A 72,089-nucleotide genomic window follows, 5' to 3' on the forward strand; every position below is an offset into this window, starting at 1 on the left:
GTCTAGTAGCTCCTCAATTGGCATCACGAGGCTGAGTGCACCCCGAAAAATGGCAACAGCGCATGGCGGCCCGGATGGTCACCCATCCAAGTGGCGGCCACGACCGACAGCGTTTGGTGATCTAACGGGAAACGCTGTATCCACTGCGGCAAGCCCGTAGCTGAAATTCCATGATAGCACACTGGTTAAAAAGAAAAAAACTACCTGAAGTACCTTGCCACGGTCCGCACGTCCTCCCTCTGCCACTGGTGTGTGTGTGTGTGTGTGTGTGTGTTGTCCTTAGCGTAAGTTATTTTAGGTTTCGTAGTGTGTAAGCCTAGGGACCGATGACCTTGGCTGTTGGGTCCCATAGGAACTTACCACAAATTAAAGAAAAAATTAAGTATTTCAAAAATCTGTTGCTAATTTTATTAGAACCATCAAAATATAACGTTTTTCGAACTCACATAATTTTTGCTCTCTTGGAACAAGATTCGAAGTTATAACTTTTTATTTTGGTTGATTACCATTATCGACAACAGGTCTACTCAGAGTTGTGCAGCGCATTGCGTTTGGTTTTGGAGAACGATATATATGGCTCTGTTGTTGTTTTTGGGGGAAGAGACCAGACAGCGAGGTCATCAGTCTCTTTGGATTAGGGAAGGACGGGAAAGGAAGTCGGCCGTGCCCTTTCAAAGGAATCATCCCGGCATTTGCCTGAAGCGTTTTAGGGAAATCACGAAAAACCTAAATCAGGATGGCCGGACGCGGGATTGAACCGTCGTCCTCCCGAATGCGAGTCCAGTGTGGTAACCACTACGCCACCTCGCTGGGTATATATGGCTCTCCGCACTCAAAGAAGGTTCTCAGTTTTTATTAGGTTACATGATATTACTCTTAAGAAATGTAGGCTGAATAAGGATGAAATTATAGATTACATTGATCTGATGTGCGAAAATCACAAAGGCTGCAGCGCTAGTGAAAATGATATAGTTTAGTTTTCAATAACGGTATTTTTTGAGCAGACTCCCACTGTAGATAATTCCTCGCACTTCACTTTAGTTTTCCCGTTGTTATGAAACAAGGTGCAGGAATCGCTGTAGGAGAGCTATAAGTTGGGTGATGGTTGACCGTGTTAAAATGCAGCTCATCGGAATTAAATAGGTCGCAGCCGTCAGTAGGAATAATCGGTGATCGAATAAGAAACAATTTAGACTGCAGATTCTATGAGAAATGCATATGCATATGATAGCACGCTGATAGCGCGTAATCATTACATCAGCAAACTTATGCTTCCCAACCTAATTAAGCTCCTGAAGTATGTCGTTACAGCGCGAATGTGGTGTAAAAAATTTGTCTGGAAAAACCGGGGTCTTGGTTCTCGGTTGCTGTTTGAGATGGGAACAAGGGGGATAAAAGTTTTTAGCTTATCCCGAACAAGCGCCCATTTGTATAATCATTCCAGCATCTGTCGTACTCTGTTTTGCAGTATATTGCAAGATTTGAACGATGAACAGGAGCTGGCGCCATGAAAAATTGCTCGAATCGATTAATTCTCTTTGAAACGATTTTAAATGAGCTGAAATTAATCCTCAGTTAATGCCAACATTTATAAGTGCACCTCTCGAATTTTACGTGTGAAAGCGATTACCCTTAAATAACTTCGAAATGCAGCGATACTGAAGAGTCATATTTGATCCATGGGTATATCGGATATTAGGCTAAGAAAAATTTTGACCGTTTGAAAAATCTTTCTTTGTTTGGATTTAAATAGCAAAAAACACGTTTTCCTGGGAGGATTTTGAGGGACGCCACTTCTGTACATTAAACTCGTGAGAATCGGTTCAAATTTTGCAAGAAGGTAAATAAATGGGCAAAGTCAAAACTGTTTCTAACCAATAATTTCTATCGGTTGTGGAGCTACATGGTTTAAAGTCGAGGTAAGTATAGCACGTAAAATTCGTTCTTAAATGAATTGCGTGCATGGAAACGATTTAAAATGAATCAAATATTTAAAAAAAAAACATTCTTACGATAATATTGAAAACTGGCTTTCAAAAATCTACCTTGATTCGGATTATAGGGGAAAAAACCACGCTTTTTTATTTTTTTAGCATATGCCAAGTTTTTGTTTCGGACTTGTGCAACTCTGTGCAAATGCTGTAAGAAGGTAGGCAAGTACATGCGATTAATGGTCACTCCTTTGCTTTGAAAAAGGCTTATCCGTTGCCACGGTATAAGCAACATGGTTCGAAAGACAATGAAAAAATTCTGTACCGGTTCAGTTATAGCCCGAGTCAACAAAAATCTACGTCGGTTACCAAGCTATGGCGGTCTAATGTCAAAATTGTGGTATAGTAAAAGCTGGGAACCAGAAAGAAAAATATTCTATTGTAGGCGAATATGTCGTGGGCAGAGTTAGGGATGTAAAATAAGGGAATAACTTCTCGATTTACGTGCAGCTTCAAAGAAATTTAAATCGAAATATTTTGACATTTTTGCGCTTTTTCACGCGTTAACCTTAATTTCCCGGCGCAGTGAGCTCTCTTAGACCTACCTCATTTTATACGTATGGCGAGGGGTACAAGAAAAATAGACTAATTTATGTGCTTCTAGAGCAGGCTGCATCTACAGCAAAAAGTATCTGAGGGTGGTGGTGCATTTATAATGAGAAGCCTAGAGTGGGGACGCATGCTTCCTAATCTGTATTGACAGGTTGTGTCATATTGCGTGACATGTCAAATGCTATGTTGGATGACATGATGGCATGTGTCATGTTATACGACATGACAGCACGTATCGTGTTACTTTACTTGACACAATGTAACTACATGACATGGCTAGTAAAAGTAACAATTACAAAATCGCGAAGCGAATATAACAAGAGGTTTTGATTTAAATGTCTTTGAAGCTACCATATATATCGAAAAACTAGTTCCTTTCTCTTATGTCCGTAGTCCGTAACTATGCTTATTCACCTTTTTTTGTGCGACGATAGGAGTATTTTTCATTCTAGTTACAAACTTGTATAGACAGTGATATTTAAAGTACATGTTCAATAAAGCGTCATTTTTACCTAATACTAAGATTATTACTCTCAGTTAACTTGAAGATACAACATGCCGTTGTTACCTGCATCTATACAGGTGACAGATTGGGAGGTATGTAGGACTCTAAGGAGCTTTGTTTCTGTCAACTATGACACATGCTGCACTTCTTGATTTTCCACACCTGAATGACTCCGTACTGCCATGAGCAAAAAGAGAGATATTTTTTTTAATGTTCTGCTCTCGTTTCGTTATGAGTCCGTTACGATGGTACGCAAACAAACGTACGGTTTGTAGCACAGCATGTTTTCGTAAACTGTACACCGAGGATCTGAAAATGATAGCTTAGTCTGCCGAAACTAGTAATCATCCACTGTTCCTCTGAGCGTTAAAGGCAATAAAAACTTCGACCTGAAGCTTTCTTTACACTAATTCTTGCTCCATCACCAACTGACAATGTCAGATACTTTTTTGAGTCATCAGTCGTCTGACTGGTTTGATACAGCCAGTCACGAATTCCTCTCCTGTGGCAACTTCTTCATCTCAGAGTAGCACTTCTAACCTATGTCCTCAATTATTTGCTGGATGTATTCCAATCTCTGTTTCTCTCTACAGTTTTTACGCTCAACAGCTCACTCTAACACCTTGGACGTTATTGCTTGATGTTTTAACAGATGTCCTATCATCCTGTCCCTTCTCCTTGTTAGTGTTTTTCACATATTATTTCCTCTCTGATTCTGCGCAGAACTTCCTCATTCCTTACCTTACCAGTCCACTTAATTTTCAACATTCGTCTGTAACATCACATCTCGAATGCTTTGATTCTCTTCTGTTCCGGTTTTCCCACAGTCCGTGTTTCAATACCATACAATTCTGTACTCCAAACTCAGCTTCTCAGAAATTTCTTCTTCGAATTGTGGCCTGTGTTTGATACTATTAGGCTTCTCTTGGCCAGAAATTCCCTTTTTGTCAGTGTTAGTGTGCTTTTGATGTCCTCCTTGCTCGGTCCGTCATTGCTTATTTTACTGTCTAAGTAGCAGAATTCCTTAACTTCGCCTGCTTCGTGACCATTAATCCTGATATTAAGTTCGAAGCGGTTGCGCATTGTTATGCATAAAAATGAAGCAAGGGGCGAAAGCACCCCTAAATAGACGCACATGGGAAAAGTGTACAGTGTAAAACTACGTTGACAGTTCAGTATACAGTCCTCAAACATTTTGAGGTCAGGGCGCCCATACAACATTAGATTGTCTCCGAACCATAACACCTGAACTACCAAGGCGATCATGTCCGACAATGCTGGACGTAGCCTTACACAGTGCGAGATGTGAATATGTGGTGCATCGACGTGCATTGTCCCCATTTTTAGGAGTGCTTTCCGCCCTGACTTCATTCTTATGGCTGACAGCGGGCGACCGCATCTAATAGCGCTGGCGGAGGAACTTCTGGAACCAAAAAATATGCAGCGAATGGACAGGCCTGCTCGTTCCCCGACTTATATCACGTCGAGCACGTGTGAGATTCTTTTGGAAGACTTGTTGCAGCACGTCCACATGCTCCATAGAGCACCCAGCAGTCGTCAACAGCGCTGGTCGAGGAATGGAATGCCCTGCCACAAGACCACGTCACCAATCTTGCAGCCAGCCAGTAAGAATCATGTTCCGCCTTTTATAATGTCCAGGGGAACATTATTAATGGCGGTGACTTCATTGCAGTTATTGTCTTTCAATAAACGTGTCAGTATCAAGTACCTCGAGTTCCTAAGATACGCAAATGGTTCAAATGGCTCTAAGCACTATGGGACTTAAAATCTCAGGTCATCAGTCCCCTAGACTTAGAACTACTTAAACCTAACCAACCCAAGGACGTCACACATATCCATGCCCGAGGCAGGATTTGAATCTGAGACAGTAGAAGTTGGGCGGTTCCGGACGGAAGCGCTTAGACCCGCTTGGCCACAGCGGCCGGCTTGAAAATTCGTCGTAAGGTCTTATGGGACAAAACTGCAGAGGTTATCGATCCCCAAGCTTACACACTACTTGTTCTAACTTAAACCAGCTTACGCTAAAGACAACACACACACCCACGCACGAGGGAGGACTCGATACTCTGACGGGGGAGCCTAAGATACGCAGCTGCCGCAGTTGTGGAAGACGTTCCACTGGACATGAGGCAATCAGTATGGTACAAACATGGCGGATGTCCCTTCGCGTCCACACGTATAACGAAGAGCATAGAACGGTCGTTCAGAAAATGCAAAATGGGCTGCACACTCACAAGACTTAATATTTACATATTTTCATCTGTGTCTGAAATAAAAACAAGACGTCTATTGGGAAACATCTACGTCTTCTGAAGGCATGTAATGCATTATAACAGGGGCCTGTGCTGCCGTTAACTCCAGACGAAATTCATCGTGAAATATTATTTCTCAGAATCACTTTGTAGCGGGTAGCAATGCCTAAGTTCAATTTGAGCACTTTTTATAACAGCCGCGATAGTAAACCCACGGACTTTACCTGTGTTACGTATTTGACTTGAATTCGATATAATAGGGCTGATATCTTGTCTCTTTTTCGATCGGCGGAACAGTGGTTTGCGGTTCTGTAGTCTTGATACTATTTGCTGAGATTCCATACACGCTATGTCACTCAAGTTCTCGTAGGAGTCCATTACAAACGCCACAGAAAAAAAAGTTCCATTAGCATAAAGCAAAGTCGGTGGCGTAATCCGGTGACCATAAACTATAAAAATTACTTTCGAACGTCAGGGAATTTGCCATAAAGTCCTATACAACTTGACGAAAATAACACATCGATAAATTTATTCATTACCGATAAATTTGGGGTGCCGTCTTTTAGGCGCTTCAAGCTGTATATAGGGTGAGTCACGTAAGATGCAACACTCTTCTTGTTTCGTGATGGCTCAAGAAATCTAAACAAATTATAATACACAAAGGGTCTTGTAATTTTCTTGTCTGTTTTTCTTCCTCCTGTAACAACCGAGATATTCAAGCAAATATGCATCTTTAAATGGAATTATATACTTTGTTAACGGCAGGAGGACGCTCTTGAAAAGACGAGTACACTGATAGAACAATTGTTAATGTTGGAGTTGAATCTTCTCGAAAATTTATTCTAAAAACGTGTTACACTTGAAAGGCAAAGTGACCGTAACTAGATATCATGGTTTACAATCCACGAAGTACGGCTCTAATGCCAGACTCCGTCGTTGTGTTAAGGCTTGCGACGGTTTACTTGTTTCCATAAAAGATGTTAAAGTAAACATATGTACACTAGAAACAGTTTTTCTAAGCCCCTTCTGATACTCTGGAATGCAGCGTATAGTTCCATTTACGAAAGTAGTAACTCACTCCGTAACTGCGCCGCATAAAGTAGGTCCAAGACGAAATACGTGTTATCTTGACGGCCTAGGCCCATCTCCTAGTTGCATATTACGACCGAGCCTAGCATCGCTGTATTTGTCTCTTCAAGAGATTTCTGATGCCGTTAAAATAATTATATCAGTCCATGAAAAAACATAATAGCTGCAATGTCGCGGTTGTTGCAAGAGTTAGGTGATTAAACATAGGCCAAATTACGTATCCCTCTGCGTGCGTCATTGTCGGTGGCAATGTTTCGACTTCTTGAACAGTTCGCGTGTTTCAAAGTGAACAAACGGGTTTTAAGGTTTTGTAGCATTTATTACATTCAGCTTACAACTATCGATAATACATCAAGAGAAAGACCAACTCAAACAGTTTTGTTTGTACACCTCTGCGGAAAGAGAAGTGTGTGGAAGGACCAAGGGTGACTGAAAAACGTGTTGAACGAGTAAGAGCCTTTCATACATAACACCAGGAAATTACTTAACGTATGTGGAGACTTTTATGGAGACACTTAAAATTACGTCCTTAACGTTTGCTTTTGCTACAAGCTCTACTCCTGTATGCCAGAGTTTACGTGCAAACTTTGCAAACGAAATGTTGTTTCATGACGATGAAGAGTTCCTGGATTGTGTCGTCTTCAGTGATAAGACGACATTTTACCTAAGTGGAAACGTGAACACGCATAATGTGCGCATCTGGAAGTCAGGAAATCCTCACGGCATCATACAGCTGCAAGGAGACTCCTCGAAATTGAGTTTTCTTTTTCTCTTTTGTGCCATCTGCCGGGTGAAAGACTTGGACTTTCCTTTCCGGTGAAGCAACTGAAACCGGTGCTTATTATCTTGATGCGCTAGAGCTATGGCTTTTTCCTCAATTGGTAGAAGCTGAACCGCCAAACTTTGCCAGCAAGATGGAGTGACACCACACTGGCGTAACTCACAATGAGATTGATTAAATGACGTTGCAGCCGACCGCTAGATTGGTCACAAGGGCCCGAATGATGGGCTTGCTTCGCATAACCTCCAAGTTCACATATTAATTGACGCCATGTGAATGGTTCAAATGGTTCTGAGCACTATGGTACTTAACATCTGAGGTCATCAGTCCCCTAGAACTTAGAACTACTTAAACCTAACTAACCTAAGGACGTCACACACATCCATGCCCGAGGCAGGATTCGAACCTGCGACCGTAGCAGTCTCGCGGTTCCAGACTGAAGCGCCTAGAACCGCTCGGCCAACCCGGTCGGCTGACACCATGTGATTTTTACCTTTAAGGGTTCATGAAGGACCATGCTTATGGCCGGTCGGTGTCGCCGAGCGGTTCTAGGCGCTACAGTCCGGAATAGCGCGACCGCTATGCTCGCAGGATCGTATCCCGCCTCCGGCATGTATGTGTGTGATGTCCTTAGGTTAGTTAGATTTAAGTAATTCTAAGTTCTAGGGAACTGATGATCTCAGATGTTAAGTCCCATAATGCTCAGAGCCAATTGAACCACTTTTGAACCATGTGTATGTGCCTCCGTTACCAGCTAATTTACCCGACTTTCTAGGGAACTTATGATCTCAGATGTTATGTCCATAGTGCTCAGAGCCAATTGAACCATTTTTGAAACATGTGTATGTTCCTCCGTTACCAGCTAATTTACCCGACCTTAGAAACAGCGTTGTTGCAACAATTACGCCAGACACACTGTTACAGATTTGGGAGGAACTCGCATATCGACTCCATATGAGCGAATGGTGCTCTCATTGAACCTGTTTTATTTGCTGTATCATTTGATGTATTATTTACAATTGTAGGTTGAATGTAACAAATGCTGCAAACTCTTAAAAGCCGTATATTCACTTCGTTACGTCTTAAAGCGACTCATTATGTGTACGATTATTCCTAACTGGTCGCCTTACTTTTATTTCAAATTCTGCAGCTTTGTTCCATACACGTAGTGCAATATTTAGAACCAGGGCCTGAGAAACGTCTTCATCCCACGTCGTCTTGCTTGAGAGGCAACCAGTGGAAAACGAGTACGATTACATTTTCCACTGACGTAGTTGCTAAGGGAAGCGGGAAGAATTAGCGTCGAGTGACGTGAAACGCGGACGAGCGCCGCTGGTGTTTCGCGGAAGAGAGAGGCGTTTTAATGCCAGGTAGACAGCCAGAAACCTGTCGGCACGCGCGTCACTGCGTCCTTGCGAGGCCGGGAGGGGGCCCGCCGCGTGCGCCTCGGCCGGCCGTCCTACTGCGCGGCAGTCGGCGGGCGGATGCACGGCGGGGTCGCGGCGAGGGAAGAGCTTAGCGCTTAATCCGGCAGGGGCAGCTGGCGGCGGCGCCGCGAATGACAACGCCTCTAATCCCTCGCCGTCACCGCAACAATAGCACCTGCAGCGCCAGTGCCGGCAGCCGACACACGCGCCGGCGACCACGGCGACTCCCTGACGACCGGCCGCTGCAGCCATAGCTTCCAGTAAGTTACGCGCCGCGCTGCTTTCATTAGAGTTCAGTCCACCACAAGCTGCTGCCTGTATTTGTGTTGGCAGTGCTCCACCAGCTCTGCAGTCGCCCCGTCACCATACGCAGACTCTTTGCTTTCTCGTTCCTTTTCACTGGACATCCACCACTCTTATTCTTTCTCAATTGTAATATCCTACTGTTTTCTATCTTCAGGTGCATCTAAAATGAGTCCATAAGAATGCGCAACTAAAGTTAAAATAAGTTAAAAATCTGTTAAAATAGAGCATCCCTGGCACATGACTTGCGAAAGAATAACGTCTTCAATTCTAGGTCTTCGGGGAAGTCTCTTGCAAAGGAGGACAACGGTGCAGCCTTACGGACGCGCCACACATGGCTCCGCATGAAAGATGGGTGGTTTTTCTAACACAGTGCCTCATGACACCCATCAGACCAGCACGACACCCAACCCAAATTTGTGTGGCACGCCACTAAGCACGGACCGCTGTCTATGAGAGGCTTTCTGGCAGACATAGGACTGAACAGGATATTCTCTTGGATGTCAGGTGCCAGGGATGCACTATTTTAACATATTTTAAACCATTTTAACCTTAGTTATCCATCCTTGTAGGCTCACATTTTAATATGCACCTGAAGGTGTGACGTATATCCTGAAACCGGATACTACTTTGCTTTTTCATAAATAAATAATATTTACAGCCGTAGCGGATTTTATCATTGACAGTGATCATTGCTTTCAGTTATTCATTTACCGTATGCGGAAAGAATGTATTTGTCTCCTGTTTTATGTTCACCTTTCAACGATGCAAATGCATCCAGCGACGTGTCACTACTGAAATAAACAACAGCCATTACGATTTTACAATTTATCTACTACATCAAATGTAGGCAAATAACGATGCCACTACGGTGTTGCAACCGTGACGAAATACAAATCAATTACGGATATCTAAAGGGTACGGAATCCATGCGGAATTTCCATCCAAACATTACGCGGGAACGTTTATGCCGATATTGGTGTGTGTGTGTGTGTGTGTGTGTGTGTGTGTGTGTGTGTGTGTGTGTGTGTGTGTGTGTGGGTGGGTGTGGGTGGGTGTGGGAGGGGGGTGCAATAAAGATGTTTTACTGAAGACAATTTGTAAATTCTTACTTTGGTCGTCACAGTTGCATGAGTATACAATTTATTGCTACAGTCGTTACGAGCTGACTCGCCCATATGAAACCACACACCGCGTTGTTAACCGAAAGTGGTTACGACGGCTTGGTGCCTAAACGTACAAATTGCTTCATACAGAACGAATTATGCAGATGGGATGGATATCGGTAGATGTGATGCAGGTAGTTACGATATTTCGGAATGCAAAAAGAAAAGGCACTTTCTAAATTTTAGGATAAAAAAGGACACTTTATATATTTTAAATTTATTAAATAAGAAACAAACAAAAAATAAAACTGTTGGACGCACCACACATACCTACACTACTTTAGAGCCCACGTCTTACGTGTGGTTTTCATGAAACCGAATCTTTTTTAAAAGTGCATTCTGTTGACACAAATGCCGGCCGATGTGGCCGAACTGTTCTAGGCGCTTCAGTCTAGAACCACGCGACCACTACGGTCGCAGGTTCGAATCCTGCCTCGGGCATGGACGTATGTGATGTCCTTGGGTTAGTTAGGTTTAAGTAGTTCTAAGTTCTAGGGGACTGATGACCTCAGAAGTTAAGTCCCATAGTGCTCAGAGCCATTTGAACCATTTTGTTGACACAAATACTTAAAAAAGATTTTACAATTCAAATGTCTCAAATTAAATTTCGCCCCTGCTACCCTTTTTCCAGATTAAATCGTCAGTCAGTTCCTCTCCTTTGTCCACTGTGTCTGTATTAAGGAGAACAACCGCTCAACACAAGCGTCTAGGGCTGGCACTGCAAAGAATAAGAGCACAGTTTTAATTGATACAGTTAACTGTTCCTCACTACTACACGACTCAGTGTACTTGCACCATTTCTTCAGGCTTGGTTCGGACTATTCATTATATATGGTTATAAATATTTCTAAATTTTAAAATTGATCAAAACGCTCACCATCAGTTTTAATATGCAAAATCAAGCCACTTAAAACATGGAAGTTTACTTCATGATTGCATCCATATAGTCAGATAGCCTAAACATCCAGATCGGAAGACTGATTCTAAGCAATACAAATCGCTGTTTCGGTTTCAAAAGTATAGTAGATCGACTGTAAGCGAATAACAAGTAATTTAATTCAGTAACTGAAGTAAAAGGCATACAGATTTTTGATAACACACGAGGAAAACAAATTTCGAAAGGTCATAATTTCCAAAACCAAAAAATGCGGACATTAGCAGAAATCATAAAAATGCATGCAGAAGCTACATTAAACGTCAAAAATGCAGACATGCCCGCCGAGTATGGTAGAACTAGATGTAGATGTACAAACAAACTAATTATAAGTTTCAGAAAAACTGGATGATTTATTCAGGAGCAAGAGCCACACAATCAAGTTTGATTGGGTCATTCAGGTGAAGCTGTAGACATACAGGCAGTCATGTCAATGAGCGTACTTGTTTCTCGTAGTTTGACTTTCTTATATGAAGGAGTCTGCGACTTTTGGCCCCATCTTGTGTAACTAGCTACGGTTAATAGAAAGGTGTGTTGTTTGAGAATGGGCGAGTCAGCCCGAAACCGGTAACCGCTGCAGCAGTAAGTTGTATATTCATGCAACTGAGACGGACAAAATAAAAATTCTTCAAATTTTCTTCAATAAAATGCAGCTGCTGACTGACCATTCTCAAGCAGTGTGCTTCGAGTCAGCAAAAGATGTTTTATCTCTTGAGAAGAGATTGCAGACCCGAAAGTGAATGCTTGCCTGAATATTCATCTACGGAAAACGATGGCAGTTAAAACACAGCGGCGGGATCTGCTTACAGAAAACATTCATCTCAGACCTTCAATTTTATACTTTTAGTAATCCAAGTACAAAGTAGACGCCTTACATTTTGTAAGTACCTCAAAACACCACAACAATCAATATAGTCTTTTACACGGTCTATACCACTTAATGTGTTTGTGGAAAGCACCAGAGTGTCCGTACAATATAGATTCTATACGTAACTATCACACTTAGTATGTCATAAATTATATGTTATCTACCCTTCGTCTGATACAACAGTTTTCCCCCCTCTATGTGCAAAAGTGATCTTGTAATTCAGTGCCAATGCCATATCAATATTTTACCTTAGCAGAATCCTCCACATAAAAAGGTCACAGTATATTAATCTACATGTGTTATGTCCTAGCTTAGGTCGTTCTATACAGTTTGCTTCCTAAAGCTAAGAATTGTTTTATTTCTTGCGTTACTGCCTTATTCTCAATTTTACGGTTGAGCAAGTCGGCCGGCTGCGGTGACCGAGCGGTTCTAGGTGCTTCAGTCTGGAACTACGCGGCTGCTACGGTCGCAGTTTCGAATCCTGCCTCGGGAATGGATGTGTTTGATGTCCTTAGGTTAGTTAGGTTTAAGTAGTTCTAAGTTTAGGGGACTGGTGACCTCAGATGTTAAGTCCCATAGTGCTCAGAGCCATTTGAACCGTTTGAGCAAGTCGATGTTTTGCTTCTCCAATTCACAAAACATCCACAGAATTTTTATTTATCCGCAACCCACGTACTTTGTTTGATAAGTGCGGTGTGCAATCCATTCAACATCTCTTTTAAGTCCTTAGTTTCCGTCAGAAGACCCACGCCATCCGTCAATCCTGGAGTTGGTATTGGTTCCATTACACCTTTAATATTTTTTCTTTTCTTTTTCAGTGTCCTTATTACATTTTCGGAGTACAAATTGAATAATAGTGGTGACAAACTCTAATCCTAGTTTACACTCTCTTAGAACGATCTTGACATTCAAGCTTGGTTCTCGCACTTGATCTCCGTAGATCTTCTACCTCACTCATCTCATACATATCCAGACGCTCATCTCCTCAGGATTGGGTCATCTCAATTTACCTTACATGGTTTGAGGCTCTCTGCAGGTTCGCAAATGCTAAGACGTTATACTGATTTTCTTTCCATTACAGAGTGTAAAGACAAACGCTTTTCCGGTACCTTTTCCTTTCCTCAGTCCTCACTGCTGTTCCTGCAGTACCATTTTTGTTTTTCTGTTTATGGATTTGGTTAAGAGTTTACAAGCTTGGAAACATACTAATTGCCTAATTGTTCTCATATGTATCTGCATTTGTCGTCTCTGACAACGTGATGACAGCACTTTTCTGTAAATCTGATGGTAACACACCCGTTTCACACAAGTTTGACATCATCCACTATTGCCTATCCGCAAACAGACTGCCGACGCTGCAGAGGAATAGCATCGTTGCCTGTTGACCCGTTTGAACCCAACTCTTTAGAGGTCATATTCTGACAGCATATATATTTTTTCCACTTTTGACGTGCTTTGGGACTGTCCTTCGCCATCGTATAGGTATTCGACACACTCCAGCCATCTTTTTTTCCTCTGGGTTTACCGATAATGGTTCACATTTGCATGTCGTTAATTAAGACCCTTACATTTTACCTTTTCAAAAATAGGTTTAATCTTCCTGTAAACGTTTTCGACTTTTTCTACAATCACTAATATTTAATTTCTTCACATTTCTCTCTCTCATCTCTATCCCTCTACATGCTATAAGCCGGCTTACTTTCCATGTTATCTGTGGCATTTCTGCCTCTTCTTTTGCTGTTACCTGGTGACCAATCTCTACTTAATTAGTTCCATTTCTATCATTTTCAACTAGTCTGCAGTTAAACTACTGTAAGCACTTTTACTTAGGTCATTGGTCAGTGTCTCAGGGATGCCGGATATCGCTTAAATAACAGGTTTTCGGTTATACCGGTTTTTTTTCATCTCCAGTTTAATCTGACATAAAATCGCTCAAAATAACGCTGATCTGAAATAACCTGTACATCTACATGGATAATCTGCAAATCACATTCAAGTGCCTGCCAGAGGGTTCATCGAACCAACTTCATAATTCTCTATTATTCCAATCTCGTATAGAACGTGGAAAGAATGAACACCTGTATCTTGCTGTACGAGCTCTGATTTCCCTTATTTCATCGTGGTGATCGTTCCTCCCTATGTAGCTTTATGTCCGATATTCGGTTTTTTATTGCTATTATGTACAGCAATGGAGATAGAAATAAAAAAAAAACTGAAAAATTAAAAGACTACCACAGCCTTTTGCATATAAGGTTCAAGACATATGGAATCAAACATAATATAAAATATGTAAATAAATGAAAACTTAATGCATTCACGGTTCGCTGCTTTTCTCTAAAAGTAACGTTGGGGTGAATATAAAAAATATTCTAATTTTCGAGTCCTCCCTCGGGCATGGGTGTGTGTGTTTGTGCTTAGGATAATTTAGGTTAAGTAGTGTGTAAGCTTAGGGGCTGATGACCTTAGCAGTTAAGTCCCATAAATTTTCACACACATTTGAATATTTTTTTGAAAAATGGTTCAAATGGCTCTGAGCACTATGGGACTTAACATCTGAGGTCATCAGTCCCCTAGAACTTAGAACTACTTAAACCTAACTAACCTAAGGACATCACATACATCCATGCTCGAGGCAGGATTCGAACCTGTGACGTAGCGGTCACGCGAACCAGACTGAAGCGCCTAGAACCGCTCGGCCACACAGGCCGGCCCAGAGGTTGAAAATACAGCTACAGTTGTAAGGGTCTTTTATTTAGAATACGACCAGTTACGGGCTCTTATACGCCCATATTCAGGTGTTATTAGTTCGTTCTGTGTCCCCGAACGCTGCGGTGGACTAGTACAGAACGTTGTGTATTACCACCGAGCGCAGAGAACTGCAATATATTCAGCCTCTGGTGTAATTCTGAGTTGCGGGTGTTCCTTGTGTCCCATTAGGATAATTACATCGGGTGCGTCTTTTTCAGAGTGTATATTGGGACTCCCATATCATTACTTCCTTAATGATCTGATTTGAAGTAAACACCGCACATGTTTCGTGCCTTTGAGTGTTAAGTACGACTAGAGTTTAGTGAGTAGTTTAGTTTGTTTTCTAACAAATCGTGGAAACCTTTAGTAACCGTAACGTACTCCCAGTTTCAGTGCCACGGCAGTAAGCCAAGTGCTGTCGAGATTTTGAGCCATGTATTTCACCGGCCAGCTTGTGGCAGCGCTGCTGTTGGCGTGCAGCGCGTTCTCTCCAGCCGAGAGCTCCTGCGCCGGCCTTGAGAGCTCCTCGTTTTGCGGCGGCGATGTCTCCGCGGCCCTCAAGGTAACGCACGCCGTCTAACATGCTTCAAGCTGCCGTAACACTCTTGACAATTCTTGGGACACTGAAGTAGTAGGCTTTATGTACTTCGTATCCTGCTACAGTAACACTTTGGATATTACTTAGTTTAGACAAAGTGTCATTCCGTAACAAAAAGCAATTATAATAGTGAGTGGTTTTTACACAATTACGCACTTAATGAGTTTGTTTAAGTTGTTGGAAATCGTAAGCAAAGATAATCAGTAGATATTCATCATTTGGATTTGCAGGTCCTTGTGTTGACCGTGTTTGCAGTTAAAATTGTAGTACTGAGAAAAAATGGTGTTTTGCAGAACCGGCGGACCTCACATCCTACAAAAATTAGCAGAAACAACAACGAAAACGCCGCCTCAACACCCACTTGGTTATTAATTTTATTACCTGTATGACGACTGCTAGTCTTATGGCAATTTACAATAGTGAAAATCATACGAGTATAAAGGCAAGGGTTGTGCAATAGTAGTAGTACGATGACTGATGTATTCATACGTCGTTTTTATTATCAAGACAGTAGATACGTATAAGACAAACAGTCATGGTGGAACTACATAGTTTCTTTTGTAGCACGAGTAACGAAATAAATCGATTGCATTTCCTGGGTGGAAACCGGTATTTAGGCACTCACTGTCCTGTTGTGTTCTTACATGTTAGTACTTTGTACAACCCCTATTCTACGTAAGCACCTCAAAAATTATCTACGGCATTGATTTTGTTCGGGTTTGCAGTTCTTGTAGTGACATTGTCACCCACACTACTCGTATTGCTCTTTTCAGCTCACATACGCTATCAAATTGCCTCCCATTTCGATAAACACGCCTTGCAAGTGTTCCCCAAAGATTTTCCATGCGGCTTAAATTCGGGTTACGTACAGGTCAGGAAAAGACATCGATCCGTTCTCTTCAAAACACTTTTCCATTTTAGCAAAAACATACGCAGATACTATATATTTTCAAACATTGGACTTTCGTCCCCTATGTCTTCTAATAAATTCTGTCTCTAACATCGCAGTGTACATGTTAAAGTTCATTTTATCGTTCAGCCAGCAATGCGAGAGTTACATTTAGCACAGAAGACTGCCGAAATCATAACATTACCCGCACCAAAATTTCTGGTTTCTTACGTGTTGCTGTGTTCTCGAACCACGTCAATCATATTTAAATTATGCTTCTTCTCTTCACTGAGGATAACTTTATCTCATTCTACAGACCATGAAATATGTTTTTCAGTAAATTCCAATCTGGCCTGTTAATATTCAAGTGTTTCTAGCGGCTTCTGCAGTTGTTTCTTGAATGCAAGATATTTGTAATTTGACAATTTTGTCGTACACGTCTGGCAGTTACTAACGACTGTGACTCGCCAACGAACTGAGAAAAAATAGTTAAAATGGCTCTGAGCACTATGGGACTTAACTTCTGAGGTCATTAGTCCCCTACAACTTAGAACTACTTAGATCTAACTAACCTAAAGACATCACACACGTCCATGCCCGCGGCAGGATTCGAACCTGCTACCGTAGCGGTACCGCGGTTCCAGTCTAGCACCTAGAACCGCTCGACCACACCGGCCGGCCAAACTGAGAAGAATAAAGGTTTGTGGCTCTTGTTTTGCCGAAAATTAACCGTTTCAATTCCTCAGATAATTTTCTACTTTGACGATATTTTCCGTTGTGTCCATACCGCGTGTCCAATCTAAAGAAATTATCAATAACTGCACATCAATCGTTGAAGTTCTTGGCGATTAGAGGGTCCAATTTACATGCGTATACCGATTTTTGCTTTCTCGTCACGTGCTAACTGTTTTCCGCGTAGCACTGTCACAGTCGTGGCTTACATACATAACAAACCATGTCACCAAAGACTTCTGTTTCCTGTCTGCAGTAAAGGGATGTACGCACACATTAACACCACACAAAGCGACTATCCTTATGCCGAGTTCCACTCTCTATTACCTGGATCGTTGATTTCTTATTATATACTCTACTACTGACATCAAATGTGATACCACAGGATTGTCATCGTCTGTATACTGGATCTCATACTACGGCATATACATTCCGCACAACTATTCCAACCCACCACGTTAATTTTCCTACACATATCCGTGCCTTTATACTGATTTCCACGACGGTGTTTTACTATAACTGACTCTTCTCCGCCTCCAAAGCCGAGTGATCAACGCGTCTGATTCTCATGCGGAGGGCTCGGGTTCAGTTTCCGGTACTGCCTGTGATTGTTCCTTGGTGGGAAGACTGGTGCGGGGTGCAGTCCGCCTCGTGGAGCCAATTCTAGTTGAAAGAGAAGTAGCGGCACTAAGGTATGAAAAGTCAACAAAAGTCGGGAGGGATCCCATGCCCCCCTATACCGCAACCAAATGGCAGAGGATGACACGGCGGCTGGTCGGCAATATGTCGCTTACTTTCGTCTTTATACAGGGTGGTCCATTGATCGTGAGCGGGCCAAATATCTCACGAAATAAGCGTCAAACGAATAAACAACAAAGAACGAAACTTGTCTAGCTTGAAGGGGGAAACCAGATGGCGCTATGGTTGGCCCCCTAGATGGCGCTGTCATAGGTCAAACGGACATCAACTGCGTTTTTTAAAAATAGGAACCCCCATTTTTATTACATATTCGTGTGGTACGTCAAGATATATGAATGTTTTAGTTGGACCACTTTTTTCGCTTTGTGATAGATGGCGCTGTAATAGCCACGAACGTATGGCTCACAATTTTAGACGAACAGTTGGTAACAGGTAGGTTTTTTAAATTAAAATACTGAACATAGGTAAGTTTGAACATTTTATTTCGGTTGGTTCAATGTGATACATGCGCCTTTGTGAACTTATCATTTCTGAGAACGCATGAAGTTACAGCACATTAATGCAATAAATGCTCAAAATGATGTCCGGCAACCTCAATGCATTTGGCAATGCGCGTAACGACATTCCTCTCAACAGCAAGTAGTTCGCCTTCCGTAATTTTCGCACATGTACCGACAATGTGATGACGCATGTTTCCAAGCGTTGTCGGTGGATCACGATAGCAAATATCCATTAACTTTCCCCACAGAAAGATATCCGGGGACGTCAAATCCGGTGAACGTGTGGGCCATGGTAAAGTGCTTCGACGACCAATCCACCTGTCATGAAATATGCTATTCAATACCGCTTCAACCGCACGCGAGCTATCTGCCGGACATGCATCATGTTGGAAGTACATCGCCATTCTGTCATGCAGTGAAACATCTTGTGGTAACATCGGTAGAACATTACGTAGGAAATCAGCATACATTGCACCATTTAGATTGCCATCGATAAAATAGGGGCCAATTATCCTTCCTCTCATAATGACCCACCGTACATTAACCCGCCAAGGGCGCTGATGTTCCACTTGTCGCAGCCATCGTGGATTTTCCGTTGCCCAATAGTGCATATTATGCCGGTTTACGTTACCACTGTTGGTGAAAGACGCTTCGTCGCTAAATAGAACACGTGCAAAAAATCTGTCAGCGTCCCGTAATTTCTCTTGTGCCCAGTGGCAGAACTGTACACGACGTTCAAAGTCGTCGCCATGCAATTCCTGGTGCATATAAATATGGTACGGCTGCAATCGATGTTGAAGTAGCATCCTCAAAACCGACATTTTTGAGATTCCCAATTCTCGCTTAATTTGTCTGCTACTGATGTGCGGATTAGCCACAACAGCAGCTAAAACACCTACTTTCGCATCATAATTTGTTGCAAGTCGTGGTTGACGTTTCACATGTGGCTGAACACTTCCTGTTTCCTTAAATAATGTAACTATACGGCGAACGGTCCGGACACTTGGATGATGTCGTGCAGGATACCGAGCAGCATACGCCCGTTGGCATCACAATAGCCACGCATCAACAACACGATATCGACCTTTTCCGCAATTGGTAAACGGTCCATTTTAACACGGGTAATGTATCACGAAGCAAATACCGTCCGGACTGGAAGAATGTTACGTGATACCACGTACTTGTAAGTTTGTGGCTATTACAGCGCCGTCTGTCACAAATCGAAAAAAGTGGTCCAACTAAAACATTCATATTTGTTTACTTACTACACGAATATGTAATAAAATTGGGAGTTCCTATTTTTAAAAAAACGCAGTTGATATCCATTGACCTATGGCAGCGCCATCTAGCGGGCCAACCATAGCGCCATTTGGTTTCCCACTTCAAGCTAGACGAGTTTCGTTCTTTGTAGTTTTTTCGTTTGACGCTTATTTCGTGAGATATTTGGCCCGGTCACTATCAATGGGCCACCCTGTGTACTGATGTGCCAAACATATGGGCGTAAGTAACTTTCGCATGATGTTACTGCAAGGGGCATAGCTTTACGAAACTTGGACCACACACAGAAAGAACTGGTGCTTAGTGTACAAGGCAACTGAAAGAAATACAAAGTGTGACGAACAGAAATGACTTATTCAAATATAATACTTACACGATTTATGTTGGTCCACTGAACGTCGGCAACGTGTTGTCACACTGGCCACAGGGTTGGTAAGTAGTTTTTGTGACAGGACGTTCGATTCTTCGACCAGAACGGAGCTCTTGGAACGAGTGGATACTCGGCAAATGGACTAGCCTGTCCATTTCCTCCACTTAAATGCCACCGAGCACATGTGGAAAGCGTTGGGTGGACGTATTACAACACCTCCGCATGCACAAACGACTATCCACTAGCTGTCGACAGCGTTGGTTGAGGAGTGGTAGGCCCCACCACAAGAGCTCCTTACCAAAAATGTTCAAATGTGTGTGATATCTTATGGGACTCAACTGCTAAGGTCATCAGTCCCTAAACTTACACGCTGCTTTACCTAAATTATCCTATGGACAAACACACACACCCATGCCTGAGGGAGGACTCGAAACTCCGCCGGGCCAGCCGCACAGTCCACGACTGCAGCGCCCGAGACCGCTGGGCTAATCCCGTGCGGCCGACTCCTTACCAACCTTATCGTTTGCACGGGAGCACGTTGCAGAGGATAGACTGCCGTCCGTGGTGATCACACACCCTATTAAGAACCCTCTCCTGCATTTTGTAATATCCAAGGGACCACTATAAATCGCGGTGACTTCAGTGTACTTATTCTCAATGAATGAATAGTTTCTGTGTGTCTCGTTGTGTTTTACTTTCAATTTCCTTCTGCACTATACTGTGCTGCTTAAATTGTTTCAGAGGAACGTCATTCAGTTATCTAACGTTGTTGTGTGAGCTTTAATCGTATCTCTATACAGCCACCCGAAAACGAAATTACCACTATGCCAGACAAGGAGCCCGGTTACAGATACCTACGCTGCTCGTGCGAAGCTAGGGTGGACTGCTGGTACAAAATTATTCAGTCTGTTGCTAGTACCATGACATGTTTTTTCACAGGATTATACAAAACAATAACGTTTCAATTTTAATGCCAGTATGTAGACATTTACATTTTTCACCAACTAAACTCTTTCTAACTAAACAGATTATATTTTAGACGAAGTACTATGCACTGGCTCTCAAACGTTCTCTTTATCTGAATTTTGTTATAAATACGTAGTACGTTATGCAGATTAATGACTCAGCTGAAGCGGCTCCTGTAGGTGAAAAATGTAGCTATTCCTTCATATAATACGTTGAGGGTACAGAACATTTTATAATCCGGGCAACCAGAGCTGTAGAAATACATCTTGTCAAATGAAGAACTGCAACAGCTATTAAATTATGCTTTATAAAGGATCATGTAACAGCTGTCGCGGTTCTTCCTTTACTAAGCTATTCAGGATGACTTCATTCGCTACACAAAAACACGCCACAGCACTGGTCCACTCTCCCATGGCTTAACTTCTTAGAATACAATGTTATGTTATCATTGGCCGCGCAATAGTAGCCAAGCCGTTGCCATCTTGTATTTTGCGAAAATCCAGATAATTCTGAAACGAATTGAAAATATATTCGCCATTTCCTACGCAACTCAATATTAGCGGAGCGAATGATACTTTTTGTAGATCGTAACAGAAAAGTTAGAAGAATTGTACAACTTACTTATTCGTACAGGTAATGATCACGACATTAACAATAAATTCTGGCATCTGCTTGGTGTAAAGGAAATATAATTGGCTGTAAAAAGCACGTGAATTTAATTACCAAACCACCAGAACCAAGGGAATCGTAAGTTTGGAAACACTGTACTTCTTCCGGGCTTACTTGGCAGCGCTACCTGGCAAATGTCGTATAGAGAACGCGGCAAATTCTCCTTGCATGTATCCGCCGCATATTGTCAAAACGGACCAGAATGTTTCACACGCGGCTGGCTGTTGCGATCACACGTGGTCGTTGCTACTACAAAAAAGTTCGATATTAACAGGAAGCACCATCCTGATGAATATCTGCAGTTTATCGGGACAGTGTTTCCTATTAATATTATTGTCATATACTGCCAAGCACCGTCAGAGAATTCAATCAGTAATAAACCGACGGCTAAACGGAGTAGTGTAAGAGGAATCATCGTGTGATAGGTTAATTGTATTTCCAACAAGCGAATTTCCCGTGCATATCGAAATGTCATAACGGACGGCGCTATATTTTTCCAATTAATAGTATTTTATACACTGAGGCGCCAAAGAAACTGGTATAGGCATGCGTCTTCAAATACAGAAATACGTAAACAGGCAGAATATAGCGCTACGGTCGGCAACGCCTATATGACCAGTTTCTGGCGCAGTCGTTAGATTGTTTACTGCTGCTACAATGGCAGATTATCAAGATTTAACGTGGTGTTATAATCGGCGCACGAGCGATGGGAGACATAATCTCCGTCGTAGCGATGAAGTGGGAATTTTCCCGTACGACCATTTCATGAGTGTTAGGTGAATATCAGGAATCCGGTAAAACATCAAATCTCCGACATCGATGCGGCCGGAAATAGATCCTGCAAGATCGGAACCAACGATGACTGAAGAGAATCGTTCAACGTGACAAATGTTCAACCTTTCCACAAAATGCTGCAAATTTCGGTACTGGGCCATCAACAAGTGCCAGCGTGCGAACCATTCAACAAAACATCATCGATTTGAGCTTTCGGAGCTGAAGGGCTACTGGTGTATCTTTGATGAGTGCACGTTACGCCTCGTCTGGGCCCGTCAATTCCGTAGTTGGACTTTTCATGACTGGTGACATGTTACCTGGTCGGACGAGTCTCGTTTCGAATTATTTCGAGTGGATGGACGTGTATGCGTATGCACACAATCTCATGAATCCATGCACTCTCCATGTCAGCAGGGGAATTTTTTTACCTTGTGGACGCTCTGCAGTGGTATGCGGCGTGTGTAGTTGGAGTGATATGAGACCCCTGATACGTCTAAATACGACTCTGACAGGTCACACGTACGTAAGCATCCTGCCTGATCACCTACATCGATTCATGTACATTGTGCATTCCGACGAACTTGGACAATTCCAGCAGGACAAAGCGACACCTCACACGTCAGTAATTGCTAGAGAGTGGCTCTACGATCACTTTTCTGAGTTTAAACACTTCCGCTGGCCTCCAAACTCCCCAGACATGAACGTTATTGAGCATATCTGGGATGCCTTGCAACGTGCTGCTCCGAAGATATCTCCACCCCTCTAACTCTTACGGGTTTATGGACAGCCTCTCCATCACTATGTCAGAGATTAGTCGAGTAGCTGCCACATCATGTTGCGGCACTCCTGCGTGCTCAAGGAAAGGGGGGGGGGGGAGGGCACACGATGTTAGGCAGGTGTACCAGTGTTTCTTCGGCTCTTCAGTGTAGATATGAGGCTAATTTGTTAATTTACTGCATGATTAACGAAGCAGCTTCACGAAACGAGTAAACACGTTTAAGAGTTCCTTCGGTTTCAGTTGACACTGACAGACGATCCAGTGGTGCCGGTACCAATTCGCAAGAGGTTGGCGCCGACGCCTGCTACAACTACTGCAGCGACATTGGAAACGAGGCTACCACTGACTACTGAGTCATCAACAACTTCGGTGAACACGGAAGATCCCGGGGAAATGCTGTACACATTCAATTACGAGGATTACGGCAGCTACGAATTCACACATCTGGGGCCAAGATTTGACGAGGCAGAGAAGACAGCAGAAGAGAAGGAAAGAGAGAGAGTGGAAAAAGAACGCAAAGAGTACGAGGCAAAGTACTGCGCCGACCAGGCTGGCGACATCGAAGTCACCAATCTACAGGACACTGGTAAGGTTACAGTTTTCATATTCTGCTCGTATTACGGCATCCTGTATTTTCATGTAGCTTGCTCAAGACTCGTCGGTTCCTGACGTTTCGCAAAGTAACATGTAAGACATTGAGGATCCAGAAATAATAGGAAGATCGTTGCATGCACAATGGATAGTCGTAAAATTTTAGATACTAATTCGAAATTATTAAATTATACCATGAAACTCAGTCTCGCTCTGTTTTTTGTCCTTCGATGTGACACATTTGTGACAACAATGGATTAGCTTGCGGAGATTTTGGTTGCAGAATTTTGAAAAAAAATTGTTCAAACCGCTCTGAGCATTATGGGACTTAACTTCTGAGGTCATCAGTCCCCTAGAACTTAGAACTACTTAAACCTAACTAACCTAACGACATCACACTCATCCATGCCCGAGGCAGGATTCGAACCTGCGACCGTAGCAGTCGCGCGCTTCCAGACTGTAGTGCCTAGAACCGCTCGGCCACTCCGACTGGCCAGAATTGTACACTTCGCTTGCTCAGAAAACGTTCCAACTCGGTTTGTACCAATCGCTGCTAATAAATATCATAAACGTAATCTACAGCAGTCTGCAAATTAATTGAGATAAGCTCATACACTGATCAGTGAGAACATTATGACCACCGACCTAGAATCGATGTAAACCCGTCCAGGCGATAGCAGTGTGGTCTGGCGAGGACTGACTTCCACCTGCACTCCAGGATCTCTCTGCTGAGCAGAAGGAGGACGCCAAGATATCTCAAATTATGCTTGCCTTAAATCGGTCAGAGGATGTGAATGGACCATTTAAGGCAGTTAATGAATTACTTTTGAGAAAAACTTTGATCCGTTTGGAAAGAGGTGGCCACCCCTGATTCCTAAACACATGCGCTCAGATGTTCTACAGAAATTCCATGACACACCTGAGCCCAGACATTTAGGATTTATCTTTATATATATAATTCTACTGTACGTGTGTATGTCACTGAACTCCTCCTAAACGGCTGGACCAATTTGAATGAATTTTGTTGTTTGTGTTTGGGTGGCGACCTGGATGGTTTAGATTCACAAATCTGCCCGGAAGATGGCGCTGCAGTCGGTATCTAGGTTATTTATCTATACTGCAACTAAACGGCTGGATCGATTTGAATGAACTTTTGTGAATGCATTCAAGTTGGGGCCTGGAAAATTAACATTCTTAAATCAGCACGGTAGGTGGCGTTGCATTTTTGTGTGCAGTATTGAACGTATTATATTCAGATATAAGTTACGTGCATAGGATTTCGTTTATTTTTCGATATTTTCATTTGAGTGTATTATATTATGTGTACTTGGTTATTTTGCCATTTTAATTTCTTTGTACAGTGTCTTTGGACATTTTAGGTGTCGCATTTCAATGAATATTAAGTGTGTTATATTCACATAAAGTTACGTACATAAAACAATGCCACGTCTTCGTGGACGAGGAGGAAATATTAGTCGGCGGACTCGGAATTCACAATTAGTCCAGAATCGTCGGTTAAATAGATCGGCAGAAGATCAATTGACGGACTGACGGACAATGAAAATTTAAGAAACCAGTCTGCAATCAGACATGCTAATGCATTGAGACAAAGACTGGCCGCACGCTGCCAGTACAACCATATCGAGCAGAAGGAGGAGCGAGAAATTTTGGGTATTTTAGAACCGTTTTTACAGAATCACAACCAGTTGGTCCAGTTCAATACCGTTTCAAACAGACTGCAAAACGACAACTATACGATCGTCATCACATCAGACAAAGTACCATCTGGGCAGCACGCAAGCCGATAAAATGCACCGACCATTAATGAAGTTGCAGTTGTTATGGTTGGCGACGCATTGGAACGTCGAGATAAACGAATCCAACGCAGAGATAATACAGTGCGTGGCTTCGGGAACGAGCTATTTTAGCCGCAAAAATATCGATGTTGACGCTATTAACTTCAAAATACAACAGTCATTGCCCGGCAATGAGATATTGCTCAAATCGATCGACTCTGTTACCGATCCTGACGAAGCAGTCAACTGTCCTGTTGAAATTTTGAATTCGCTGGATTTACCAGGAATGCCACCACATAACCTGCGATTAAAAATTGGCTCACCTATCATTTTACTTCGGAATTTAAATGCACCTTAGCTATGCCACGATACAAGATTAGTCATAAAAAAATTATGGGCAATGTTCTTGAAGCTACAATTTTGATCGGCGAATTTGAAGGTGAAGTTGTTCTTCTGCCACGAATCCAAATTATCCTGTCAGACTCACCCATTCCATTCAGACGTCTGCAATTTCCAATTCGCTTGGCATTTGCCATGACTATTAATAAGTCACAAGGTCAAACAATGTCGATTTGTAGGTTGGATCTAGAAAATCTGGTCTTTTCACATGGCCAATTATATGTGGTGTGTTCTCGCGTTGGGAAACCATCAAGTTTATTGATTTATGCTCCTCAGGAATTGACTAAAAATATTGTTCATCAACTCGCATTAAGATAAAATTAAACAGACATTATTGATTATAACGAATTGTTTTTAGAAATATTGATGTTATTTAAAAATAAAGAATAATGAAATTATTATATTATTTTTCTTTCATTTCATACTGCGTTTAATATCTTAATCGCTTGAAATGTCATGCAGGACAACGTCTGTCGGGTCCGCTAGTTAAGACATAAGATAGAATCCGCAAGAGATTTTTCTGACCAAGTTTATTTAGGACTGTGGATGGTAGGCAGTCATCATGTGATGAGTAAGTTGCACCGACAGTTAATCTCTGTCATAAGATTAGATTGAAAAACATTCACTCGATCCGTAATTAACGACCATGTGGCACCGTGTTTTAATACTATGTCTTCTACAATGAATTTGGCTACCTCGAATGCTTCGGCTATTTTCACGGCTTTTGTAATGGCATAGGGTGTCCGATAATCAGTGCAAACAATAATCCATCTATTGCCCCTAGCAGACGTTGGAAATCGTCCGAGGAGGTCAATCCCAACACGCTGGAAAGGCGTTTCGGCTGGTGGAACTGGTATGAGTCTGTCAGGTGGTTTCTGAGGAACTGCCTTTCTCCTCTGGCACTCACGACAGCGCGACACATAGTGATGGACACTCCTAAATAAACCTTTCCAGAAAAATCTGTTGCTGATTCTATCGTATGTCTTAATAAATCCTAAATGTCCGGCCTCAGATGTGTCATAGAATTTCTGTAGAACATCTAAGCGCACGTGTTTAGGAATCACTGGTAGCCACCTCTTACCAAGCGGTTCAAAGTTTTTCTTGCAAAGTAATCCGTTAACCACCTTAAATTGTCCTTTCACATCCTCTGACCGATTTAAGGAAAGCATAATTTGAGATATCTTGGCGTCCTTCTCCCTCTCAGCCGAGAGATCCTGGAGTTCACCGAGACAGTCACTGCCTTCATAAAAGTCTTCAAGGTCTTGCACAGGGTTTCTTGAGAGACAGTAGGCATCTTGGTGTTTTCTTCCACTTTTATACACTATGGTAACGTCATACTCTTGAAGACGTCGTGCCCACCTGCCATGTCGTCCTGTTGGATCCTTAAGACCTGTCAACCAACAAAGTGAATGATGGTCTGTAACAACTGTGAATGGCCTTCCATAGAGATACTGTCGAAATTTGGACATGGCCCAGATTACAGCAAGACATTCTCTTCCTGTAGTTGAGTAGTTTCTCTCGGCTTTTGTGAGTGTCCTAGAAGCACAGGCTACATCCGAAATTTGCACCAGAACAGCACCGATCCCATACCCACTGGCATCTGTGTGTTGTTCTGTAGGTGCTCTCTCATCATACAGTCGTAAGAGCTTTTTGCATCACATCGAAAGAATTTTGTTGAGCACCACCCCAGATAAATTTAGCACTGGCTTTTAACAACTCTTGGAGTGGCCTGGTTTTGATACAAAAGTCTTTGATAAAACGACGTTAATAACAACATAATCTGAGGAAGCTTCTCACATCTTTAGTACTTTTAGGAGTAGGAAATTCCATTATAGATCTCACCTTTTCTGGGTCTGGCCACTCACCTTCGTTTGACACAAGGTGTCCAAGTATTTTTATTTCTTTGGCTCCAAAACGACACTTTCATGGACTAAGTTTCAGTCCGTCTTGTTGGAGACACTTAAGAATAGCCTTCAGTCTTTTTATATGTTCATTAAATGTCTCTGAGAACACTGTAATGTCATCTAAATAACAAAGGCACATTGTCCACTTCAGGTGACTTAGAAGATCATCCTTTAACTCATATAGGCCCTCAGAGGTGATGAATGCAGCTTTCTCACTATCAGCCTCACCTACATCGATTTGCCAGTGCCGACCGCGGTGGTCTCGCGGTTCTAGGCGCGCAGTCAGGAACCGTGTGACTGCTACGGTAGCAGGTTCGAATCCTGCCTCTGGCATGGATGTGTGTGATGTCCTTAGGTTAGTTAGGTTTAAGTAGTTCGAAGTTCTAGGGGACTGATGACCACAGCTGTGAAGTCCCATAGTGCTCCGAGCCATTTGAACCATTTTTGATTTGCCAGTATCCCAAGTACATGTCCATGGTTGAAAAAAACTTAGCCCCCTTTCGACAGTCTAGGGTATCGTCAATTCGTGGAAGAGGGCAAACGTCCTTTCTAGTTACCTTATTCAGCTTCCTGTAATCAACACAAAAGCGTCAACTGCCACCCTTCTTCCTGATGAGCACCACTGGTGTCGACCTTCTTCTGTTGTTCCTTACTGACATCTGGTGATAGTCGAGCTAGAAGAGTTTGTCTCGCCCAGAGACTCGGCATGGGAGGTTTCTATGACGCTCAGATGTTCCGTAATTAACGGCTCAACGTTTGTCACGCACATGTGTCTTGGAAGGATCTGTAGTTCTCGGCGATAGTTAACTATCCACAGTTTACCGAATCCGTTCTTAAACGAGGCAACAGAGGCTGCGATGACCTAGCTATTCTTCAGTGGTATGCTTCTCTTACATTCCACTACAAGATCCATGGGTTGATGAATGGCATGACACGTGACAGTTACCTTTCTAGTGCTGACTGCAGGAATGATCACTTCATGCAGCACACACACTCTCCACACACTCTGATGCGCATCTTCCTGTCCACAGTATCTCATCTCGTCTAGCATAGTCTTCGAGCAACCACAATCTATAATTGACTAAAAAGATTTCAAAAAGTCCCAGCCGAGAATTACTTGATGACTACACTCTTGTAAGTCGACGAATTCTAAGGGCTGTGTGTGGACACTTATACCCACATGAATGACACATCTTCCTGTAGGTTTTACATATTTCCCATTAGCCATCTTCAGCAGAGATTCAAAAACGGCCGGCATGCTCCTAAATATATAAATCTTGCACTTAGAGTGATTATAAATGTCTAACTTCCAATGAAGAGTAACATTTTAGTGTTCAAGGATACAGAGTAAGAGCTGTCAGGAAAAGCGCTCATGATGTCCGGAGAGCTGAGCACCTTAAACAGACTTTACCATTCCACGATATTGGTTTAGGGCTTTTTCTTTGCAAGTAGCCCTGAGGCACTAGTTCCAGTTGATGGCATGATGAATTAAGCCAAATACGTCGAAATCCTTAGGCACAGGATTGTGCCATTCCTACATACCGTTTCAGAGGGCGGAGGAAGGAACATTTCAACATTATCTGGCTCCTTATCCCACTCCTAAAGCAGTCAAGAAGTTCACGTAGGTAAACAACATTAATGTGCATCAGTGATCTGGTAACTAACCAGACATAAATCGCATGCAGATTTGGTGCAAAATTGTGAGGTGTCTTGGTAAAATGGTCTGTTCAACAAAATTTTGGCTCTGAGCACTATGGGACTCAACTGCTGAGGTCATTAGTCCCCTAGAACTTAGAACTAGTTAAACCTAACTAACCTAAGGACATCACAAACATCCATGCCCGAGGCAAGATTCGAACCTGCGACCGTAGCGGTCTTGCGGTTCCAGACTGCAGCGCCTTTAACCGCACGGCCACTTCGGCCGGCTGTTCAACAAGAGAACGCATAGTAGTATATGTGGTAAAAGTATGGTCTCATGACAGAGTAGTAAGAAAAATTTACCTTACCTGGTCGAACGTATGCCACAACATGTTCAGAAGCTTATTAAAGCTAAAGGACACATTATTTATTAATATTCATTAAGCTAGCAACTGCATTATACATATACAAATAAATGTGCACAGGTAAAGTTTAATCGTCTTCTCTCAGTTTATTTGCACGCTGTTGTAGGTGTGAGCAGCAATCTTAGTGGCTTTCATTTACAATCTTTACTTACATAAAACAAATATTATACAGTAATTTCGGGGCTGTAATGTCATTAGATCTCAGTTCTGGTGGCTCTGAGCAAGCCAACCAATCTCAGTGCACTGAGAGCATCTTTGGTGTCACCAACTCTCTGTGTGACGTCTAATTCAGGTCACTGCTAGCAGCTACTCGAAAAGTGCTACTCGCAACGTACAGGCGTGATCCGGCTTATGACTCCAAACATCAACTTTTCCGTGTTCGTCTTCGTCTGCTCTATATTACTTGTCTGCGTTGCTTCTATATTTGATTATTTTGAATTCGCACATGTGTTACAAGTATTGCTACAACAAATTTTTGTGTTTCATTGTTACATCTACGATTCTCTGGACTTAGGCCTGTCTGATTTCTGATTTCCGTTACGATCATTCTGGACACTGATTTCGTTTGGATATATGAATATCGACAGAGCTTTTCTCAGTCACCTATGAGAAACGGTACTGAAACACTCTGAAATACTTTCTGTTCCTCCTCTGAATTTGTGGTGCCATGTGCACTGTACTGTTATCGTGAAAGTAAATCTGCGAAGTTTGAAGTAGCATTATTTTATCCTGTTCGTTAATAAAGTATCTCAGAATTCCTGCCCTTGCTAACGTATCCCTAAGGACCGATTTGAACTCTGTGAAAATCCTTGTCGTTAAGTTCTGCACACAGTTCCCTATCCTGATATCATGTTGTTCTTTAACTTTAGAGTCCTTTTATAACTGATATCAGTTCTTATTCCGTGTTTCTTTATACATATGATGGCAAGAATTCAGTAGTTGGAAAACAGGCGTGTGCCTTACTTTCGTAATATGGTAATATAATCACTTCTTTATATTCGTTGGATGTTTTTTACGTTTACAAAGTTTGGTAGAAAATACTTGAAAATTCCTAGACTGCTTTTTGTGTACCTTTAATTTTTGTATTGAGAGTACGTTGTGGCTTTCTGATTTTAGCGCATTTGGTGACGTGAAGTTCTTTTCTGTCTTTGGCAAGGGTTAATCTCTAATGCAGTTGCTTAACAAGCACAAACGCCACTTTTATGGAACATGGAACCATTTCTCCAGTCTTACGATCATTGAATATAAAATTTAATCTCACTATCAGTCAAACTGGGAAATCTGTCTGTTCGTAGACGCATGTGGCTTTGTACGTATTTGATCAAAACTGGTATGTGCTTACATATGTACCAAGAGATGTCATATTCCTTCTTAAATACATCTTTACATTCCCGTTTACCCGCTATCTGAACTATGAGCTTTTGTAGCACACTAAAGACATATTTGCGTCTATGGTAGACTGTGATACGTTTTTGAACAAGTCTTGAGGAGAGGAAGCGAATCACCCACAAAATATAAGTTGCCATTTAAAAAAGACGCACTGCTGTTCATACCTTCGCGACGAACAAAGATACAAGAAAGGCTGCCATGCTGCTTAATGTTCCTCTTGTAGTTTAACAACATTTATTTGATACATTTTTTATTTTGTTTCGGGACAAAATGTTATTTGGGATGGTCATAGTACATGAAACACCTTGTATAATATACAGGATATCCCAGGACGAGCAGTCAATATTGAGGTAGGCCTATATGACGGATCTCATTTGATGCAACAAAAACTTTATATGGCTATGTGGCATATTCCGAATGGTTTCCGAGGTGGAATACACTTAACGTACATTTAGTTTTGGGCGAGTGGGGCGGACCTATGTGTCTTACCCGCCCTATTTCTTCGACGCTTTATTCTAGCGAGATATTTTTGGAATGAGGTATCAATGAATAAATATCTCTCTAAGTCTTAGGCTTACAAACGAAACGTGAGTACGGGTGACGAACTGCTTGGTCACGTCATGAACGCTACTGCCTCATTACGCAACATGCAAAAGCACTCAGACAAGGAACACAAGATGTTCTCCCAAGATTGTTCAAACGAATTATAGCTGAGAGTGGGATATATTAGCATATGTTGTAAAGTGTACAACAGTTGATATGACGTGTACATTAATCCTCCAAGGTGAATATGTTAAAAAATATAATTTCTCAGTTGTTACTTTGTAAATTGCATGTAACTATTGAAAATGTGCCCATGTCTAAACGGGACAATGCACTAAGGGATACAGAAAATAAATAACAATATAGATTAAATGCGTTCTGTTTCGAAAACGATTTGGAATAGGGCAAGTGATCACACGAAGCATTTTGCTTTGAATGCTTGTTGCTGTTATATCCCTAAATGTAAACCATTCCTCCTGGGACACCCTGTGTACAGGTGCTCCCAAACCGTTCCCTATACTTCTATAACCGGAATCAAATCTCCTGGCTCATACGTGAGAGTATCTCTGCTAAATATTACCAGGTTGTACATCGTTTTGTCACAGAATTCAGCACAACGTATTATACTTGTTGTTGTAGTAGTTGTGGTGGTGGTCTTCTGGTTTGATGCAGCTCTCCATCCTGTTCTCTCCTGTGCTAGCATCTTCATCTCTGAATAACTACTGCAACTTACATCCTTCTAAAACTGCTTACTGAATCCATGTCTTGGTCTCCCTCTATGATTTTTACCCAAGCCCAACACATTTCCGTCCTGTGCTAAATTGGTGATCCCTTGATGTCTCAGAATGTACCCTGTCAACCGATTCCTTCTTCTAGTCACGTTGTGCCACAAGTATCTTTTCTTCCCAGTTCTATTCAGTGCTTCAAATGGCTCTGAGCACTATGGGACTCAACTTCTGAGGTCATTAGTCCCCTAGAACTGAGAACTAGTTAAACCTAACTAACCTAAGGACATCACACACATCCATGCCCGAGGCAGGATTCGAACCTGTGACCGTAGTGGTCTCGCGGTTCCAGACTGCAGCGCCTAGAACCGCACTGCCACTTCGACCGGCTTCTATTCAGTACCACCTCATTAGCTCCCTGAGCTGCCCATATAATCTTAAGCAGCCTTGCATCCTTCTTCAAAGTCACGTTTCAAACACTTCTATTCTCTTCTTGTCTAAACTGTTTATCGTCCACGTTTCACTTCCATACATGGCTACAATCCATACAAATACTTTCATAAAGGACTTCCTGACACTTAAACCTATATAAGATGTCAAAAAATTTCTCATCTTCAGAAACGCCTTTCTTGCTATTGACAGTCTACATTTTATATCCTCTCTACCTTGACAACTTACCCACTACTTTAAGTGTGTCGCTTTCTAATCGAATTCCCTCACCATCACCTGATTTAATTCGATTACATCCAATTACCCTTGTTTTGCTTTTGTTGATGTTCATCTTATCCACCAGTCCATTCTGTTCTACTGTTCTTCCAAGAACTTTGCTGTCTCTGTCAAAATTACGATGTCATCGACAAACCTCAAAGATTTTATTTCTTCTCGCAGAATTTTAACTCTTTCTGCAAATTTTTCTTTCGTTGCTCTTACTGCTTGCTCGGTGTACAGCTTGGACAACATCAGGAAGATGCTACAACTATCTCACTCCTTTCTCAACCACTGCTTCCCTTTCATACCCTTCGACTCTTATTACTGCCGTCTGGTTTCAGTACAAATAGTAAACAGCCTTTCACTTCCTGTATTTTGCTCCTGCCACCTTTAGAATTGAAAGAGTGTATTTCAGTACACATTGTTATAAGCGTTCTGCAAGTCTACAAATGCTATAAACGGAGAGTTGTCTTTCCTTTACCTATTTTCTAAGATAAACCGTAGGATCATTACTAGCTTCCATGTACCTACATTTCTCTGGAAACCAAAGTGATGTACCCCAAGGTCGACTTCTACGTGCTTTTCCTCTCTTCTGTAAACAATTCGTGTTAATATTTTCGGTAATATTCACACCTGTCAGCACCTGCTTTCGTTGGCATTGGAATTATTATTTTACTTGTACCAGGTATACACTGCAGCCTGTGCTAGGATACTCCATTTAACGCACTGCTGCGAAATGACTACAGGTGTAGGTTTTACTTATTGTTAGAATACCTTGTCGTCACCATCTGTTGTCCGCGGTGCCGCAGGTTTCCAGGTCCCTGCCAACTACGAGGTGTTCCCCGGAGTGGGCATCTACCGCTTCCACCGGGCGGCGCTGCCGTGGGAAGAAGCGCGGCGCAAGTGTGAGAAGGAGGGTGCCCACCTGCTGGTCCTCAACTCGGAGGAGGAGTGGAACGTCGTGGACAGTCTGATGAGGCGCTGCCCCGAGCTGCTCGACTCGCATTTCAACTACTACTCCTACATCGGCGTCCACGACATGCGCAAGGAGAACCACTTTGAGACTGTGCTCGGTAAGTGTAATCGCTGTCACTAGGTCTTTCCTTTCCTATAAGAATCCTTCCTCACTGTACCCCTGTCACCTTCAACGACCTCAACAATCTGCACTGCACAACGCAATTACTGGATCACTACTTCGAAACCGCGTTATTGGCTCCCATTATTACGTATAAGTCTGAAATTCAGCTCAAAAATGCCGACAGTCTTCCTCTGTAGCAGTGCAAAATGATGGTGTCCTGCTACGTCACTCTAGGGTTTCGCTACGCTTCAAACAGCAAGATGTGCACATACGCAGAAAAAAAATGCCAAGGCTCAGAAATTTATGTGAATGATGTCACGTTGCCACCAACTTTTACCACAATTCTGCCCACCGCCACTGCCGACATGTCACACAATGGGAAAGTCGCCACACCCCCTCTAACCCACATTTGACCCTTGTTTTGACGCCTGTCATATGGAGGTCAGGACGGTGACACGCGGCATTGAATCAGTGGTTTTCTTATCTATGGCTGAGGGAAAAAATTCAGACACACCGCCTTTCATAATATGCTTGAAAAGGCCTTAGGGAGTGGCGTGAACAGTGTCACTGAAACAACACCCTTCCTTGGGGCGTTGATTTCCGCTGTCAGAAACGACAGTCCTCAGTGCGAACAGCAACAGGACGTTCTTGAGAACTTTCGAAACTACTGACTTCTCCAGACATTTCAGCCCCTCTTTAGGGACGTTGCTCAGCTACTCCTTCCCCCCCCCCCCCCCCCCTGAACATGCAGCGCGACCCGCAATTTTTAGTGTTGTGTACAGGTTGGAGCCTATAGCGTCAGTTCAGAATAATTTGATGAACGTATGAACGTAACCGTGATATGAAGCCCCTAGGGGTGCTTAAGCTTATTCGGTCCTCCTGTTTCGCACCCTTGTGTCGCCTGGTCATGGAGAGGTGTAACATTGACACATGTGAGAATGAAATGGCAGAGAATCCCTCTAAGACCTCCCATGTCGGCAGCAACCCTGGGAAACCCGTCCAGATTTGTCGAGAACTTTAAAAAATTACCTTTACAGAGATAACATTCCCTAGGCGCCTATAGGCAGACAACCCCTTGACACCCCTCCAATTCCAGCTGGCTGCCTGGACGCGCTTAGGAGTATTTTAAAGTTTGTTTCTGCAAAGGTACATTTTTAAAATTCTCAATAAAGGTGAGCAATGAGTGTGTGGCCGAACTGTTGGTCTTAGAGGGCCCTTTGACCCTTTGACGCTTCATTCACACATCAATGAATCTTTCTACACAACGTATGTTTCTCCATCTTCCGTCTCCAATTACTTCTTGACGTTTCCCATAAAGAAGTTCCCCACTCGTATGGGGATTTCACAGATGCTTCTGTCCCTGCCCACTCATTAGGCCTCTGCATCTGACGGCTTATCTTTTAAATCACGTTTCAAATGTTTCGTTTACGTGCCTCTACTGCTTTCCCACATCACTGACATTAATACAGTCAGAAAAACATTACTGGCATTAAGACAGTCACAAAAGGTATTATAAATTAATTTACGAATTTCATACCGTCACGATCGGATTTTAAATACATACTTCAACGGTATCGGCCTGTTATGGACATATTCTGATGCATCCTTAACACGCTAATTGTTATAGTAAGATTCGCCGAAAATTAAGAAGAAACTGCGAATATCCAAATATTTAATAATCCACAATCCAAAATGTCAACGTAAATTACAGAATGACATTTAATTATTCTCGAATATATTTCATATAAGTAGCTTTAGAAATAATAATCAGATACCAGTAAAATACATCATTATGCGATCGTAACTGATTAAAGTTTTTCAAATATCAGCAGATTGCGTTTTTCATTTTCATCAGTTTCTGATGGCAGTGTTTGGTAGAGGTAAAAATAATTTTTGAACAAGATAAAAATGTTCTGTCATTCACATCCTCATGAGATCTTCGCTTCGACTGTCAGTTATGGTCTTTCAGGACAAACAATTACATCAAATCGTCTCGTCTGTATCATCACCAATTCTGATGTTACGTAAATGTTAGCTTACATTGCCTCTGTTTCGCAGTGTTCACCTAAATTAAAACCATTAGTTTCGTAAATCACTTTTGTATGACTCATACCTCATTTCCAAGTGATTTCTTCTGTATTACCTGTGCTGGTATTCGTCTTATTGAAACATTGTGTTACGATAAAAAACTGAAAGGGCACTTTTTCTTATTTTTGTGGGACATTTAGAGATATCATAAGAACATTGACAGATGAACACAGACGGAAATACTGTACAATACAAGTATCTTCTTGATAACGTTGAGCACCACAGCTGAACTAACACTAATTTTAATGAAATTCACTTCAGCTGTAATATTAAACATTTGTTTTTGTTATTACCGGTTTCATTCTTAGAACACCTGCCGTTTGCTGAGTTGTGCTAAAACCATTATATAAATGGCCTGGCTGCCGTATACCATATTAAGGACCAAACTGATGACTGTTTCTGGATTTGGTCTTTAAGATTATACACGGCAACCAGACCATATACATCGTGATTTTAGCGTAACTCGCCACAGGTAAATGTTCTAAGAATGAAACCAGCCGTAATACCATAATGTGCAAGAAACAGGTCGTTTTAATCAATCATTAAGAAAATAAATATCTTCCTTATTTGCAGTAATTTAGGTTCGATATTATTTTGTTCAGTGAACTGATGATTTAACGAATTGGTAATTGGTTCAAATTTTATGTTAAGGTTGTAACAGGATATTTATCGTGTATGAACATAAGCACTACCTTAGTTTCTCCTAGTCTCTGTATTACTGACCTTAATTTTCTTTCGCTTCTTTCATTGCTTCAGCGTCATACAAGCTACAATATAGTGGTGGTAATTTGCCAGTATGGTTTCGCAAAATGATTTTAGGAAAAAGTTCTCTCCTTCTGTGTCGATTTTTATAATTTTACTATCATCAGCTTGTTTGGCTTCTTGATGTAGATGTTTCCATTGCAATTATTCCCATACCTAGTACACTTAAACAGCTGAGTTCGCGGAGTTAAAAACGACATTTCCTGAAATTTGGGAAATCTAATGTTTGATACATTTTAGGTGTATTCATTGCTTCTCAGGAAGTACTTTTGGACACACACTTCTGTGGCAATCTTTCTATCAACCATGTATATAAGTCTTCCATTTCACTGCCCACGCCCACTGAGCTACGTTTTTGCTGTGTACTGTACTTCACTCTTACCGCTGGGTTAACTGACGTGTCATGGTATCTATAGAGAACAGTGGAGTGAGCTGCTGGTTGGAGAGGAAAGACAGGTGAATAGCGTGGTGGTGGTTGTACTATGGCCATGTTCATCTCTCTCTCTCTCTCTCTCTCTTGCTCTGTGGGAGAGAGAGAGAGAGATTCAGTGGGAATACTGTTCTTCTGTGAATTCTTTCCTGGTCACTGAGAGTATTTTCTTCGTTGTTTATGGTATTGTAATATTCTTCCGGTTTTCGGTTATTTTGATATGTCTTCCATGCCATTTCTTATCCTAATGAGGTGACAATTTTCTCGTATTAAATGTCCTGCACATGAGGACTGGGTAAACTGAGTGATCAATGTTGTTGATATCTAACATTGAAGTGTCTAGTAGTCAGTCCCATGTATTTAGATTTTCAATTAATACGTTTTAATTCGTGAATCAAGGAACTATGTAATTATCTTCTTCCGCTGTTACTCTTGAATTGTCCTATTTGGTTTTAATGCGCTTATATTCCATGTTTTATAAAGACGTTTCTAGTTTTATGTGTGAGATATTGTTGATTTATTACAGAGTGCAATTTTGTCTCTGCGTTATTGGATGCGTTTAGCCTTTTTTGATAGTTACTTTGTTTGAAGACGTTCTGCATGGTCTGTATTACGTACACCTGTTGGGTGTCAGATTAAAAAACAAAAAATAACTAGTTTGATTCGATGTATGCACCTTTTCTTTCCTGGAAGTATGTAACATATCGTTGTATTGTGTGATTTTGTGTTTAAGAAAGAGAACTGATACTCTTGTTTCCATTTGCGTTATTTATGACTGTAAGATACTATGTTTTTGGCTTCTTTTATTTCGGAAAAAGTCCTAGATCAAATGTTATTAATTAAGATACGAAATTGGACGTCATTGGGAGGCCTCCTTTTTATAAATAAAATGAATTGTTAAATTGAAAGTAGTTTAACTCTGTGATTACTTTTATGATTTATATCAATTTCTCTATGGAGGTATTTGAGATTTCAGGACTTGCTGCTCAGTGTTCTTTTGAAATTTTTTGTTATATACTCATGTGGAATTGAAGTGCGGACGTCTATGATGCCAAAGAACATTAGTACTCCTATTGGTGTGTTTATATCTTTTATTGTTCAGGTTAACTGTCTGGAGCCTTTTATGACGCTTCTAATATTTAGTTCGTAACGTTCAGCTAAACAGCAGCGTCAAACGTTTAGAGTACAGAATGCAGGAGCATCCATGAAGTTAATACGTCATCTCCAGGGGATACTGTCTTCTTTTATTTTGGTCTGACTCCAACAGTTGGTGTTGACTGATTTCCCTGGATTAATTTTTGTTTCAGTGTATGTTAAAATACGTTTTTCATATTTTTACCGTATTTTTCATATTCATTCGTAACATTTTAATTGAACCGGATGTTAGTAGTTCGATATTATATTTTAGTAATATACGTTTCGATTTCGTCATGTGTTCCTGCTTATCCACGCTCACTCTAGTTAGAAGTTTACTCTTGTAGCTGTTGGTGCTCTTTTCTGTAATTCTTCTCTTCATTGATTTGTTTGCGCCTCTCTTTTATACTTTAGTTTGTCACTGGTAGGTTTTTCTTGTTGCGGAAGTTATCGATCTCTTCCATTTGCTGTCAATTCTCTGATTAATCCTGGAGCCATAACGAATTTTTCCGTTTCTGTTGGCAGTTTTCTATTTTAGGTAACTCTAGAGAATGTACCGATATTTAATTAAACTATTTCGCACGTCATCTGCTGTAGGACACTGTTACAATGCTTGCTAAGAGCTTCATTCGATAAAAAAAGAACAAAGGGGTTACTTCCCATCTCAAGAAGTAGTCCCTACAACAGATGACTAAACAGCCCAGAACGTTTCTGCTGTAGCGCTCATTTGTTCGCATACATTTCAGTAGCTTTCCAACTAAAAGATATAGTGCTGTCAAAAACTGTAGTTGGAGAAGTAGGCCATATAAAAGGTAAATGGTCATGAAATTCGCTCATTTGCGGTCGCGTTTCGCAGCAGTGCTGATAGCAGCTCTATTTATGTGTGCGTTGAGCTGTGGACTGGAGATTCAGTCCAACTCCTTAGTGGTAGCTCTTCTTATAAGAACTGAGTAATTCTTTCTCCAGTCGTTTCGGTCGTCGTTAAAGGAGGATAAACAATAATCGAGTTAAAAGCAGAAATGATGGTGCTTCCTACTTGAGACAGCCCAGCGCTAACTACACTACTGGCCATTAAAATTGCTACACCAAGAAGAAATGCAGATGATAAACGGGTATTCATTGGACAAATATATTATACTAGAACTGACACGTGATTACATTTTCACGAAATTTGGTTGCATACATCCTGAGAATTCAGTACCCAGTACAACCACCTCTTGCCGAAATAACGGCCTTGATACGCCTGGGAATTGAGACAAACAGAGCATGGATGGCGTGTACAGGTACAGCTGCCCATGCAGCTTCAACACGATACCACAGTTCATCAAGAGTAGTGACTGGCGTACTGTGACGAGCCAGTTGCTCGGCCACCATTGACCAGACGTTTTTAATTGGTGAGAGATCTAGAGAATGTGCTGGCCAGGGCAGCAGTCGAACATTTTCTGTATCCAGAAAGGCCCGTACAGGACCTGCAACATGCGGTCGTGAATTATCCTGCTGAAATGTAGGGTTTCGTAGGGATCGAATGAAGGGTAGAGCCACGGGTCATAACACATCTGAAATGTAACGTCCACTGTTCAAAGTGCCGTCAATACGAACAAGAGGTGACCGAGACGTGTAACCAATGGCACCCCATACCATCACAGCGTGTGATACGCCAGTATGGCGATGACTGATACACGCTTCCAATGTGCGTTCACTGCTATGTCGCCAAACACGAATGCGACCATCATGATGCTGTAAACAGAACCAGGATTCATCCGAAAAAATTACGTTTTGCCATTCGTGCACCCAGGTTCGTCGTTGAGTACACCATCGCTGGCGCTCCTGTCTGTGATGCAGCGTCAAGGGTAATGGCAGCCACGGTCTCCGAGCTGATAGTCCATGCTGTTACAAACGTCGTCGAACTGATAGTGCAGATGGTTGTTGTCCTACAAACGTGCCCTTCTGTTGACTCAGGGATCGAGACGTGGCTGCACGATCCGTTACAGCCAAGCGGATAAGATGCCTGTCATCTCGACTGCTAGTGATACGAGGCTGTTGGGATCCAGCACGGCGTTCCGCATTACCCTCCTGAACCCACCGATTCCATATTCTGGTAACAGTGATTGGATCTCGACCAACGTGAGCTGCAATGTCGCGATACGATAAACCGCAATCGCGATAGGCTACCATCCGACCTTTATCAAAGTCGGAAACGTGATAGTACGCATTTCTCCTCCTTACACGAGGCATCACAACAACGTTTCACCAGGCAACACCGGTCAACTGCTGTTTGAGTATGAGAAATCGGTTGGAAACTTTCCTCATGTCAGCACCTTGTGGGTGTCGCCACCGGCGCCAACCTTGTGTGAATGCTCTGAAAAGCTAATCATTTGCATATCACAGTATCTTCTTCCTGTCGGTTAAATTTCGCGTCTGCAGCACGTCATCTTCGTGGTTTAGCAATTTTAATGGCCAGTAGTGTACTATTTAACTTCTGAATTGTTGTAGAGTTTATGAGATAGTTCACAAACCGACCGAGTCTAGATGACGGAAAATACAATAAATCGGTTATATTACTTAAGTTTATGTCGTTGACGACCTATAAGTGAAGAATCCTCCTCAGGCAGAGTTCGAGGAGAGATCACTCTCTGCTGATTGCGCCTCTTGCTGTCTAGTTCTTGGGAATACGACTGAGACAGAGCGAGATAGGGACTGCCCGCATTAGCTTGCTATGTTTAAAATGACCATTACGTAGTTGCGTAAGCACTTGCAAGCACTACAGAAGAGCAGCCATTAGCATGGGTAATGGCATTAAGATTTGTCATTCAGTTATGCCTCCGTCATTAGAATGTGTACTTCCCCCTGAACGTCTATATCATACCACTTTCAAGTGAAAGTAACGAATGAAGAAATCGCTTTGATGTATTGCTGAGGAATTACTTCATAAGTTCTTTCGATGAAATTCCACAACTATTTGTGTCCTTTCTTGTATTTAGGGCTGAGAATACTCCAAATGTTTCTAGTTAGCTTCTTTTTTATTTCGTAACATTTTTCTTACTACCAAAGTAATAAAATTATGGTACCATAGATGGAGGTCACTGCGTAAAAGTGTTCTAGTACTGTCGTAAACAAGGGCGAATCCAACGTATAATAAATTAGAAGTGAATGAGGACTACCTGAAAATATACATTATTTTAATGTATTAATAGTTCTCGATACTTTGTCGTTGTACGCTGCTATCTTGTTTCCTTAATATAAGAAGAATCTTTCCGATGTAATTGTCCCCCACCCCCCCTGCGGGTCCGGGGTTTAGGTATTGCTGCCCGTCGTAAGAAGCGACTGACTAAAAGGAGTCTCACACTTTCGGCCTTTATGTGATGGTCCGCTGCGGTGTTTGACCTCCATTCTTAAAAATTTTCCCGAAAAGCGAGCCAATTGGGGAAGGGCGCCTTAAATGGTGCATCGTGTCCATCATGCACTGAGATCTCTCACATCCTTCGTCGACGTGGATCTGCACATCCGCTCCTTCTCGAGCTGTTTGGCGATATCCCCATCCTGGGTGCGTTTTCCTCCGTCCACTGAGCAGTATCTTTTTCTGCACTGACCATGATAATGGACTCGTTTCCTTGTTTGCCCTTATATCCAGCACGGTAGCCAGTCTATTGTGGCGGGGCCGCCATGCACCCTGATGGTTGTAGCCTCCCGACTGCACAGGGATCGCTCTGCTGATGCCTGCGCCGTTAACTCCCCTCGCCCAAAGGAGTAGGTGCCCATCACCCTGGGGCATCTGGATTCCCGGCAATGGCCATCCTGCCAGGTGGCCTTTCCTGTGGCTGGGTGTCGCCTGTGGGGAGGGCTCCTGGTCGGCCTGGTTGGCATCGTGGCGGATTACACGACATGATGCGTAGTACGACATCTCTTGCTGGTGCCCCCCCCCCCCCCCCCCCCGCCCAGCAGTCTCTAACTGGTCAAGGTCTAATTTCAATGATAAGAAATACAACCCCAAATCATTCCCCTGGCCACACCATGGGAGGAACACCAGGATAGCAGTGAAGCTTATTCACCCTGGTTCCTCATATGTACGAGAGTTGATGGGGAATCTTCCATGAAGCCTCAGTTCTTTGTGGAGCATTTAGAGGACAAGTTTTGGGAGGTGCAGGATTTGTCCAAACTGCATCCTCTGCCCAGTCATGGGCATTACTTGCTTGTCACAAGCTGGAGGATGTTTCTGTTACCATCACACCCCATAAGTGCTTAAATATGGTCCAGGGTATTATATTCCACAGGGACATTCTTTTTTGTCTGATGATGAGCTGCACGCCAACATAGAGTGACGAGGTGTCCATTTTGTCTGTCATGTCCATCAGGGTCCGAGGGATAATCAGGTTTCCACCGATGCATTCATCTTGGCGTTCGAGGGTGACCTATTACCCAAAAAGGTCAAGCCAATCAAGTAACGACACGGTTTTCTCGTGCAGCTATTTAAGGAATCCAGGTGTGTTCATTTAGCAGTTAACGTAAGGCCCTGATGAAGGCTAGCTGCAACGCTGGCCGAAACGTTGGCGCATTTTAAAATTATGACGATGCGGTCTGATACCCTGAAGAATTTTATTGAAGAAGACAACGGCCGCGGAAGCCTACGCTTACAGTCAAGCTGATGGTTTACTACTATGATGTGAAACCATATATCCCTCTTCTGATGCAGTGCTGGAAGTTTGGGCATATGTCTTCTCCCAGTATTACCAGTGTCACACGTCGCGATTGTAGACGTCCTTCACATCCCAATATTCCATGTGCCCCGTCTCCCATCTGTGTTAACTGCAGAGAGCTTCATTCACCTTGCTTGCCAGACTGCAGGATTTTACAGAAAGAGAGGAAAATCATGGAACACAAGACGCTGGACCCACTGGCCTACACCGAGGCTAGGAGGAAACATGAGAGGCTCCATCCTGTGCATATGACCTCCACTTATGCCGCCGCTACGACAATGGTTCTAGCAGCTTCCATTCTGCCATGTGCAGTTGGCTCTAAGAGCCATCAGACTCAATCAGACCCTTGATGGTGGGGAGCACTTCCCTCCCTGTGGCTCCTGAACTACCTACCACAGGAGCCACTCGCCCCCGCCCCCCCAAACAATCAGGGACATCAGTCCCCACTTCTCAGCCAGAGAAGCCATTCCCAGGTTCCTACCAGTGGCAGACACCTGCCAGTGACTGAAGCAACCACACCAAGCTGGTGATAGGGCTTCATTGTCCTCCTCAGTCTCTGAGACTGACTCAGGAGCCCTCCCAGCCAATGAAACTAAAGAAGCAGTGAGAGAAAACCAAAAGGAAGAATACCTCCAAGAACCCAGACCTTGTAGTGGCACCCATACCAATGCTCCCTACAAGTTCTGCATCTGAGGATGAAGTCGAGGTTCTGGCATCCGCTGAGCACCTAGATCTCTCTGTGCCCTCAGACACAACAGATGTCGATCGCACAGGCACTCAGGCGGTGGCAGCAGATGACCCTGAGGCGTAAACTGCCTCATTGAGCGTTTCATGCCTTCCCTGCCTCACGATAACGTCATCCTGCAGTAGAGTTGCTGCGGTTATTTTCACCACCTGGCTGAGCTATGGTAGTTGGTAATCTTTAGACCTGCTTTCTGCATTGACCTCCAGGAAACATGGTTCCTAGCAATGTGGACCCTTGCCCTTCACGGCTACAGGGTATATTACAGGAACCCTAGCGAATATAATAGAGTGTCAGGTGGAGTATGCGTCTATGTCCTGAACTTGGTATGTGGTGTCCCTTCAGACTCCTCTTGAAGCTGTGGCTGTCAGTGTACAGATGACACCTGAAATAACTGTCTGCAATATATATCTTCCTCCAGATGGTGCAGTACCCCTGAACGTATTGGCTGCACTGATTCTTCAAATCCCTATACCTTTCCTACTTTTGGGAGATTTTAACGCCCATACCCCCTTGTGGGGTGGCACTGTGCTTACTGGCAGAGGCAGGGATGTCGAAACTTTACTCAGTCCGACCACTGCCTCTTAAATACTGGGCACCCTATAATTTTCAGTGTGGCTCACGGCACTTACTCGGCCGTTGATTTACCCCTCTGCAGCCCAGGACTTCTTCCACCTGTCCACTGGAGCGCACATGACGACTTGTGTGGTAGTGACCACTTCACCATCTTCCTGTCACTTCCCCAGCGTCATGCACATGGACGCCTACCCAGATGGCTTTTCAACAAGGCAGACTGCGGAGCCTTCACCTCTGCTGTCACCGTTGAATCTCCCCCACATGGTGCAATCGATGTTGTGGTTGAGCAGGTCACTACAACGATCGTTTCTGCGGCGGAAAAGGCGATCCCTCGTTATTTTGGATGCCCCCAGCGAAAGTCAGTACCTTGACGGTCGCCGAAAGACGCTGAGGCAATTAAGGAGCGTCGGCGAGCTCTACAGCGGCATAAGCGGCACCCTTCCCTACAGCAGCTAATAGCCTTTAAACGGCTCCGTGTCCGCGTTCGCCAGCTTATAAAAACACGGAAACAGGAGTGTTTGGAGAGGTATGTCTTGACCATAGGATGCCATGCGTCACCTTCCTAAGTCTGGATGAAGATCGGACGTGTTTCTGGGTACCAGACCCTAACAGGTGTCACCGACGTAAAAGCGATTGCCGAGCACTATGCTCGATCCTCTGCATCGGAGAATTACCCCCCCACCCCCACCCCACCCCAGCCTTTCGCACTCTCAAATGGCGGATGGAAGGAAGGGAAAGTCCTCTTGTTCACTATACGACACAGTGAAACCTATAAAGCCCCTTTTACAGAGTGGGAGCTCCTCAGTGCCCTTGCATATTGCCCCCACACACCTCCTGGGCCAGATCGAATCCACAATCAGATGATTAAGCATCTCTCGTCTGACTAGAAGCGACATCTCCTCGTCATCTTCAACCGGATCGGGTGTGATAGCGTCTTTCCATCGCAATGGTGGGAGAGCACCATCATACCAGTGCTCAAACCCGGAAAAAAACTCGCTTGTTTGGATAGCTATCGGCCCATCAGCCTCACCAACGTTCTTTGTAAGCTGCTAGAACGTATGGTGTGTCAGCGGTTGGGTTGGTTCGGGTCCTGGAGTCACGTGGCCTACTGGCTCCATGCCAGGACGGTTTCCGCCAGGGTCGCTCTACCACTGCACTGATGATCTCGTGTCCCTCGTGTCGGCCATCCAAAGAGCCTTTTCCCGATGCCAATACCTTGTTGCCGTCTTTTTTGATTTACGAAAACAACACCCTTTTTTTTTACGAAAAACTTACGACGCGACCTGGCGACATCATATCCTTGCCACATTGTATGAGTGGGGTCTCCGGGGCCAGCTCCCGATTTTTATCCAAAATTTCCTGTCGCTCCGTACTTTCCATGTCCAGGTGAAGCCTTCCATAGTTCACCCCATATCCAGGAGACTGGAGTCCCGCAGGGTTCTGTATTCATGGTATCTCTATTTTATTGGCTATTAACGGCCTAGCAGCAGCTGTAGGGCCGTCCGTCTCACCTTCTCTGTATGCAGACGACTTCTGCGTTTCGTACTGCTGCTCCAGTACTGGTGTTGCTGAGCGGCGCCTAGGCAGCCGCAAAGTCGTGTTTTATGCACTTCTGTCGGCGTCGTACCGTTCATCCGGAACCAGAACTTTACCTTAATGACGATCCACTCACTGTAGTGGAGACATATCGATTCTCAGGATGGTTTTCGACGCCTTCTTGACTTGGCTTCCTCACCTTCGTCAGCTTAAGCACTCAATGCACTCTGCTGCCTGAGCAACACCAACTGGAGTGCAGATCGCTCTACGCTGCTGCAGCTCTACAGAGCCTTGACTATGGGAGTCTGGTTTATGGTTCGGCGGCGCTCTCAGCATTGCGTTTACTCGACCCAGTGCACCACTGTGGCGTTAGACTAGCGACGGTAGCTTTTAGGACGAGTCTGGTGACGAGAGTCCTCATTGAAGGTTAAGCGTGCACAACTGCTCGCCAGTTACATTACACACGTTCGTAGTTCTCCTGCGCATTCGAATTACCGTCTCCTTTTCCCTCCCACGGCTGTTCATCTCCCGCATCTGCGGCCCAGGTCAGGCCTTACAATTGCCGTTCGCGTCCTGTTCCTACTATCCGAACGGGAGTCGTTGCCTTTACTACCTATACTCGAGGTCCACTCACGTGCACCTCCATGGTGTACACTAGGCAGCGGCTTCGCCTGGACCTTTCACATGGCCCTAAGGACTAAGTTAACCCCGCGAGTCTCCGCTGTCACTTCCTCTCGATTCTTGATATGTACCGATGCCATGAAGTGGTTTACACCGACGGCTCGATGGCTGATGGTCACGTAGGCTTCGCTTATGTCCATTGAGGACACTTTGAACGGTATTCCTTTGCTCGATGGCTTCAATGTTTTCACTGGGGGTGTCCGGATACTTTTGATCACATAGTGTACGTGCCGTGTGTAAGACTTAACCCTAATTTGTCTATATGGTAGCTTCTCGCTGTCGTCGGCGGACATCCGGTGTATTGCAGAAAGGGATCAGCCCTAGTCTGGAAATATTTTTACAAAGTGACGTAATAATGAAGTACAATGCTTAATATGGTTTGAACGATTAAAGGTATGCCTGACATTTCTGTGAAATAGTAGAAGAGGAAGGAAACTGTGATAACAGTAATAAATAAAAAAACTGACTACATTCATAGTATACAATAAAAATAGAAAGTACCTAATCCCTGCGTGTGGCTAAATAATATGCTTTTATCTGCTTATAGTCCTTGAGAACGGTAAAATTAAGACTAAAAATAAAGTTCTTCAACCTCAGTTTTCACTCTTTAGCACTAAATATTGGCAAGGTCAAACAGTGGTATAGTCCCCGAAATGACTTTTAAGCAGAGTTTCAGTAACTTAGAATCAAGAGGAGAATACTAGTGATTTTTTGTAGTATTCAAACACTTATTACTTTTAGATTAAAGCAGCGAACGATAGACGAACTAAGTTTTATTGACCTTTTCATTTCATATTTTTTGTCTATGTGTCTTGAAACTGAAGGAGTGAAAATTTGTGAATCTCTGTTCGATTTCCGCATTTATTACAGGAAATAATAGGAATATGAACCGTAAATCTGTTATTACAGAAACTGATTATTCTGAGCAGGTTAAACTTGCATGGAAGAAAAACGATATAACAGAAAACCGGTTGTCTCAGCGATAATCGTCATCCCTACAGTAAAGCTGACGCTTGTTAGCACGTAAACACGATTAGCTGTGGATAAGGTGGTGAAATAAGTGGTACATTGTATGCGAGTTCATGACCACCTCCAAACGCCGTGACCTATCTAGAGGAAGACCATGTGGGATGACGTCACTGTAATCGGCAACTGGAAGTGGAAGTGTTTGCACTAATTCTCGTTTACTTTCTTCAGGCCCAAAGCGAGAACTTTCCGTTTTTTTTATAAAGCGTAGAAGGCTGCTTATATCTTCTTGGAAAACTGGGCGAGGTGGTGCAGTGATTAGCACACTGGACTCGTATTCGGGAGGACGACGGTTCAATCCCGCGTCCGGCTATCCTGATTTAGGTTTTCCGTGATTTCCCAAAATCGCTCCTGGCTAATGACGCGATGGTTGCTTTGAAAGGGCACGACCGACTTCCTTCCCTTTTCTTCCCTAACCCGATGAGACCGATAACCTCGTTGTCTGGTCTCGTCCCCCAAACAACCCAACCCAAACCTTCTTAGAAATTTTCTGTCACATAATCAACCTAGTATAAATTTTCATCCATTATTTTAAGATACAAAGGGAACACCTTTTCATGTGTTTTTAGTGTAAGAGGAGTTGCTGATGCTTTCTTGCTAATTATTAATATGTGATCAGTACAGTTTATATTTTCATCCATTATTACACTTAGACAGAGTCGCCCTCTACCAAAACTGCGGTTCGGTACTTTTGGTACACTACCTAAAAGACGCAGTCAGTGGTAGGATTACCGGTCGTATTGGTAGCATTGATGGGGATAGAGACATAAATGACTGTGTAAGAGAGGAAATGGGAGCCGACGACTTCTCTTTTTTTTTTTTTTTTTTGCCCATAATTAGAGCTGCAGTTCTTGGGTGTCTGTCCATTGTGTATTTTATATCCTTAGAGACAATAAATTGAGTTTTATGAGCAACGACATTTGGTTGATCGCCCAACTTCTGTACTTTTATGTAACCAAAGCAGTTACTTTTGATGCAAGTACAATTTGCCTGCATATATATGTATATATATATATATATATATATATATATATATATATATATATATATATATATATACTCCTGGAAATTGAAATAAGAACACCGTGAATTCATTGTCCCAGGAAGGGGAAACTTTATTGACACATTCCTGGGGTCAGATACATCACATGATCACACTGACAGAACCACAGACACATAGACACAGGCAACAGAGCATGCACAATGTCGATACTAGTACAGTGTATATCCACCTTTCGCAGCAATGCAGGCTGCTATTCTCCCATGGAGACGATCGTAGAGATGCTGGATGTAGTCCTGTGGAACGGCTTGCTATGCCATTTCCACCTGGCGCCTCAGTTGGACCAGCGTTCGTGCTGGACGTGCAGACTGCGTGAGACGACGCTTCATCCAGTCCCAAACATGCTCAATGGGGGACAGATCCGGAGATCTTGCTGGCCAGGGTAGTTGACTTACACCTTCTAGAGCACGTTGGGTGGCACGGGATACATGCGGACGTGCATTGTCCTGTTGGAACAGCAAGTTCCCTTGCCGGTCTAGGAATGGTAGAACGATGGGTTCAATGACGGTTTGGATGTACCGTGCACTATTCAGTGTCCCCTCGACGATCACCACTGGTGTACGGCCAGTGTAGGAGATCGCTCCCCACACCATGATTCCGGGTGTTGGCCCTGTGTGCCTCGGTCGTATGCAGTCCTGATTGTGGCGCTCACCTGCACGGCGCCAAACACGCATACGACCATCATTGGCACCAAGGCAGAAGCGACTCTCATCGCTGAAGACGACACGTCTCCATTCGTTCCTCCATTCACGCCTGTCGCGACACCTCTCGAGGCGGGCTGCACGATGTTGGGGCGTGAGCGGAAGACGGCCTAACGGTGTGCGGGACCGTAGCCCAGCTTCATGGAGACGGTTGCGAATGGTCCTCGCCGATACCCCAGGAGCAACAGTGTCCCTAATTTGCTGGGAAGTGGCGGTGCGGTCCCCTACGGCACTGCGTAGGATCCTACGGTCTTGGCGTGCATCCGTGAGTTGCTGCGGTCCGGTCCCAGGTCGACGGGCACGTGCACCTTCCGCCGACCACTGGCGACAACATCGATGTACTGTGGAGACCTCACGCCCCACGTGTTGAGCAATTCGGCGGTACGTCCACCCGGCCCCCCGCATGCCCACTATACGCCCTCGCTCAAAGTCCGTCAACTGCACATACGGTTCACGTCCACGCTGTCGCGGCATGCTACCAGTGTTAAAGACTGCGATGGAACTCCGTATGCCACGGCAAACTGGCTGACACTGACGGCGGCGGTGCACAAATGTTGCGCAGCTAGCGCCATTCGACGGCCAACACCGCGGTTCCTGGTGTGTCCGCTGTGCCGTGCGTGTGATCATTGCTTGTATAGCCCTCTCGCAGTGTCCGGAGCAAGTATGGTGGGTCTGACACACCGGTGTCAATGTGTTCTTTCTTCCATTTCCAGGAGTGTATATATATATATATATATATATATATATATATATATATATATATGTGTGTGTGTGTGTGTGTGTGTCGTTCTACCATCTACAAAATTTGTGCAAGCAAATTATACTTGTACCAAAAGTAACTGCTTTGGTTACATTATATATATGTATATATATATATATATATATATATATATATATATATATTATTTCGCACTAGGTAGAAGGTTCTCTATCATGATCAAATACAAGAGTTACCTTATTATTGATAAATGTGAAATTTGCTTATGAATAAGAGTAACATGTGTTATATAACTTTGACGATGTATTGAAGGGATGATTGACATACTGGGTGATCAAAAAGTCAGTATAACTTTCAATACTAAATAAATCACGGAATAATGTAGATAGACAGGTACAAATTGACACACATGCTTGGAATGACATGGGGTTTTACTAGAAAAAAAAAAATACAAACGTTCAAAAAATGTCCGACAGATGGCGCTTCAGCTGATCAGAATAGCAATAATTAGCATAACAAAGTAAGACAAAGCAAAGATGACGTTCTTTACAGGAAATGCTCAATATGTACACCATCATTCCTCAACAATAGCTGTAGTGGAGGAATAATGTTGTGAACAGCACTGTAAAGCATGTCCGGAGTTATGGTGAGGCATTGCCGTCGGATGTTGTCTTTTAGCATCCCTAGAGATGTCGGGCGATCACGATACACTTGTGACTTCAGGTAACCCCAAAGCCAATAATCGCACGGACTGAGGTATGGGGACCTGGGAGGCCAAGCATGACGAAAGTGGCGGCTGAGCACACGATCATCACCAAACGACGCTCGCAAGAGATCATTCACGCGTCTAGCAATACTTTGTTGTTTTTTTTTAGGTTCTAATAAAACACCATGTCATTCCAGGCATGTGTGTCAATTTTTACCTCTCTATCTACATTATTCCGTGGTTTATTAAGTTTTGAAATGTATACTGACTTTTTGATCACCCCGTATTTTTGTTTTGCTATTTTTTTCCTTTTTTCTTAGGAAACCGCGATTTCCAGTGCTATACGATAAATTTGTATGCTTCTCTTTATTTTTGCTACAGCCTCCTTATGTTTCATGTTACAGATCAAAAATTGTCGAATAAAATCGGAATTAAACATTGACAGTTTCTGTTTTGCTCTAAATACTGTTTATTTGTAAGTACCAGACAGAAGGATAATGAAGAACAAAAATGTTCCATATGTTACCTGGCCCTTAATATATCCTCACTCAGTTTCTAGACAGTTCATCGCTTCCAATTTTTAGGGTATTCTATAAATATACTGATTGCATAAGTAAAGAAAGCGATCGTTATGAGGTAACGCCCGACACTTATGCAACACACCTAACGTAAAGGTAACGTGGGTACGACCTTAACTAAGGAAACCTACTATGAAAGATACAGTAGTTTACGCTTACGTATGGTAGTCTACAGCAGCCTATGGTAAACTTTGCAACTCTGCTCGTAGACTCCTTGCTGAGGGGGAGATATTCATGTTTGTCCCAGTTAGGATTAAAGATTGCCAGGATTCTCGAAATTTCAGGCTAATGATCCTAGAATAACCGTCCTGGGCAGTTTGGGTTTTAGTCGGACTAAGCTTTCACCATAAAGGGTGATTCTTATTAACGTTTAAAAACCCCCGAAGTGGCATAGACGGCGCTGGGACAAGTAATTTAAGATAAGACCCTGGGGGCTTCGCAAATGTCGGGAAATACCCCAAAACTGGATGACAAACGTTGAACGTGTGACGTCACCGAATGACGTAACCGGACGCATTTGGAGCGGTTGGATTTGTCGATGGAAAGGGGCTAGTGCTACACATCGCTCCGCTAAGGAATTCTGTTTCCGTAAATGTAAAGCGATTCATCGCAGTCTTGTATTACCGCGACTACTACCGTGTCACATAGGATAATGAAAGAACGGAAATAGAGTACCCTAGCGAAGCGATATGCAGCACTGCCCCTACGGTGGAGAATAGGATCGACAGGATCTACCGCTGCATGTGCCATCTGATGAAGCCACATTTTAGACATGGTATTTCCCGACATTTTGTGGCCCCATTGTCTTATATGAAAACAATTGTCTCATAATCATCTACACCAGTTGGGGTTTCTTAAAAGTCAATATGAATCACTTCGTATGTTCTATACCGACCTTATTTACACCGATGAGTATTGGCTTTGCCGATAGCTGGTACCAAGTCGACTAAATGATAGCTGGAGGTTATCGGCAAACCTGTTGTACACACAGTAGAACAGGGGAGATGTTGGGACCTAATATCGATACCTGTGGGATACATGCCGCTAGATGTTTTCATTGTGACTACGCGGCCAGTGCGGCGAGCCGTTAGGAGTGACGCTTGTGTGCCCGCAGGCGGCCTGCTGGAGGACACGGGCTACGTGCGCTGGATGCCGGGCCAGCCGGACAACGCGCACCACCTGGGCGAGAACTGCGTGACGGTGAGCCGCGACGGCGCCTTCAACGACGTGCCCTGCTCCACGCCGCTGCCCTACGTCTGCGAGCATGACTCCTACTAGCTGCGCGCCCCAAACTCAAAACTGCTTCCTGTGCAATCTGCTGAAACGACTACGACGTGTGTAAAATTTTTTAGAACAAAATCGCAGCTACCTGCAATAGCCTGAAATGCATTAACGTATCTTCCATATTTATGTCAGTCAATATATTTTACTATATACATGTGGGGTTTCATCATTATTTCCATTGTCAGATGTCTTCCTGTATTGTGTTCAAAAAATGCTTCAAATGGCTCTAAGCACTGTGGGAGGTCATCAGTCGCCTAGACTTAAAGCTACTTCTACCTCACGAACCTAAAGACATCACACACATCTATGCCCGAGGCAGGATTCGAACTTGCGACAGTAGTAGCAGCGCGGTTGTGGACTGAAGCGCCTAGAACCGCTTGGGCACATCGCCCGGCCCTGTCTTGTGTCATTCATTTCATCACTGCTCCGTTGCAAATATGAGGGAAATAAATATTATCTGCGGCGTTGAGAAACAACTGAAACACGTCGTCCGCAAAACTACCGTCCAATATAATTGACAACCAACAGCTGTATTATTTTTTTGAACATATTGTATGTTCAACCATAACAGAATCATCTCTTCCAAGACACCAGCACAGATTTCGGAAACGCTGATCGTACGAAACACATCAGTTACGTGGAAGCAATATTTATATTTCTTGACTTCCGAAAAGCACTTAATCTGTAACTGTACTCAGTATCCAAAGTGACATCGTATGGGCCACAAGCGAATTTTGCGACTGTATTGAGCAGTTCTGGCAGGGAGGTCACGGCACGTTATCTTGGATGGAGAGTTATCGACGGATGTAGAAGTGACTTAAGGTGTGCCTCAGAGGAGCCAACTGCGACACTTGTTGTCCAGGCTGTATATTAATGAAAAGACAATATTGAAAGAACCTAAGACTGTTTCTAGATCATGTATCCATAACTAACTGACAAATCCTCCATTGCCCGGATATTTATTTTGCCAATTTTCTGTCAGATTTGGAAAAAGAATGAACCGCCTTTATAGCGTAGTATAATTTTCATATATTCTTGAAAACACTTTTGAAACTATGAATCTGTCGTACAAACAAATGCGCATGCTATATAGATGCATAAGAGCAGCTGCTTCGAATATGTACAATTTGATTTTGTAAACGTCACTATGGCAACACCACTTCATAGCTTTAGGGACGTCTAGTGTTTTCGCCTACAGCAGTTTGCGCTTCGCATTCGAAAATTCTTAAAAGCGCTGACAGGTGTCAGGGATTTCCTTAAGATGATTGTAGGAGTGTCTTAGTAGTGAAGAGTAAGCGAATTAAAACTTGATGCATGATGCGGCAATTTTTCACACATCTCGTTGTTTATGTTCCTGTGAATTATTATGGGTGGAGGTTACACTAAACAACCGAACTAGGTTAATAATTGGCTCCTTTTACCGACCTCCCGACTCAGCAGCATTAGTGGCAGAACAACTGAGAGAAAATTTGGAATACATTTCACATAAATTTTCTCAGCATGTTATAGTCTTAGGTGGAGATTTCAATTTACCAGATATAGACTGGGACACTCAGATGTTTAGGACGGGTGGTAGGGACAGAGCATCGAGTGACATTATACTGAGTGCACTATCCGAAAATTACCTCGAGCAATTAAACAGAGAACCGACTCGTGGAGATAACATCTTGGACCTACTGATAACAAACAGACCCGAACTTTTCGAATCTGTATGTACAGAACAGGGAATCAGTGATCATAAGGCCGTTGCAGCATCCCTGAATATGGAAGTTAATAGGAATATAAAAAAAGGGAGGAAGGTTTATCTGTTTAGCAAGAGTAATAGAAGGCAGATTTCAGACTACCTAACAGATCAAAACGAAAATTTCTGTTCCGACACTGACAATGTTGAGTGTTTATGGAAAAAGTTCAAGGCAATCGTAAAATGCGTTTTAGACAGGTACGTGCCGAGTAAAACTGTGAGGGACGGGAAAAACCCACCGTGGTACAACAACAAAGTTAGGAAACTACTGCGAAAGCAAAGAGAGCTCCACTCCAAGTTTAAACGCAGCCAAAACCTCTCAGACAAACTGAAGCTAAACGATGTCAAAGTTAGCGTAAGGAGGGCTATGCGTGAAGCGTTCATTGAATTCGAAAGTAAAATTCTATGTACCGACTTGACAGAAAATCCTAGGAAGTTCTGGTCTTACGTTAAATCAGTAAGTGGCTCGAAACAGCATATCCAGACACTACGGGATGATGATGGCATTGAAACAGAGGATGACACGCGTAAAGCTGAAATACTAAACACCTTTTTCCAAAGCTGTTTCACAGAGGAAGACCGCACTGCAGTTCCTTCTCTAAATCCTCGCACAAACGAAAAAATGGCTGACATCGAAATAAGTGTCCAAGGAATAGAAAAGCAACTGGAATCACTCAATAGAGGAAAGTCCACTGGACCTGACGGGATACCAGTTCGATTCTACACAGAGTACGCGAAAGAACTTGCCCCCCTTCTAACAGCCGTGTACCGCAAGTCTCTAGAGGAACGGAGGGTTCCAAATGATTGGAAAAGAGCACAGATAGTCCCAGTCTTCAAGAAGGGTCGTCGAGCAGATGCGCAAAACTATAGACCTATATCTCTTACGTCGATCTCTTGTAGAATTTTAGAACATGTTTTTTGCTCGCGTATCATGTCATTTCTGGAAACCCAGAATCTACTATGTGGGAATCAACATGGATTCCGGAAACAGCGATCGTGTGAGACCCAACTCGCCTTATTTGTTCATGAGAAAATATTAGATACAGGCTCCCAGGTAGATGCTATTTTTCTTGACTTCCGGAAGGCGTTCGATACAGTTCCGCACTGTCGCCTGATAAACAAAGTAAGAGCCTACGGAATATCAGACCAGCTGTGTGGCTGAATTGAAGAGTTTTTAGCAAACAGAACACAGCATGTTGTTATCAATGGAGAGACGTCTACAGACGTTAAAGTAACCTCTGGCGTCCCACAGGGGAGTGTTATGGGACCATTGCTTTTCACAATATATATAAATGACTTAGTAGATAGTGTCGGAAGTTCCATGCGGCTTTTCGCGGATGATGCTGTAGTATACAGAGAAGTTGCTGCATTAGAAAATTGTAGCGAAATGCAGGAAGATCTGCAGCGGATAGGCACTTGGTGCAGGGAGTGGCAACTGACCCTTAACATAGACAAATGTAATGTATTGCGAATACATAGAAAGAAGGATCCTTTATTGTATGATTATATGATAGCGGAACAAACACTGGTAGCAGTTACTTCTGTAAAATATCTGGGAGTATGCGTACGGAACGATTTGAAGTGGAATGATCATATAAAACTAATTGTTGGTAAGGCGGGTACCAGGTTGAGATTCATTGGGAGAGTGCTTAGAAAATGTAGTCCATCAACAAAGGAGGTGGCTTACAAAACACTCGTTCGACCTATACTTGAGTATTGCTCATCAGTGTGGGATCCGTACCAGGTCGGGTTGACGGAGGAGATAGAGAAGATCCAAAGAAGAGCGGCGCGTTTCGTCACTGGGTTATTTGGTAACCGTGATAGCGTTACGGAGATGTTTAATAAACTCAAGTGGCAGACTCTGCAAGAGAGGCGCTCTGCATCGCGGTGTAGCTTGCTCGCCAGGTTTCGAGAGGGTGCGTTTCTGGATGAGGTATCGAATATATTGCTTCCCCCTACTTATACTTCCCGAGGAGATCACGAATGTAAAATTAGAGAGATTAGAGCGCGCACGGAGGCTTTCAGACAGTCGTTCTTCCCGCGAACCATACGCGACTGGAACAGGAAAGGGAGGCAATGACAGTGGCACGTAAAGTGCCCTCCGCCACACACCGTTGGGTGGCTTGCGGAGTATCAATGTAGATGTAGATGTAGATGTATGTCGTCGTATCTCTTGACATAAGCGTCGTGCAACGTTATACAGGGTGAACATTAATGAAACCGACAAACTGCAGGGACGGATTCCTGACTGGAAAAGGAACAAAAGGTCGAGTGAACATGTGTCCGGAAGAGGGTGGTGTACGTGCAATGACAACAAATTGTCTGGGAACACAGTACAGAGCTGCATTGTGTCCACGTCCCAACAGATGTTCAAAGTGGCCTCCATGGAATTGCAGGTGATAGAAATAGTAGCAGTTGTCATGCAGGATACAAAAAATCGTACTTTAGCTTACAGTGCGGTGGTAGGCTACTTGCCTGGAGCTTACACACACACACACACACACACACACACACACACACACACACACACATTTTTATAATATGAGTGGCTTAAGTACTATCTGAAAAAACTTAAAGAATATCAACTCATATCTTGATAATATTTCAAATTAATACAAAGACCGACGACTTTCTTTGAATTTTACAAACTGTAGAACCATGAACTTCAGAAAATGCGAAAGAATTCTTTGTACGTACGTAAAGCTTTACCTCACAGCTGTTCATGTTAGTGTCAAGTTAATGATTTGTGGACGCCACATTCGTTATCGCCATATCTCTAAACTTTCTTAGGATATTTAATTTTGATGATAAGGGTGCTTCAGCTGTAAGTACTTTACTTACAAGAACGACCGATTTCGCAGCATTTTAGTTGCCTCAATCGGTGTAATAATATCAGGTCATGTTGATCCAGCGTTCATAGAGAGAAATTTTCTGACTATGGACGCTGGGTCGTCCCATTACCTTCTTTCGATCATTAAATGGCTTGTTATTATTGCACCTGGTGATGCAGTCAAAATGCTGCGAAACCGGTCTTGCTTATAAATAAAGCACTTAAAACTGAAGCGGTCTTCAGAATGCTGTATCCAGGCTGTGTCTGCCCGGACAACATCTTCTTCGTTCTCATGATAGCCTCCTACCAATGAGTTTACAGTGATTTTTCATTAGGGAACCCTTTCCTATTGGGGTAAAATGAATAAATTTTTTTCGTATGTCGTTTGTTGGCAATTATAACTGAACCCAGTACCAGCCCAGTTAAAATCCCTCATCTTGTGGACACTGATTTTACGCAGCTTCCTCTCACCCTTATCCTTCTAGATCTAGTGCAACGACGGTTAGTCTAGAGGAGAAACAAACAAGAAACTTCCACCAGTATTTTAATCCTGTGAAAAATTCAGTCGCAACTGTATACAGAGTTATAAGCCTGTCGTCAGTCATATGATGATAGATAAGCAGTTTCATAGCGTCAGGGAATATTTACCGTTTGGGATGTAGGTATTTAGTGAACGAAACATATGTGATAGACCTTTAACTGTATTATCTTATTGCATTAGACTGAATTCATATTTGGAACAAAAAGCTTTATTATTTCCAATTAGCTGATTTTATCTGCTTGGACATTATCAAACAGGCCGGCCAGTGTGGCCGAGCGGTTCTAGGCGCTTCAGTCTGGAACCGCGTGACCGCTCCGGTCGCAGGTTTGAATCCTACCTCGGACATGGATGTGTGTGATGTCCGTAAGTTAGTTAGGTTCAAGTAGTTCTAAGTTCTATGGGACTGATGACCTCAGATGTTGAGTCTCATACTGCTCAGAGCCGTTTGAACCATTATCAAACAACGGTACTCAAAGTATATAAGCGCCCATTTGTGAGACGCATTTAATGCTCCGCAAAGCAGTGTGGAATATCTCTACACTTAACGGTATACGCGTATTACCACCAAATTTGTCCGCCCCCGGTAGCTGAGTGGTCAGCTCGAAAAAAGGCCAATCCTAAGGGTCCGGGTTCGATTCCCGGCTGGGTCAGAGATCTCCGCTCAGGGACTGGGTGTTGTGTTGTCCTAATCATCATCATTTCATCCCCATCGACGCGCAAGTCGCCGAAGTGCCGTCAAATCGAAAGACTTGCACCCGGCGAACGGGAGGCCCTAGTCACACGACATTTACATTTACCACCGAGTTGCGTGTCGTACTCACACAAATAAAATGTTTGATATCCATAACGAAAACGAGTAATCGACATTTGGAGTTAGTTACACATGATCAACGGTGACTGCGTTCAAAACATACTAGACAGACCCATTATAATGTAAAATATTGTGCGTGCTGACAGTTATTATTTCGACATAATTTTCTATTTTTATGCTCGGGTCCACATCACATTAAAGATTTTGAATGCTTTAATTTTTTCTCCGTCTTCCTACATTTATATTTGAAACAAACGACTTATATCACTCGCAGACAGCTAATTTGTCTCCCTTCATTAAAAAAGAAACAAATAATTTGTTGTAAGTGTTAATTTTTAGACGTACTCCATGAGTCACACAGGAGAGTGGGGTAAAACAGTATCGATGCTATTAACGTAACTCAACGAACGGGAAAAACATTGCAGATTCAGAACTAAACGACGGCCAGTTCCGAACCCGTTTTTATATAATGCATTGTTGTCAGTCAGTGTGCCTGTACAACAGACCACTTCTACGATGATGTGCTCCAATGATTCGAAGCTTACTGCGCTCATATTGAGTTCCTTTCTTTAATTTTAGTCGGTCCATAATGACAATCTTCTGAAGATTGACGATATAAGTTAAATTAGTACTCTGATGACAATTTGCATGTAATCATTGACTGAAATTAAACAAATATAGTCTGTACTGAGCCTTTAGAGCTAATGAACGTAGATTGTAACGCTAATAATAAAATCCGTGAACTTCCCATAGGCTTAAAGGAAAATTGTGCTTATAATCGATGTTTGTGTGCGAAAAATTTAATGCGTAATGCAGGACTGCGTAAGAGAAATGATACACGTTGCCAAATTTTGATATAAACCTGTGAGCAGCAAAATGGCACACTGATTTGTACAGTGATGATTAATAGGTTAAAACGTCCCGAAGTTGATATCGTGGTTCTGGTTTTCGTTTTTAGCCCAGTTTACTTGTAAACTGGGAGATTGTTGCACCACAGAGATGGTGATAAAAAACAGGAATTATCGATCGGATGTTTCCGCATTCACTGACAGTGGCTATAAAGTGATTAAGGCCCTAGACTGGCGATCAGGAGGAGTGAGGTTGAAGTACTCGTCCGGAAATCCCGCTCCAAGTTTTGCCGTGGATTCCTTGCATCGATTAAGACGAATCGTATGATAGTTCTTCTGATGGTTCTTCTTAAAAAGACACTGCGGGTTTCCTTTCCCAAAATTAATTACTCAAACCTGCTTCATGCCTCTCATTATTTTGTCTTCGCCGGGACGTTACACTCTGACGCTTCTTTTCCCTCCCTTTGCAGGTGTCAGTGTCATAATTTAATTAGAACAGTTGGTAAAAAGCGGTTTCCCAACGATCGGTATCAAGGGGCGTTGCATACAGCAGCGTTGGGAAAGATCGAACACCTAGAAAGACACAGGTGAAGTCAGAACCAAAGGAGTATCTCTGAGAGTCTGTTCTGAATTAGTTGTCTAGTACGAGCTGTACCTGTCGATCATCATCGACCCTCTGACAAACTCTGATCACCTTTAAGAGCGGGCGTGGTACTATGATCATCTAATAAAATGTAAGACGACTACCAGAAAGTAACAAAGATATGACGGCTAATAGCTGATCCTCCAGTCAGAATCAGCTAGAGTCTATGCATCTGAGATGTCCAAAGGAACTTACCAAATCAGAGCTAGCACTGGTGGAGCGAACAACGAGCGTATGGTGTTCGCAGGTTCCATTACTACAGTGCAAAGGTGAAGTAAGGCCATGGATTACGTGGAAAAACCATGTGACATACTCAGCGATAACAGGTCCTGCAGACCACTCGCTGCTTCCACAAACTGCGTCCATTCTTCCCAGTTTTGTGCTCGGTTCCTCCAGGGGTCTTCAGTCCCCAGGAGTGCCACGTCTTTTACCAGATTATCCATTCAGCGCTGCCTTACTCGTCGTATGGGGTGTCTTGTGTTTGCTTTTCCCTCAAGGGCCTTCTTCACCTTTCTTGTTTCTGGTGTAGGGGCTACATGGCTGCCCACTGGGTTCTTTTGCTCTTCAGCTTCTGTAGAGTTGTTGGCTGTTGCATGAAGCAAAAGATATTCTCGTTCTTCCTCCACCTCTTTTCTCCTTTATCCAAGATCGGTTTCTATGTCTCCCTCATTACTCTTCTTTCAAAATAACAATAGTCTTTCCTTTACTCCTTTAGTCATGCTCCAGGATTTTGACCGTTCGCAGCTTCTGATCACTGTATTATAGATTCTCATCTTAGTGTTCGCTGATATTGATTTTGAGCTTAGCGTCTCCCTGAAGGAATACACGCATTTAATTCCCAAGACTATTCTTTCCTTGATGCCCATTTCTATGTCATTTTAAGTGGTAAGCCAAGATCCTAAGCATTTGAAATGCCAAACTCTCTTGAACCTTATGTCCTCAATGACACGAAATTCTTCTTGCTCTTGCCTTCTCCCTACTTGCACGAATTCCGTTGTGTCTTGATCCGCATTTAGACCAACTTTCTGAGTCTATATTTTTGTAGTACATTTCTTTCCACTCACGGTATTATTCATTTAATCGTACTACATTATCTGCATATGCGAGACCATACAAACTACCAGCCATCAGTATCGCAGCCCAATCCGGTTGCTTACTTTCCCTTACTATATTCTCTAAGATGACACTGAACAGAAAATATGCCATTGCATTAGACCTGCCTCAATCTCAAAAGTTTCTGAAGTGACCTCTCTGAAATTAACTTCTACCCTAAACCCATCCATACAAGTCTGCACCATTCTCACTAGCCTGTCATCGATTCTGAAGTCAGGCAGTGCATTTTATAGGCTATTGCTGTGGATGCTATCGTAAGGACGTAGAAATTTGACAAACACTGCTCCTCAAACAATTACCTTAAATGAAAATATGATCTCTTGTCGTTCGGTTTTTTGGAAAGCCAACTTGGTATTACTGCAAGTTGTTCTCTATGAATTGTTGTATTTTTATGAGGTTAATGATAAACAGTACCTTATAAATTACGTTCATCAAGCTGGTAACTCCGTAATTACCACGGTCCATTTTACTTCTCTTCTTGTACATCTGGCATATTAAGGTCAATTTCTATTCTCCTGGAAATGCCATTCTTCCACATCAACTGGGTCAGTTTGCACATGCCAAAGTACCAGCCCTCACCTCCCTGTCTGATTAATTCTCCGCTTGGGGCTTTGTTGTTTATGAGACTTTTGATTGCAATCTTCACATCTTCTTCAGCCACATCCCACTCTTCATGTTCCCTTTCCTCTGTGGTGTGTCAAGGTATCATTTCATTCATCTTTCTACAACTCTCTCCTTCTTGATTATCAAATTGCCATTCTTATCTCTAATGAAAGAGGTTGGGCCCAGAAATTACATTTCCAATTTTTGACGCAATGGAAAAATTGCCTTGAATTCTTGTTGTGGCTCTCCACTTCAACTTGTTTTAATAAACTTGTTAGATACATTCTCTTCTCTGTCCTCAGGATTCACTTCGTCTCCCGATCTTGAAAAAATGTTCCATTTACTGCTCATTCTCTCTGTCAGCCAGCCACTTCTCCCTGATTTTCCTTCATTTTTCTGTAGCCTTCTGGCACTCCTCGTTGAACCATTTTACTTCTCCATTCTCTTCTTTATTCCTTATGTATTCCCTGCTAACTAAGCACGGTGAACCTTATTTTTTTGCACTTTCCTTCCAAATGGTTCTGAGCGCTATGGGACTTAACATCTATGGTCATCAGTCCTTTCCTTCCAACTAGGGCGCTACTTCCCCTGGTTGGAACGAGTGATTCGTGATTCAAGTTATGTTTACGTGTCACTTCGAAAACCTGTAGCTGAACTAACACCTCTCCGAAACGCCCTTTCATACAGCGTGTAAATTATCGGATATGGTCTTTTAGAGCTAATAACATTGAAGATCACTAGCTCCCTGATTCACCTTGATGAAGAACAGCAGTCACTGACTATACACTTTCATTTTGCGACTGGCCGAATCCATTCACACACCACGTTGAAACATGTTTGTTGAGGTCTCTATTATTTCGGCAACTATCAGAGCAACAGTACACACAGGTGGACAGACGTAACGTATTGTGTACGCTGTGCAGCGCGTCTGCATCCGCCCGTCGTCGGAGTGCGTGGTGAGAGCTTAGCGTCTAATCCGGCAGCTGTTGTGGGCCGCTCAGCCGAATGACTCCACTTCTAATCCCGCGCAGCGAGGACAACGTAGTCACAGCAGCTGCGGTACCGAACAGGACAGTGGCGCAGCACTGGCTAAAGGTTAGCAGCACACGGCGCGGTGAACCTGTCTGGAAATCGTGCTGTCACACCAGTAAAAACTCGAACCGGGGACGAGTTAAACATCTAAGCCGACGCTGCTGCAGCACGACAACAAACTGAACAACTCTCCAGTTACATGGAACTGTTTTTCTCGCCGAGTTGAAAATATAAATGGTTCAAGTGGCTCTGAGCACTATGGGACTTAACATCAGTGGTCATCAGTCCCCTAGAACTTAGAACTACTTCAACCTAACTAACCTAAGGACAGCACACACATCCATGCCCGAGGCAAAATTCGAACCTGCGACCGTAGCGGTCATGCGGTTCCAGACTGAAGCGCCTAGAACCATACTGCCACACCGGCCGACCATTGAAAATATAGGTTGTATCAAAAAGAACAGTCCGATTTGGCACGTCTGTATTTCTGAAACTAATAAACATGTACAATGAATTTTGTTTTTTGATGAACAGGAACCTCAAAAAGGTTTGTTTTTTTTTCTTAGCTCTTCACAGGTGTTCATTAGCCCCTCCCCCTTGAGATGCACGGCATATGTCAGTGACGTATTCAAATTCTTCCCACACTGCAGCGAGCATGTCTTGAGTTACAGCTACCAGAGCTGCTGTTACGCGATGTCTCAGTTCACTCACTGTTGCTGGTAGTGGAGGCACACAGACAAGAGTCTTTAAAAAAACCCACAAGAAATAATCACTGTCAAGTCCGCTGACCTTTTAGACCAGTAATGCAAGGCTGAATCATTTGGTCCAGTGCGACGGATCCATCGTTCAGTAATCCTATGAATTAAAAATTTCCCCACTTCCAGATGCCAGTGTGCTGTTGGTAAATGAAGTCCTTCGAATCGGTCTGTAACGGTGAAAAAAGATATATCTCAAGTATATCGAGATATGTGCTTCCCGTAACAGTTGAAACGTCCCCTAAACGTCGTCTTATGAACAATTATACATGACTGTGCTTAAAGTGACACACAATATTTTTTTTTTTTTAGCGCAACGCAGTCTAACTTTCAAAAATCCCTACAAAAGAATGGCCCTGACTAACATTTACCTATACGTTTCACAAATCACTTACCTCACAAAAATCTTGGTTACTAGAACTACTGCAATATAGCGAGTGCCACTACTGCCAGCTAAATAAAAGATTCAAACTACGGAAGGCACTAACTACTGATAGGCATAGTTAGCAAACGAAAGATTTTGATAGAGAAGAAACAATGTATTTACCTTAATAGTGTTCAAAGGTCATAATATATATAGCAGTTCATGACAGCCAGTCATACAAATTTCAAAACTCCGCCATTTCTCTCCCCACATCCACCACTGCTGGCGGCTCACCTCCAACTGCGCAACGCTACGCGCTGTTAACATCCAGCTGCCCAACACCACAATGGCAGACAACAATGCACACTAGCCACAGACTGCACACAGCACAGCCAGTGATTCTCATACAGAGCGCTACGTGGCGTTACCAATAAGAAAACCTAAACAGCCTACCTACATAGCCCCCATGCTCCCCAAAAAAATTTTACAAATTTTTTTGGGCACTGGCCAATACATATTTGCTACAAAATTTTTTACAATTACAGTAACAAAGAAATCAAATGCACACACTTACTGTTACTAAGTTGGTCAAATGCTAAAATTTTTTTACAGTCCATAAAGATAGTTCTGATCATTCATCACAGTAAAACTGCCGTTTCTTTTCTCAAAGTCTGAGCAGTAAAAGACAATGCACACGGAAGTAGTGGATTTCCATGCAAGTCTTGAAGAAGTAGTGTTGTCCTTCCAACGGAAAGACGGTGCTGACTCTCGACATGCAGACAGGTAATGGGCCACAACAGGGAAAACCCACAGCAATCGAAGTTTTGAAGAATATTAGTAGGTAGGTCATCACAGAGTAGACCCACTGTAGTCCTGGTAGAGATTATGGTATTGGTGCGCCACCAGAGGTGCAGACCCCCTGCAGTGCTTGTAGAAATAATGGTATTGGTGGGTCATCAAAGGTGCAGACCCACTGCAGTCCTTGTAGAAATAATGGTACTGGTGGGTCATCAAAGGAGCAGACCGACTGTAGTCCTTGTAGAGACGGCCAGCAGCCATCTGTTGCAACTGTGCAGTTGCACAATCACCATCGAAGAGTCTTGCGGACAATATAGCAAGTCCATAAACCACCACTTGTGTACTCACAAAGCTTTTTGGCATATCCTTAGAACCAGCAATGCTGTTATCCAGTCCCTTGCTGAATTATTAACACACGTGCAAACACTAACAGTCCTCCTTTTTTTCACATATTGTGCATATACTACGACCAACAGAAACGTGTGCAGTGAAATGTAACTTACAAGTTAATAATATGATGAACTGGTGAAAATTACAATTTTAGAACATGAGAATACAATTACAAAGATACAGAAAACATCATTAAAGCATAATAATACAGATAACATTTGGAGTAATACAGGCTTTACAAAAGAATCGAAATAACATATACATCAGTGTTACAGGAATTATAAGTACCTACATAAAAGATCAGAATAACTTTTGAAACATCAACTTCACACATGAGCAACAAAACAGAACAGATAAATAATGTCTCAACATCTTTACAAAGTAAATAACATATTATTAATCCAAATTATATTTGAAGATAACAGTATTCCTCATCACAGTGAATGTAGCTGAGTATTAGATAAATTCTACAACATAAATCGTATCAGATAAACACATAAAGACAGGATGAACACAAATACACAAGGGTACACAAACATTTAGCGGCATAATACAAAAGGAAAAGACAGGGTTTGTTTTACTGCAGTATTTTGCAAACGAAACTTTCTTTACTTCTTGAAGATCTCCCTTCATTCATCATTATTCCCAAAAAGTCCTATCTATACCTGCTTTCTGTATTCTATTCATATTTCTTTCAAAATAATTATTTCTCAGTGTACAATACTCATTTTGGCATAAATCTTTTTTATATAACTTCTCAATGCATTCTTTCCATATTGTCCATAGTCAGTTTCTTATACAGTCTACCCCTTCTTAAGCTAACTTAAATCTACAGAGCCCAGATGCATAAACTAAGGGACGAAGCAGTGCAGTAGCACAAAACAATTAATACAAATAGCAATGACAAAAAAATGGAAAATGGCGAAGCAAGCAGCATTATAGAAATTAGCAAAGCAATTGCAATATTACAACTAATATAAGGCAATGTGCAGCAAACAACAAAAGTAAATCAGTAGTAAAACTGGCATAACAGAGTAATACAAAGTTAAATTCAGTAACATTATGCCTGGCAAAGAGCAGCAGAAAACGCAGTAACTTACATCTAAACATGACATAGCTCAAGCAGAAAAAATATTACAGTAAAAATGGCCATGTTTAATACCTATGTCACATCTTAACACTAGAGTGATGCATCACTGTAACTTGCTCTAGCAGACAAGTTACCAAGTCTCTGATAAAAATTATGTATGCAATTCCTGTGAAGTGGAAATGTCTTTTTGTGCTCCCTCATTTTTTTGGAGTACATCCATCATAAAGTTATTTTTTACTGGATCTGTAGGCATAAAATATTTATATTAGTACATCTATAAAATTTTATTTTAACCAATGCTACAGTGCAGCTAGGAACTAGATATTAAACAAAATAGGCAAAGCAAGGCGTGAAACGTCATTCACTAGCCATATGGCATTTCATAATGCAGTAAACAATCTTTCAACTAGCAAGACAAAAGACATGAAATGTTTCTCATCATTTCATTTCAGTAAATATCATAAATTAAGAACTCTACAGTGTAATCATGTTTTCAAGTTTGAGGGTGTCGTATTTACGATGCTTTCTACAAAGGAATGTCAATAGCGAGGATAATGGCCTCTTTTTTTTTTCTTCTCCACCTGTGCCTCTGAAATGCACACACTAATGACTTTTTTCCAGGCGTCTGTCACGCAGCTGGGTGCCCACGATGCATTACGTACAGGTGGTCACTTATCTTTCTTACCGAAATATTTACGACACCAGTTTGCACTACAGTGACAGTCTCATATAAATAATTTCACAGGTCGAGAATTTGCGTTGCATATGTGTAGAAACAAAATCCTATGAATATAACAGTGTTCAAAAAGTTTTCGTCGGCATTGTGATATATTTGCGCATTTACACACATTTCATAACTCTTAAAGTATGATTCTTGGTTTCCAACATCCTTTTCCACAAATCAGAGTCCCTAAACACTACTCATTATTCATATACGTATTTGTCGACACTTCTTCAATATTTCATCATAATAAATATGGAGCATAATCAAATTTCTCATACACAGTAGCATCATCTTATTGATCATAAACATATCTCAACAGCATAATACACATAGTCATCATAATAATAACATCATAACACCTCAGTCAAATCTCAAAAACGTCGTAGCTTCCTCCAACAATTTCAAACCCTAAAAAAATATTCTCTGCTCATTTCAATAGTGTCATCTAACTCAAACGTACTTTAAAATCATGCTCCCTTACCAAATACATCATTCAACGCTCTCATAGTATCACAATGGTTCCGAAAAAATATGAACAGTTCACAAAGTACAGACAAAATACAACTTCGTAAGTGTTAAGTAATCCAACTCTCTAATTGCGTAAACATGTGTCACTGATGTAGTAAAAAAATGTTTATCTCTCAGTTAAATGATCAGATAGCTGTGTAATTTGTGTGTTAGAGAAATATGGTACCGATGTGTAAAGTTGTATAAGCAAATACCATATTAGCTAGGGCTCTTTGTGCTTGCCAAACACATGGTACACAAAGTAAGAGTGTACTCCCCTGAGGATTAATGTAATTATACCCTCAGGTGTTACAGATTACAGCAATGGCATGAAATGTATCACGGAAAACCTTTGTATCATTGTACTTCAAATATCTTTAAAAATAAATGTTTTAAGTACAAAATTAATCGCTCAAATATATGTACTGTAGCGCTAAACTGTGCGTCATGTTGTAAGATAACTCTGTGGAAGTCTTGTAGTTATAGTCCTCCGAAAGCTAAGTTCTGCGGAAGTCAATGTACTTACCTCATGATAAACAAAAGTGAAATGCTTTGTGTATAGATATCTTAGTTATAACGCTTATTGCTGTGATGAAGAAAGTACTGTGCTGTAACACATTGTTGTGCTACAGAAAAGGCTGTCTCCTTGTAGCTATACCAAAAAAGTTACTACTAAAACATGCTTTACTTTCCAGAAGAATTCAGAAAACCTGTGCAGATATAAAACAGATACACCGCAAAAACAACATTGTAAATTGTCACTCATTAGTAGCGTCGTGATAAAATCGTGTAGCTGTCACATAAACTAAACACTGTGTCATCTGGTATCTCACAGAAAGTACTTTAAATCCAGAATGTATTTTGAAGTAAACCAAAGTGTTGCATTAAAATCTCATTAGCAGTACTGGTAAATGTTCTAAGTATGTGAGCCTTATAGTCGTTACGTAAACGTGCAACTAACAAGCAAGAATGTACACACACAATAACACTGTAGTTCACAATAACAATGCATTCGTAATTTCTGTTTAAATAAGTTCTCTTGGTTCTTGACTGGATATTTAACTTCAAACATTGTTGCATATTAACAGATTCTAAGTCTGACAAAGCATACTAGTAACGTGAAGTAACAAGTTGTATGGCAAAGACAAAGATTATCTTTCAAGAAACGGTTTTACATGTGAAATGTGGTGCAATCCTTTATTCTTACTACTATGCAGAGCTCCAGCTTCAACGGAATCATCATGTGGTATATGTCAGTAAAGAGTACTGGAATTTTTCTCAAGGTTAGCATCTATGTTATTTTACTCTGAGCGAGCTGGTGCACGCGGCTGCCTGCTGTGCGAGTCATTGTCTGTCTCTTTGTTGGCGCGCGTCGTTATTAGGATTAGGAGACCTAACTTCTACAAATTCACCTTGTCGAGAGTGCCCTGCTCCGTTTGAATCCCGCCAGTTCTGACAAAATTCAGGTCTGTCGTTATGATTATGTCGTCTGTCGTCATGTCGGTAGATTCCACAGTTTCTTACTTGTCGGTCACGTAGTGGAGAATTTCTCCCTGAATCATAACTGCGCGCTGGACCGTTGCGTCTAAAGGTATTCTGTCTCCCCTGATAATATTTATTTTGTTTCCCATATTGTCTGTTTCTCTGACTGTCTCTGTGATAGTCATTACCGTGGAGAGGTGATCTTTCCCTGTAATTATTACTACTCTGCCAACGGTTGTCATACGGGTGGTGTCTGTTTTGGTCACGATTTGTGTTGTGAGAATAGCCTTGTCATGTCCAGTTATTATTTCTTTCATCGGGGAATTGCGACGGATGTGACTTGTAATGATTGTGTTCCTGTTTTCGTGTTCCGCGATTGTCAGTGTCAATTTCTAATTCTTGTAAGAGTCCCTGAAAAGCTTCAATGTTGTCTTTGCAACGTCCTGCCAAAATAATATGTCATAAATGTTCAGGTAATTTGATTAAGCGAATGCGGATGTGTTCTGAGGGGCTGTATGGGTTTGACAGGTACTTATTCTTGTGCAACATGTCTTCAAAATATTTCACAAGACTGGAAAATTCAGATTGTTCGAAATGTTTCATCATTATGATGCTATGTTTTACTCGGTCTTGTGTAGCTTGAGACCAATATGATGAGAGGAAGGCATGGTAAATCTCTCCATCACTGTGACAATCGTGAATGACCGATTGCATTCTTACAGCTCGTTCATTCTCTAAGTAGCCACACATAAATTCTACTCTGTATTCTAATGACCAGTTGGGAGGAAAACAATGAGAGGATTGATGAAGCCACGCTTGTGGATAAATGTCGTTGCCAGAATTCTTAAATGTTTTGAATTTATGTGTAGTAATAACAGCTTATAGTCAAAATCATCACGTCAGCGAGTCGCATATCTGTCATTGTTACGTCATTTCGGCGGTTCCATTTCAAAATTCGCTGTACCTTGCCAATTTCTTTCATAATTTTCGAAGTGCCCTGTGTTATTGTTTTGTGGCTGTTCTGTATTTCTATGTCCCTCTTCCCGTATTGGAGCGCGAATGTCCTCTGAAATACGTAATTTTTGTATTACCTGTGTCAGCTGATATTGTACTTCCCGGATTTCTCTTTGGTGTTGCGTATTAATTTGATTCTGATTTTGTTTGAATTTCCAAATTTGTTCGCACTCTTCTGTGTCATTAAAGACTACCGGTTTTGTGTCATTCAGATTATCATCTACCTTTGTAGATAAATTATTTAGCTGATCCGAAAGTTCAACTACTTTCTCTAATAATGAACTAATTTCCTCCATATGTCTTTCTGAACCAATTTTCAGAGTATCTACTGTGTCCTTTTAAGTTTTCCTGAGTTTTTTGCAAGTTGTGTAACCGAATCAGTAGATGTAACTGAGTCAATTTTAGCTTGCAAGATATCATGATTTTCATGAACAATAGTTTGCAGTTCTTTTATGGCTGCTTCGTGATTCTGTAATGCATTTTCATGCCGCGAAAAAATAGGTTGAAAATGCTCACAAATTTGTGTTTTTATGTCATTACAGACTTTTTGACATTTCGATTCAATGTTATGTAACTCACTAGTTAAATCTTCATGTGTTTGTTCAAGCTTATGTTCCACTGAGTCTAACTTTTGAAGCTTTTGTTCCTTTGCGTCTAACTGTTGCTGTGTTTGTCTATGGTGTTGTTCCAGTGTATCTAACTTTTGAAGATTTTTCTTCCATTGTGTCTAACGTTTGAAGATTTTGTTCCATTGTGTCTAACTTTTAAAGATTTTGTTCCATTGTGTCCAACTTTTGAAGATTTTGTCCCATTTGTTTCTGATTTTGTTCAAGTGTTGTGTCTAACTTTTGTAGCTTTTGTCCCATTTGTTGCATTAACTGTAATAACAATGCACTGTTGTCTGAAACATGTTCCTCAGTGCTTTTCGGCAGTGAAGTTGCACCGGCAACATTCACATTTTGACAAGCAGAAAATGTACTTGACTTATTTGAGAAAACTGTGAGGACCCAAAACCTGAATCTACAGCATTTGCAAGACTGTGTCCTGTCATTTCGGATTCCTGGGGCGAGCTGTTTCCGACCGATCGATCGATAATGCTTCCGTGTTCACTAATTGTTTCACTGCCTACACCATTATTAGCAGCCCGCTCCATTTCCCTATGCACAATTACCAAATTACTATGTTGAACATTAGTTAATTCATTACATGGTGGCGCTAACACACTGCTTTCGTCTTCACTGTCATTTCTCAGTTTACTTTGGAACCTAGTATTACGTTTTTCACACGCCATTATTGTCACAATATTTCACACGATAACACAGAAAAGCACAATTTAAAGAGCAAAAATAAGAAAACACATTAACATAGCACTGAAAATAATATCCAGATAATTGCAAGCGCAGCTGCGAAATACTTGGTGCAAATCTACATGCACGCCACAACTGTTTTACTGTATAACAATGAAAGACTGCAGCTACAAAGGAGATTCTCTCTACAATTACGTGCTAGCAATAAACAAAAGCTACACTAATTACACAAACTACAAGAAAAAATCAGAAGATTCCAGTGAGGTATCCTCGGCTAAGGGTCGATGTATGAAACGTGCCCTTATAAACAATTATACATGACTGTGCTTAAAGTGACACACAATATTTTTTTTTAGTGCAACGCAATCGAACTTTCAAAAATCCCTACAAAAGAATGGCCCTGACTAACATTTACCTATACGTTTCACAAATCACTTACCTCGCAAAAATCTTTGTTACTCGAACTACTGCAATACAGCGAGTGCCACTACTGCCAGCTAAATAAAAGATTCAAACTACGGAAGGCACTAACTACTGATAGGCATAGTTAGCAAACGAAAGATTTTGCTAGAGAAGAAACAATGTATTTATCTTAATAGTGTTCAAAGGTCATAATATATATAGCAGTTCATGACAGCCAGTCTTACAAATTTCAAATCTCCGCCATTTCTCTTCCCACATCCACCACTGCTGG

The 72,089-nt window shown here is 42.3% G+C and overlaps 1 protein-coding gene across 3 annotated transcripts; it reads left to right on the plus strand.

Moving 5' to 3' along the window:
• Positions 1-8,650: 8,650 nt before the first annotated feature.
• LOC124774992 (hemolymph lipopolysaccharide-binding protein-like) lies at positions 8,651-52,954 on the plus strand. 3 transcript variants are annotated; one of them, XM_047249741.1, is made up of 5 exons: positions 8,651-8,878; positions 15,031-15,199; positions 23,131-23,476; positions 33,818-34,081; positions 52,633-52,954. In XM_047249741.1, the coding sequence occupies exons 2-5, from the start codon at positions 15,071-15,073 to the stop codon at positions 52,794-52,796; spliced, it is 903 nt and encodes a 300-aa protein (XP_047105697.1). In that variant the 5' UTR covers positions 8,651-8,878; positions 15,031-15,070; the 3' UTR covers positions 52,797-52,954. The 3 variants fall into 3 exon arrangements, with proteins under 3 accessions (XP_047105697.1, XP_047105698.1, XP_047105696.1); XM_047249740.1 differs by having other exon boundaries at positions 8,652-8,878; positions 15,025-15,199; XM_047249742.1 differs by lacking the exon at positions 15,031-15,199.
• The last annotated feature ends 19,135 nt before the right edge of the window (positions 52,955-72,089 follow it).

This window comes from Schistocerca piceifrons, chromosome 2 (assembly GCF_021461385.2).
Source record: "Schistocerca piceifrons isolate TAMUIC-IGC-003096 chromosome 2, iqSchPice1.1, whole genome shotgun sequence".
Taxonomy (NCBI): domain Eukaryota; kingdom Metazoa; phylum Arthropoda; class Insecta; order Orthoptera; family Acrididae; genus Schistocerca; species Schistocerca piceifrons.

Excerpts from the sequence above, each read along its gene's own strand:
- LOC124774992 (XM_047249741.1), top strand. The coding sequence starts at position 15,071 with ATGTATTTCACCGGCCAGCTTGTGGCAGCGCTGCTGTTGGCGTGCAGC. Across the intron at positions 15,200-23,130 it reads ATGTCTCCGCGGCCCTCAAG|TTGACACTGACAGACGATCC; the intron begins GTAACGCACGCC and ends CTTCGGTTTCAG. Across the intron at positions 23,477-33,817 it reads CACCAATCTACAGGACACTG|GTTTCCAGGTCCCTGCCAAC; the intron begins GTAAGGTTACAG and ends GCGGTGCCGCAG.